This window comes from Patella vulgata, chromosome 9 (assembly GCF_932274485.2).
Source record: "Patella vulgata chromosome 9, xgPatVulg1.2, whole genome shotgun sequence".
Lineage (NCBI taxonomy): Eukaryota > Metazoa > Mollusca > Gastropoda > Patellidae > Patella > Patella vulgata.
In genome coordinates, this window is record NC_065887.2 from 22,666,721 (window position 1) to 22,723,884 (window position 57,164).

The 57,164-nt window shown below is 35.6% G+C and overlaps 2 protein-coding genes across 4 annotated transcripts; one reads left to right on the forward strand and one right to left on the reverse strand.

Annotated features, from left to right (window-relative positions):
• Nucleotides 1-303: 303 nt before the first annotated feature.
• On the forward strand, nt 304-36,363 carry LOC126831470 (nuclear hormone receptor E75). 2 transcript variants are annotated; one of them, XM_050561981.2, is made up of 8 exons: nt 304-481; nt 635-783; nt 7,399-7,507; nt 22,874-22,965; nt 24,185-24,329; nt 26,288-26,484; nt 32,335-32,710; nt 33,549-36,363. In XM_050561981.2, exons 3-8 carry the CDS (start codon nt 7,441-7,443, stop codon nt 33,767-33,769), a joined length of 1,098 nt encoding a protein of 365 aa, XP_050417938.1. In that variant the 5' UTR covers nt 304-481; nt 635-783; nt 7,399-7,440; the 3' UTR covers nt 33,770-36,363. The 2 variants fall into 2 exon arrangements, with proteins under 2 accessions (XP_050417938.1, XP_050417937.2); XM_050561980.2 differs by lacking the exons at nt 304-481; nt 635-783; nt 7,399-7,507 and adding an exon at nt 16,445-17,280.
• A 1,656-nt stretch (nt 36,364-38,019) lies between these two features.
• On the reverse strand, nt 38,020-52,451 carry LOC126831474 (ubiquitin carboxyl-terminal hydrolase isozyme L5). 2 transcript variants are annotated; one of them, XM_050561992.1, is made up of 12 exons: nt 52,333-52,451; nt 49,400-49,463; nt 48,452-48,557; nt 48,062-48,187; nt 47,024-47,085; nt 45,778-45,908; nt 43,974-44,040; nt 43,361-43,460; nt 41,832-41,924; nt 40,086-40,184; nt 38,953-39,004; nt 38,020-38,142 (listed from the first exon to the last, which is right to left on the reverse strand). In XM_050561992.1, coding segments are annotated over exons 1-12 (978 nt in total). In that variant the 5' UTR covers nt 52,409-52,451; the 3' UTR covers nt 38,020-38,140. The 2 variants fall into 2 exon arrangements, with proteins under 2 accessions (XP_050417949.1, XP_050417950.1); XM_050561993.2 differs by lacking the exon at nt 52,333-52,451 and adding an exon at nt 51,924-52,191.
• Between the last annotated feature and the right edge of the window lie 4,713 nt (nt 52,452-57,164).

Sequence of the window (57,164 nt, forward strand, 5' to 3'; positions counted from 1 at the left end):
GCAGCAAATTTTTATACATAGAGCAAAACAGCTCACTTCGAGCAGAACAACCCTAATACGACAACAATATAATGGGCGTCTTAGGCGTCAACGCTTATTAATAATGGAGGCTCACCGACACAGGAACAAACCGGTTAAAAACTTGTAACATACACAGCCTCAAAACACATTCAATAAATTTAAAATTTAGGGATTCAGTTAATTCCATTACGCTGAATAATAAATATATGGCGATTTCTATTGTTGATTTCTAAGAAATAGAGTGAGTTTAACCGATACACGTGTGACCTATAATAGTGGACCTATGCGTGTAAACCGGGTCACGACTGAACTGTGAACCCATCTTTTATAATACCGGCTGTACAGGTATAATATCGCAATAGTATAACATTGTATGACTCTTAACTAGTCGTTTTCACTCACTTGGATTAATCAGGGATATAAAAAATATACAGTATAGTTAGTATACAGGATGAACAAGGTAGGAAGTGTGGTTGTGTAATATTATTTATTGCTAATATATATAGAAATAGATTGCAGTAAACGCCCAAAACTGCTTTATTGAACACAGAATCGTTGAACATTTTCCATAATATATGTTTGACGAAATAAACTTAATTTTATCTATTTACAGATCGAAATTACCTAACGTATTTTTCACATGCATTAATATGGATAATGCACCCAGTATTATTGTCTATGATATCGAGTTATTACCTGTGAAATTGAAACCCCATCCACCAGGCTGAACTTCTATTATATACAGTAATTATATAAAATAATGTAAGTAATTTATATTTGTGTAATTACACATAGGTTTCAGTTGTGAACAATCGGATTTTAACTGGGATACCCCGAACATCAATTATAAACCGAAAAACATAACCATCTCCCCAAAAAATTAAAATAAACAAACATATATCGACCATTTGAGTAAGGCGGGGTGAAATTGTCTTTAACTCTTTTAACTCCTGTCGTAAAGTTCCAAATTTGTATTTTTATATTCAATTGCTATGTGCAAATGTCTAACACTACACACCTGTTGAAAGCTATTTTTTTTAAAAACAATATTTATTTTCGGAATATCAAAACAAGCCAATATTATATAGCTTATATAAATCGGCTTCCCAAAAGCAAAATACATAAATTATATAAACATATATTATGATCAATATACATGTATATAGAGTGTTAAATTACATAATAATATTATAGAAACAATATAATCAACGAAAGGTAATTGAACAAACATTATTCCTTGACGCATATATATGACGTGTAAACATGATTGCAAGCTTTAATAGCATATTTTAAAATATTCAAATATTGACTTTTCCGATTTAATTCAAATTCAAATGTCAGAATTTCTCCTGTGTGTATATGAAGCATGAAATTGGCTTAATTTTGGAATATCTGACAAGCTGTCTGTTTGATCAACAAAAGTGGGAGATTCAGTAGATTTTAACTTCTTAATAATATTGACAGATCATTTCTATCTGCGTTCCGTTCTTAAAGAGTCCAGTAAAAAAACAATGGATGATACTCGGTTATGTCTATTTTGTTATAAGAATCAAGCTATTGGTTAAGAACTGATAGTTTCTTAAAATTACCAAATATTGAGCATTGAAAGTTTCATATGTTAATATATGGTGTATTGAGCTTTTACTACACCGTTTAAATCATGCATGATTTAAGGAAATGAAATGAAATGAAATGCAGTTTAACGTGCATGATTTAAAGGGGGTAAACCTCTTACTCGATATTATCCATAATGTTCGAAATTAAAAACACGAATTAGAATTCAATATTGGCGTATTCAATTCAATATTGTTGCTGTTATCTTACCATGAATATATGGGAACCTAACATCCAGTATTTAAGACAATGCTATTTTAAAATCAGTAGACGGTTTCGGGCGCCATTAGTAATGAACAAAGAAAAGACATCCCACAAGACAACGCGGAATTAATTAAAAATGGGCGATTCATAGACAATAGAATAATCACTAAAAAAAACAACGTATAGAATGGACCGAACAAGCAATAACCATTGACGTTAGATTTGGACTGCTATAGCGTACTTCACCGAACATAACTGATTATTAGCAGTTAAAGTATTTGTTTAAAGGAGCTAAATCGCTAATATTTTGGACCTAGAAATTGGCACAAATGGGTCGCAACACATATAATATTAAATATGAATTTATGTAAACTGTTTTACATGCAATCGTTTCCGTTTTACTGTGAATGCTCTGCGAAATACGCAAGAAGTCTCAACCGCAAGTCAGTTTCTAGCGTCTGGTTATTCCAGTCAACACCGATATTTTTTATTGCGCATGCTCTCCAAATAAGAACATGATATCACCGTTTGACATGACTTGTGGAATATGTCTAGCCTCATTCTTTGAGCACCTTGTTACAAATGGCGCTGAAACTCATTATGGTACACGAATCGTGTACCAATGGTAAAATGTTTATTTTGTCTTAAATATTGGATATCAGAAGCCCATTTTTTCCAGGTAAGATCACAACACCAATGCTGATTTAAATTGCAAAAAATCGTGTTTTCAATGTCAAAGATTTTGGATGATATTGAGTTACGGACTTAGCTTCTTTAAATATTGAATGTAAATCAATTATACGCTCATATTGCTTTTAAACCCATTTTTGTCAATTTTAAGGTTGGTTGATATAGATTAATCGTGGTTTTAGACGTCCTGTTTAATAAATTGAATTAAATATGAGTTACAGTTAACAACCCGATGATGCAATTAGATAACAATACATAAAATTTCAATTGCTCTACAAAGATAAGAATAATTTATGCATACATTAAACAGTGTGTCCAGGTTATTTTTTCGCTAAACGGTCAAATTTATTATGTAGGTCATCTGTTTTAAAGATTATAACATAATTGTTTTCTTACTATCAATAATATTTTTAATAATTGGGATATGCGATTGGATGGACATAGTTAAGATTGTCTTTTGGCGAGAGCACCTAGCATCTTGGATTTCATGAGCAGTTTTGAATAAATCAAAATTAAACATGGATCAACATTAACAACTTGATGACTAGAGTATTGTTATAACATTCTACTAATGAAGAGAAAACAAAACAAAAAATCTTGTGAAACTCTTCTCAAGGTGCGGGTTATTTCGCCATTTTCCTCTTATTTAAGACATTAATCCCATGGCCAAAAATGCTCGTCAAAGCGATGTTTCGGTGCCTGATGAACTTTTATTTTTAACATTCAGTAATTAAACTATAACTGAGTACAATTATTATTTCTTATTCTTGTTTTCATTCCTACATTTAACCCGCAGCTTATAAATCGGATTATGGAAAAGTCTGGGCGACCACAGGCTTTCTTCATAGCATTTATCATGGATTTGCTTCATGGACTGAACTGGGACCTTTTTTGTCATATTGATACTGTTAAAATAGTTGGCTTACGCATTACTAGCGCAGTAGTTCCATTGTTTGGTAAATTGACTTTTATTGCAAGACTTTCTCAATAATTATGATACCTGAACCGAACAAATCCACTTTAAGTTAAAGCAAATACACGTTTTTTTTAAATATGTATTACATTTTTCTCATATTTACTATAAACACAAAGGAATGACAATCCTATATCCTGGTCTACTGTGACTAAGAAAAGGTTTATGTGAATTTTCCAAAAAAATTTCACCAAATATAATTTCTATTTGTTGTTGCTGCTTACGGCGTTACGCCCTTTTCCACCTTGGGTGATACCGCAGACAAGATTAGTTTCTTAGAATCTGCTCTATCTTATGATTTTCTTATGAATAAGTGGAGCGGATATTAAAGGCTCGATGCGACATTTGCATTTTCGATAAAATATATCAAATTTCCCACGGCTTAATCCACGCTAAATATGTGCTCGTATTGATTATTTAACATTTAATTAAGAAAACAAAATCAAAATACCGACGCTACATAATCTCCCGGCTTGGATTCAGTCGTATTTAAAAGATATCTTGCTACATTAGCGATCTTGTCTACGATATCACCTTAGGTGGAAGTGGACGTAAAACCCCAGAAACGAACGAACGAACATTAGCGATCGAAGTGATGTCAATTATCATAACTTTTTAAATACTGAATGGAATTGTTGTTTGTAAGGGATTCCTACAGGGCTAATGTGTTGTAATCAAACATTTTGCAATAATCTGGGGATTTTCATAATTTTTCTTAAAAAAAACCCAACCCAACATTATTTAGAATGTATATAATAACCTGTATAATTTTATCGGTTTACTGTGTGACGCAAGGCTCAAATTTATTATTCAGTCTGTTGTTTTGAATAGTACATTATTAGCGATCGTACTTTTTTTTAAAATCGAACTTATTTTGATGATAATGATTTTTTTTTTCTGACACTATTTATTCAATAAATATTTACATATTATAAAGTAGACTATATGATTGTGGGATCTAGAAACAAGCCAGGGCTTATATAAAGATAATGATATGTTTTAATATTTTTAATATTTGGTTTATAAAATTTGATAGACTCATTATTTTTAAAATACAGTTAAATTATAGTTTATGAGAGAGCATGGATGCCATATTGGATTTTATGGTGCCATTTTTAATAAATTGAAATTAAACATGGACCAAAATTAGGAATTAAATTGGTGATTACAATATTTTCACCGCATTTTATTGTTCTACGAGGAAGAGGGTACTTTATAATATTTTCGCCGTTAGCCCTATTTCAGACTATATCCAATGGCCAAAACACTCCAATGTTTGAGAGGTTCCAACAAAGCCCATTTTGACCAGCGCATTGTTTCGAAATAGAAAAATTTCTTCAAAACTAGTTCTGTAGCAATTGGTCACGGATTTTCCTCTGCTATATGGACTATTTTAACAAAAAACGTACCAATAACGGAAAAGATATAGGAATACACAATATGTGATGTAAAACTTTCACTCCCAACAAATAAAATTACACAATGTAGCATGTAAATTTCTACTTTTGGGCTATTAAAATTAAAATTAAAATCAGTATGTCAAATTATGTTGTCAAAATGTCCATGTTATGTTGTCAAAAAGTGCTCATTCCCAACTTTAAACATGAAAATCTTTTAAAAAGTCATTAAAAATATAATTTGCTTTTCAATAGAGCTGAATAAGTCGTTCTATTAGCCATTTAAAAAAGAAATAATAATCAACTATATTAAATTGTGTTCCTGTCGAAATTTTGAGAACAATGTGTCTTTTTAGTTAGTGCAGTTAATCATAGACCACAGTACCCACCGTGATACTTGATTGAGCTTTCCGGAATTAAATTCTCTCCATTCCAAAAGTATTGTCGATTGAGTGAAAAGGAGAATTTCGGAGTACAACGCATGTGCCGATTGCATAAAAAATTATCTCAACCAATCATGACAGCTGAAACACACCTGTTACTTAAAATGCGATTCTACTCTCATATACCTCAGCTGTCGGGACTGGCAGAACTGTGACAGGGCCGAATTCCGTATCACTTGATTTCCTGACTGACAATCGAACACCCCCCAGTTCTTCACCAAGTGTCAAAGACACAGTATGGAGGTCAAACAGGAATTCCCCTAATGTTACAAATAGACATTAAGTTTATATCAAGTCATAAAACACGGATGGAGAAGTTTTCACTCAGACAACCTGGAATAAGGTTGCCAAAGCATTCTGTGAATATCATGCCTGTCTATGCAATGTGAAGGAGTGTAGACATTCAATGTATGCCTCTGCCGTTATAAATTAATGATAACGGAAATGAAAGCTTGTATCGGGATAGACAAAACAACAGGTATTCTGTTGCGTATTTCACACCCACACATATTTTCGTTCGAATATATTTTGTGCATTTTCATAGAATAACATAATAATTCTACCCTTAATCTTTTAGCAAGTTATTTAATTGGTAGGCAGCAATATGTTGTTTTAAATTGTATATATTCTGCTCATTGTGTTATAAAATTTGGCGTTCTATCCTTGGTTCAATTTTATTTACGTTATACACCTCACCAGTTTGGGATATAGTTAGAAAATATGATTTAGAATTTCATTTATACGCAGATGACACCCAATTATATATTTCTTTTCACCTAAAAATCCAGATTCTTATGTCCATTCAAAAGCTGTTATTGAAGTATGTATATCTGAAATTAAATTGTGGATGTCAAAAAGCTTTCTAAAACTAAATGATGATAAAATAAATATATATATATATATAAATTTGTTCAAATAAACAATAATATTGTCAAAATTCGACTGTAAATCGTTATTATAGCTGGTCTTCCATCCAAACTTTTGGATAAACTTCAACGAGTCCAAAAATACAGATGCATTAAAAATATGATCATATTACCCCAATTTAAAAAAAAAAAATAAAAATAAAAAAAAAAACACTGCTTACCTATTTGTTATGGAATTGATTTTCAATTTTATTGATCACTTTCAAACGTTTGAAGAACTTAGTGTCTGTTTATTTATCTGAACTAAATGTGTATACATCGCCTGACGATGTTTACGCTCTTAGATACAGTTTCTTAAATTCAGTTGGGGGTTGGATGACCGAATGGTTAGCACGTGCGCGCTGTATCATAAGGTCTGTCATTGAGTCAACTGGCATAGTTTTGATTCCGCGGTTCTACGTGACAAGGAGTAGGATTATGGGCTTGTCATGTGAATAAATGTTTAAATGTTAAATTCATATAACATTTGACGCCATAAGATTTAGCTCTTCTTCAGATTTTCCAGCGTGGTTTCCCCTTGTCAGTGATGCAGGACGGGGGGCCTGACAAGGACAGCTGTCTAGTCGTTCGGATGGGACGAAAAACCCAGGTCCCGTGTACACATTGGCGTGCACGTAAAAGATCCCTTGGTAGTTGGAATTCGATATAAGAGTAGGCCGTAGTGCCCGTGCCCGGGCAAAATTTCCTTTATAGCACACTGTATGGGGCATGCCCGTCTTCATTAGCCCAGTTTAGGAGCAGAACAGTAGGACGTTAAACCCCATTTCATTTCATTTCATTTAGCTCTTCTTACATAATGCATCTTTAAGTAATTTTGTCACTCTTAGTTTAGCGTGACAAGTATGTTGATCTAAATCAAGCCAGAAAAGAAATCGTTCAAAATAACACCCTTGCACCTGCCATTGATGGGAGTATTATTGGAGAATGTTAAATGATTTATAACTTATGGCATTTCATTTCAATGACCTGATATCCCTTCGTATTTGAGAAGTTCAATTAGCTATCCTCACCCCCCCCCCCCCAAAGGTCATTAGCCATCTTCCTACTTTAATATTAACAATTGTATATATAATGCATATTGTTGCTGGAGCAGAAATGAAACATCCACATAATTTTGATTTCCTTTACAGATATCTACGTGGTGCATATTTTATTGCATTTAGACTATTAATATGGTCACAAAAAATCTAACAGTTGACGAAACAACATGTATTATGAAGCGATCTCAAGACAGAATAAGTAAGTTTTCATCTTTTTGCTTCAGAATAAGAACAAATACATTTTTTACAGGTTGGAATGCTCGTAATTAAACTAATATAAAAGAACCAGAAGCCTCACCAATCGTGTGCTATTTAAATAGAAAACAAAATGTACCAGACGACTTATATAAGCTATTCTGCATATAGAATCCGAATAGCAATGCAGGACCCACCTTCTGTTCTAAAATGGTTAAAATAAACATGCTCATTCTCTTTGAAGAGGGAGCGGCATTGGCTCAGTGAGTAAGACGTAAATACAAATAATATTTTCTTTTTAATAGAAATAAAAAGAGAGAATGTGCCACAAATCAATTAGATTTTAATAGGTCGGGTTCAGGATTGCACAGGACCCCTGGCTGGAAACGTTACTGGGGCTCTTGCATCAACAGTGCAAAGTGGGCATGTTCTTCTCATTGTCCGTCACTCTCACACAAATGCAATTGCATTAAATAATTAATTACATTCTTCATACAAATATATAAAATAAGATATAGAATTAATTTGGGGACCTCTTAACTATCTTGAATGCTATGGGGTAATTTTTACGACAATTGTTTTTATCAAAATATTGACATGATGGATGACTCCCTAGATCTGATCATGGTATTCTAGGTTAAAGTAAAGGTGATTATTATTAACATGATCAATAAAAACAACATTCTAGAGCTTAGGAATGACAATATCCTATTAAATCAAAAATGTCGTGCAGTTCTTTTTTTTTTTTTTTTTAAAAGCATCAATTTTATTTTTCAGTTAGTTATTTTGGAAGGATGGGTGGGGGAAGGGGACATCATTGTTATGCTTCTCTGGAAATGTACACTTTACTAAATATTATTTAATAAGAAAAGTAACCTATAGAAATCTGATTGACAAATACTTTGAAATGTAATACCTTTACTTCTGAGCAGATAACAACTAAATATGGAATGTACCTTCCTAATATCCGTGTCTACCCCCATCGATCACAATCTGTGCAAATACAGACTCGTTGGCAATCTGATTAAAATCAGATCTGATTTCGTTTCGTTTTTTATAGTTCAAAAGTTCGTTTTATTTGTCTTTACTACACTAGGATCTGGAAGAGTTGTTATATAACCCGCGTCCTGGATATGTGAGGGATTAGCCAATGAAACGGTCTGCTACCGCGAGTTTTTGGCGTGAAATGCACGAAACTGAGGGTAACCCACTAGAAAAATCACCGCTGATTGGTTAATCAAATGTCTGGCGTCATCAGACATAGGGTCAGAAGCCGCTCGTATGACTTCCACTACAACCGGTAAGATCTTCATGTCACTCGGCAAACCTCGGCAGATTCCGTTACTCTACATCTAGCCTCGGCTGTATGACGGTAAATGATATATACCTACGCCTATACAATTGCGAGATCATAATTTTATCGCATTTTGATGAGATTTATGGATTATGGTCCCTCGTTGTACGAAAAATCTCGTTTTAGCTTGTGTACCCCCTGCGGGTCATTTTTTTTCCGATTTGATAAAACTTAAAAATATGTTTTTATCCCAAAGATCTCGGATAGGTTCAAATTTGGCACGTATTGTATATAGCCACTGGTTGTACGAAAGATCGCTATTTTAGATTGTGGACCCTCTACAGGTCAAAATATAAATCCAGATTTGATATATATATATCCCAAAGGTCTCGGATGGGTTGATTTTAGCACGTATCGGAACGTGAATTATGGCCCCTGATTACTAAAATCGCATTTTTAGCTCGTGGACCATCTTGGGGTAACATTTGTTATCCAATTTATTAAAGCAGTTCAAATATGCCGGATTTATTTCAAAGTTGCTGCGTAGCAATGGGGTCATGAGAGGATGAACCCCATCGATGTTCAGTAAATTCCGTTTCGAAGTTACCACTTTTCCAAAACCTTGTCAACGCGACAGAGAAGACGGTTTTTAACAGATTATTTTCTAATATTCGATGTAGAGCAGTTCAATGCCACGAGCACTGTTGATTTAGAACTACCATTTACCCAATACCATCGAATGCTAACCCAATACTACCAAATTCTACCACATTTTTTCTCATACTGACATAATTCATCAATTACTTCAATATCAATGAGTTAATTCCCCGAAAAAGTACAAAATTTGTACGGTAATCTGTTACAATTGGAACTGCAAAACATTGAATAGATAATTTGAGTAAATGAGTAAAAGGCACTATTCTGCCAGTTTACGCTACGTCTTATTAAACAATGCGCGCGCCATCGAGCCAATGATCGACGCCGTATGATGTGACGTCACATAAAGAGAGAGAGAGAGAGAAATGGGGTTGAACGTCCACTCGGCACAAAACAGGTCATTTCAGAACTAACACACGGTTCAATTTTATTTCCATAATTCGCTTGCGCGTAGGGGTCTTTAGCAGTGGGAGGAAAACGGAGGACCCGGAGAAAACCCACGAAGTTGGACAGGCGTCCCTACTCCTTGTCACGCCAGTTGACTCAATGGCAGACTTTATGATACAGCACGCACGTGCTAACCATTCATCCATCCAACCTCCCGTGACGTCACATAAAGGAGGCATACTTGCACTTATAGAGGTTAGTCATCTTATACAGGGATATAAGAAGGCTTTCGCAATACTTCTGTGAAACAGATTGATTGGATAGTAGTTGGGTAAATCGTCCTGTTCACAAAGCGGTATCACAAGGAGAACCAAACTGATCAGCAGTAAATATTCGCCTAGCCGCTGTGAAAAAGTTTGAAGGCGAACAAGACATTCCAATTCTAATAAATATTTTCCACTCCCTTTATTTATACTTACAGATTCTCAGTAATTTCGTACCACCATAAAGTTAGTGATCAAGATACTGAATATTGAATATTTATATACATCCATACAAACTGTTGTTCGAAAAATCAATATATTGTTTCCGCATTCATATCTGTGATATACATTCTGAGCTTCGGATTGGCTACCCGGTTTGTACACAGTAGTACACGGAAGCAAAATATAATATACTTAGCCCCATTGAGAACACAAAACTTTTATAAATGGATTTGTAATTGTAACCATTGTTATCACGCGATAATGATGTTTTTCTTTATCCTGTAAACGCACCAGTTCCTACAAATTTAATTTGGCAGAATGAGAATGTTAAAAATCGCCATTTTATGATGCCAACATGGGTTTAAAATATGGCTTTTAAAAAGCGGGCCAGTACATATTCCTGAATCAATGGCCCGAGAAATCCCGGTCTAGCCAATGCTGTAATTAAAACAAAAAGTCGACCAATCAAATCTCTCCTACATACGTTTGTTGGTAGTCGTGGTTCAATCCAGTTTATTGAAACAAAACACGTAAAGAAAAGGCCCATTGCAGACTTCGTCATAGGTCACGAGGTGTAATAAGGGTTAGGATTAGGCTAGCCCTAACCCTAACCCACAATCTCGTCAACAACCACGTGCCCTAACCCTATTTACATCTCATGACCTATTACGAAATCTGCAATAGGCCTGAACTTTATCTTTTAACCAATGTTTACGTATGAAGCTATATCGGATAGCCTCGTTTATCATACAGTTAGTTTGTCTACAATATTCTTCTAATATTTGGATAATCGCTCATAATGAATTTTGCGGGTTGTGGCGTAATGTATCCGCGATTGTCATATTAACTTTTACTTTAACATATTTAGAGCTCTGGGTTAATCCCGATTGATTTGTTACGCTGTAATGGGTTGGTTGTTAACCCAACTGTTAACCAGTCATAATGTGGAACAGGAATCATCAGTCAGTCCAGCAGTGTTTGGGAGAGATTGGGTGTATCAGTACAATTCTCACACTTCTGTCGAAGACGGGACACTATACCAAGGTTGACATCTGAACACCAAGAACGCACCTCTGTGAATGTGTCGGATTGGAAGCCATCAGGCTACCATCCTGAGACTGATCAATACTTTACGACAGAGGGCCATTGCGTGTCAAATCACCCAATGAGGTAACCACACCCATTTGATTTGACTGAAATTTGGTTTATATCCTGTATTCCTAACTTTAGCTTGATTGGACTTATGGTTCCTGAGATATGACCCATTCAGATTTGCCTATGTTTTACAAAATCGGCGTGGCCACCAATATTCAAATAACAATATATTTCAAAATTGTTGAACTGTGTATTTCTGGAAAGGCAATTTAGACATAACAATATAAGTAAACATTACCCTATGTTAGAGTCTGAAAAGTGTCAACGAGATGTTAAATACGTTCCATTTCTTTATATTAGTAGAGAAACAGAATCGAGTGTCGAGTGACAAAATAAAATTTTATCAACAAAAATATTTGGAACGACCGTAACACTTTGGAAATGGTTGGTTAGATTAGAAAGCTGCTCGTGGATTTTCCACCCTGGTTACCTCCAATGTTATCGAGTGTCAGTCATGACATTTTTCAATTTGCTATTTGAAGAAGGCATTTTTAACGACGCAATTTCTGTACACTAAAAAATTTTTTTATCAGATACACGGTGTCAATGCTAGCATGTATTGATGCCTCCTGATAACAAAAGTTAAAGTAACAAAAACAGCCATAGATATGGTGTCAAATAAACACATCACAAATGCGTGGGTTGTCTAAATGAAATCTCGCAGAGCACGACGTACACAACTAAAGTAGATGGGGTGGATGATGGGGCAATCTGATAAAAACACAGATCCTATTTCGTTTCGTTTTTATTGTTCAAAATTTCGTTTTACTTGCCTTTACTACACTAGGATCTGGAAGTGTTGTTATCATTGACGTGTTCCGAATGATGTGAGGGAATAGCTAATGGAACGGTCTGTTACGGCGAGCTTTAGGCGTGTTTTGCACGGAACTGTGGGTATCCACTAGTAACATCAATGCTGATTGGATAATCAAATGTCTGACGTCATAGGTCAAAAGCTGATCGTATGACCTCTGACGCGACCTATCGCTACAACCGGTCAGATCTTCATGTAGTGTAGGCCATCGAAAGTATAAAAAAACGAAACGAAATAATATAGATCTGTATTTTAATCAGATTGATGATGGGGCACAGATTTCGGAATGGAGTGTTGCCCGGGTTGTGTCAAACCCTAGGTTTTCGAGAAAGGTTGGAGGTTAGGTCCAAGGCAGATTCCTAATGGAGGTTCAGGGGATGAAGACCCTGAAATTGTTTGGTTTTGTGGACGATTATAATGCTAGAGATGCGTAGTATTGGAGGACACGAGTGTCGTATGACAGTTCCAACTAGTACTATATTTATACAGATTAGAGATAATAAATTTTATTGCATAAAAGAGCCCACAGGGAGCAGCATACAATTACATATATACAACTGGCGGTAGTGCATAGATGTCAACCGGTAATGACGTCACGATAGGTTGATATATTCGGTTCATATCAACCTGTCATGACGTCATCTAAGGTTGATATATTCGGTTCATATTAACCGCTGATGACATTGATGATCGAAATAATACAAAGAACACAGAAATAATTTTTTTATGCTTTTGACAAATGTTTATGGTACAGTTTGTAGCATTCAGTACCGAAATAGACGGCGTACCTATCGGCATATTTAGATCGGTTATCCATCTATGTCTAAGATATCTTTCAGAATTTTCTTTTCGTCCACATTTCAATTATTTCTCCAAACACTCCAAGACTTGAAAATATTTATAGCCCAAGAGTTCCTTTGTAAAGTATTTTGGGTACAGTCCACTTAACACAGTCGGTCAAATCCGTCTCTGAACATACCGAAAACCTTCAAGGTTATCTGTCATAATTATCGGAAAAGATTGCCTTTTGATCCAAATTTTCTTCATCCTTTTGACGAGCAACTAGTAGATCCTTATCGGAAAATTTGCATTCACGTCTATTCCACCGTCAATCTGTTGGCTAAAAAGGATTGATTATTCGCCTGATAACGTATTACTACCCATTTTGTTTTTAATAGAGACTTTTGGCAAGCTGAATTTTTCCCATCCGTATCACGTATCCGTATCGCATACGTGATACGTTGCGTCAATGTAGTTTTAGAGTTTTGGCAGATTTTCGCGTCGCGTGCGTATCACCATCAGCAATTTTTGGTTTCACTAATGTATCATTTCAGAAGATTATACCCCTTTAACATAGAATAAAATCATTTGCGGATTTGCCAGGTCCCACCTCCCTACATTTATCACGTAGATCAACCAGCATGCAGACAGACCGAACAGTATGAAAATTCCGAGAAAATCCATCAAATATAATGATTAAATTACGATCTTTATCATGATAAAAATGACATTAAATATACACTTTCGTGTTCTAGGATACACATAGATTCATAAAAACGCAACGGCATAACATTTCATGAGCCAAAAGTAGCAAAAAAGACGGTAAAAAGACAACAATGTTATATGGACCTTTTCCGTATGAAAGCTGGTCGACACGTACTGCCGTATCCGCGTGTCGTATCACGTATGAGAAATACACAAACATTGATGACGTCACACGCAAAATCCATACGGATACGCGATACGGACCAGGAATTTACGCTTGCCAAAAGTTTCTATTTTCAATTCAATTGAACCTATATTTACTCCAAAATGGCGACAGTAGTTGCGTATAAACAATAACATTCACGTGCATTCACGTGATTAGTTCGGTAATTTTCGTTATTTGGCGGAAACTATCGAGCAATTATTCTATCATTATTGTTGACTTTTAATGGAAGAGTCTATTTAATTTAAGGGTGATTAAAACTATGACGTTGTATATGTCGGATATAAACCTTCTCTCCCTCGGATTGATATGATAGTTGCGCTTCGCCCGCGTGTTCTCGCTCATATCAACCTCGGGTAGGTTCATATCCTATACATAAATTACATTGGGTATATTCAAGGCGACGTCGATTTATAAACAGTGACTTCGCTTTTTTCCACACTGCTTAACTTAGTGAAATGAGATGAAATGGTGTTTAACGTCCCCATTTATGACACCAACCGGGATAATGGAGACTGCCATAAACCTTGCAGTGTGTTGTGAGGGAAATGTTACCCGGACAGTGGTGTTTTCGACTATTCTTAATGGAATTCCAACTACCAAGTGTTCTTTTTAGTAAACGCCAATATGTACACGGGACCTCGGTTTTTCGTCCCATCCGGACGACTAGACATTCTTCCTAATGCTAGGTTCCCCACTGTCGTGCGATACGTTACGATAGGATTGTTCCTATTGCTTCCACGATATGCTACGTGTGCAGATCCGTTCGAATACGTTTCGATACGATCAACACGATTGCCATGACTGTGGCCTCAATATATGATAAGACATGATAGGATCACCACGATTACTCCACAATTAAAACCACGATTTCAATCGTAGTACGAATCGTGATGGTGGGAACATAGCATTACATTGTGAAACGCGACTAGCGAAGTGGTTGAAACAGAACACTATAACTTCACGCTAGGCATGACTGTACACACCAGTTCACTCCCGTACACTTCGTGTACATTGTTTCGTCTGTCTTGTATGAGCAATCACTCGTGAAAGCTTAAAGTTATGGTCCATTGCAGATTTCGTCATAGGTCACGAGATGTAAATAGGGTTAGGATACCTGAATGTTGATGAGATTGTGCGTTAGGGATAGCCCTTACCTAACCCTAACCCGTGCCTTAACCCTATTTACAAATCGTGACCTATGACGAAATCTGCAATGGGCCGTAACTTTTAGTCCTAACCCGCCTATCAAGTTGCTTTTTGTAACTAGAAATTGATATGGTATGGGTGGCCAAATGGTTAGCGCTTGCGCGTTGAGTTTGTCATTGTGTCAAGTGGCGTGGTTTCTATTCCCCGCTTGTACGTGAGAAGGAGTGGGTTCACCAGTCCAACCTCGTGGGTTTTCTCCGGGTCCTCCGGTTTCCTCCCATGCAAATAAGATTGAACCATATATTAGTCCCAAAATAACCTAGTTTGTGTCGAGTGGATGTTAAACCCTCCCCCCTCTCTCTCTCTCTCTCGATCGATAAAAACCGGGTAAAAAGCCAATCCTTTACACGTGAACATTGTTTTGTCTGGCGCGTATGAGCTGTCGTCTGTGACCATCTCTTCTATATACACAGGCTTTTATGATTGCAATATACCTAAAAAGCAGTTATAACGGGTTTTAGCGGTAAACGTTAATCGATTTATTGCTTTGAAAGGGTTACTGGAAACTGGTTTGAATTGGTCGGTCGGGCCAATAAGTGACTGAGATGTCATTCACTGTGGAAAATTTGATTTCTGTACCTGGATTCAGTCAGTCTATAGCGAAGCCTATTCTATATGTAATCCACTAAAGTTGTACTCTATGCTTTACAGACGTCGTCTCAATGATTCCTGCTAATTAAAGGTTTTAGAAACAGTTTGATTATGCTGATGTGCGAAATAAGTTTCATGAAATCATCATTAAGGAACATTTTTCTGTTGTTAAAAAATCAATTTTGATAGTTTATATTAATCATCTATTGTCAATAATAGTGACGAGTTTTTTTCCTGCCCCATCGATTCAATCTATGACGATCTGTGTAATTCAGTATGTAGTGATTGCACAGAACTTAAATTTGAGATTTTATTATTTACAAAAGTTTCAAAATCTTCCAAATTCATACATTGGTGTGCCAAATTATTTTCATGAAATTTGAAGTAAACATTTCAGTATTGTTTATGAATTTGAGAGTTTATATCAATTGTATATAGTCAGCAAACATGTTATACTACATAAAATTTAATTAAAATAAGCATCTGACATCATCCATTAGTATTCTGTCTATCTGATTGTAGAGGTTTTTTCTCACTTTCTTCCTCGTTTAAATGGAATTTCATTGGTTTGTGGAACGATCGATATGCTAGCCGTCCATTCACACTGATCAACTGAAGTGTACTACGACACCAGTTTGTTTTGACTCTGTGTACGCAATGAATAACTGCTTTAAATGTTAGAAGTGTGGTCACATATTGTGCTATTATCTATTTATTATTGCATGGTATAAATGGATATAACAAAACGAATTATTTGACAGATAATTATCAAGTTAGCGGTTCGGTTATTTTGGAAAGCTATATTTTGGTGTTTGCTTGCTTATAGATTTTTAAGTTTCCACTTTTGGAATAAAACCGGAGAAAAACTTTTCTTTAGTGGAATATTATCTAATGCTATTTTTGTCCACACTACAGTTCCAGACATTTTTTTATTATTTGTTATATGTGAACATGTGAGCGTTCCAGAAAGTGAAGCATCCTTGGGTTTACAGTACATTCGCTGTAGGTTGGTCAGTTGTACTTTTAATAACAACATTGATTTGGCTTCTAGACGACACGCGCGAAACCAAACTCTTGTCTTGTCAAATATTTACCGGTGACGGATATCTTTTAAGTGTCTTCTCTGATTTTTTTACGGATTGCCTTAATGTGCATACCATTGTTCAATCGCGCCTAAAAGCAATGGTGTGCTGAACAATAAACAACTAGATCCCCTGTCAGTAGACATTATTTTTCGTTAGTCTCTTTTGGAGATAAAAAAAAATAACCGAAGTCTACTAAATGCTCCTGTCAAGCCATTGTGGGCCTACTTTTGAAAACCAACGCATGCAGAATTTTGAGACGTTGATAGAGTGTATATCTACAATAGGCAAAGATAAAGCTCTTGTCAAATCACCACAGAAGATGCCAATTCAATATTCTTCACGCCCATCGTCTTGGCAATTCTACAAAAAATGTTCGGACTCTAATAACAAAAGTAAGTAGCTTTATCGTATATAAAAAGTACAAACAATTCAAACAGAAAACAATGAAAAAAAAAGAAAAAAAAAAGAAAAAGATTTTCATACCTTATCTTCAGGACCAGTCACGACAACTGTGGGTACCAATTTATACCAATTTGTATTCATAGACCTATTTTTATTCTATATTATGTACCCGACATGTATTGTATTGTGATGTGTTAAAAATATGACATAAACCGTACTGAAGATGTACTGTTCGTTCGTGGGACTTAAAGTGATCTCCCGTTTTAAACAGTCTCAGAAATGAAAGAACGTGTACGTATAAAATTTAAGCGCCAAAATATAGAGGAATGGTGTATTTACTTTGTCTCATAATTTCAGCTTAAAATATTGAGTCGTTTGGTCGTGAACGTCAAAACCGCTTATCCACGTGCTGTACTTGATAACGAAAGGTCAATTTTACCTACACGTTATTTTTTATAAAATAAAAGCCTGGTTTTATCCAGATACCGTATACTACAGCTTGGTACACCGGTCTCCATTTCCAGATGAAGACTGACGGGCTTATGGTGTTTGAAAACGTATCCCATATTTTGAGTTAGTTGCTCGACCCTAAGGTAGAGGATTTTAAGGGTTTTTGACACAAAATTAAGCAGTTTTGTTCTCCAAAATATAATCGAGTCTGGCCCTTTAACGTCTGCATTCGCCGAGGGTGATATCACCGTACTGCGGTGCCCCTACTAGACATCTTGTCCGCTGGGAGAGATGGGTTTAATTGGCGCCCGACACACATCACTACCACATAGATTATAGATTCCAACATTTTTAACGTATTCAAATCTTTGAGACAGACAATCACCCCCTGGGCGCCGAACCGCGCCTTTTCCATTGGACGCAATACGAAGCCAACGACCAACGTGCCCACATAAAACCCCGTGACATTGGTTGGGCTGGCCCCTCGCCCCCCCCCCCCCCCACGCTAGCTACGGGCCTGAAAATGAGAATAATGTTACATGTTTGAAAACATTTTGGGGGTTCTTATAGTGAGTTTATACCTACATAGGGTAAAAATGAATTATGCAAGAGCTAAATTTGCCTATAGCAGGTCAATTTTTGGGATTTTAATGTTACATCAATTATCAAATAGGCATCTGTTCATATAGTCAAGCCCACAATCAACTATCTAGTCCATCGGATGACCATGCTATTGCCACTTAATAAATTAACGTTAAAATGAATAATAGAGACATTGTTTATTATTATCGTAACAATGGCACTTGACAATCGAGACTATTATGTTAAAACTTCAAAAACTCATAATTTGACTGAAGTTTTCAATATATATATTTTGCATTATTTATTTTAGCAAGAACGGTCAGCCCTTTATCTAAATCTTACATAATGCATCTTTAAGATTTAATCGTTCTTCGTTAGTAACAAGAAGAATATAGGAGACAAACTTGGTCATTTCGGGTCTAAGAAAAAGAAATGGTTGGAGATATAAGGTGGAATTATAACCGATTGTGTGTTGAACAATCGACCTATATAAAAGATGGTTAGCTTCACCAGTAGGTTTCGATACAGAAGGCAGGCCATGCATGAGCCAATAAAGCCGAGTCGTAATTGAAAGATAAATTGTGAGGGTAGTGCGAAATAATTATGCAAACTCGGTCTATTTATAAATTGGATGTAAAATTATCTCGTGGAGATTGTAGATAAGTGGGTGTTACTGCGTTTCTGGAAATAAAAAGACCGTTTAAAGGGGGAATAGCTCTTTGGAAACGCTATATACGATTTTAAATTAAAATTGACAATTTGGCATATAAAACGGTAAGTTATCAAATATCTATATATATTATAGTGATATGGGTTGAAATAATGGTAGATTCTACAGGTTTTGTTTATTTGATAGATGAAATGTTAAAATTGAACGGCAGTAGTTTGCGCCGGCTAATGCCAATCCAAATGTTTTCTTTATTATTTGGGGGTTTGGGTGACCGAATGATTTACGCGTCTGTCATTGAGTCAAGTGGCGTGGTTTCGATTCCCCTCTTGTATGTGACAAGGGGTAGGGTCACCTGTCCAACCTCGTGGGTCTTTTCTAGGTGCCCCGGTTTCCTTCCACTGCTAAAGACCCCTACGCGCAAACGACGAATTGTTGAAATAAAATTGAACCATATGTTGATCCTGAAATGTCCCAGTTTGTGCCGAGTGGACCTTAAACCCCGCCTTTTATTATTATTTTGTCGTTTATGAAAAAAAATGAAATGAAGTTTAATGTCCTACTGTTTGTCGTTTATGCATCAGCCATTTTTAATTACTTCCGCATTGTTTTGTGGGGCATGTGTTTCTTTGCTCATTATAAATGGCGCTTTAAACCATTTCGCACACGACGTCGTGTACTGCTTTTAAAATGTTTATTGTGTTTTAATATTAGGATCCCATATTTTCATGGTAAGATAACAACACCAACATTAGTTAAAATTGATCAATGCAGATTTCCAATTCGTGTTTTTAATTTCGAATATTATGGATAATATTGCTTTAGAGATTTAGCCCCTTAAAGTATTCCATTGTAAATGATAAATAGACAGATTTTTTTCTAGGCACCATGTCATTGTTAGTCACGAAGCTCCTCTCTAACTTTACCTTGAAAACGTATCACATGGACTAAATATAGTTACTTAGAAATGAAATGAAATGAAATGGGGTTTAACGTCTTACTGTTCTGCTCCGACTGGGGTAATGAAGGGGGCATACGTCATGCATTGTACTACGAGGGAATCTTTGCCCGGACAGCGGTGCTACGGCCTATTCTTATATCGAATTCCAACTGCCACGTACACGTATACAAGCCAATGTATACACGGGACCTTGGTTTTTCGTTCCTTCCGAACGATTATACGTTTTTCCTTGTCAGATCCTCTGTCCTGCGTCACTGAAACGGGGGAACGACTGGGTTGATTTTGAGCTTGTCATGTAAATAAAGGTCTAAATAATAATTTCTATAACATCTGAAGCCGAAATAAAGACTTGCAATAGGCAGATTTAGCTATTGCATAATGTATGTTTAAGGGTCATTTATACTGAGAGCGAACGTAACCACTGACCACTGCGACTTCGGCGCAAATCATCGTTCATACCGCTAAAGCCCCGATAAGTTCAAACAAATTCTCAAAAACGCCCCACCCCGTCCTAGAAAATCGTAAAACGGGTTGTGGTTGGTGGTAGAATGTTTAAATAATGCCTATAATACAGTCATAGTTCGTTCATAAACAGTCCTCAGTACATCTATCTCGTCTGTACCCTGTTCACACTCAGTTCATATTAAAGTAGCGAAGTCTTCGACATTGAAAACACGAATTATTTGTCATTTTAAATCAACATTGATGTTATCTTACCGGGAAAAGATGTGCTTCAGATATCCAATATTTAAAACAAAATAAACACTTTACCATTGGTGGACGAATCGTGTACCATAAAGCGTTTTAGTGTCATTTGTAACAAGGTACTCGAAGAACAAGATTCCATGCGCCATGTCAAACGGTGACGCCAAATTCTTATCTGGAGAGTATGCGCAATAAATACTATCGGTGTAGACTGGAATAACCAGCAGACGCTAGAGATTGCTATTTGATTGAGAATACATACATATTACATTATTAAATACGTTGCGACCCATTTGTGTCAATTTCTAGGTCCCGAGTATTAGCGATTTAACTCCTTTAAATTTAGATCGGGTAGATTTGCCATTTTCATGCAGTCCAAGCCCGTCAGCCAGGTCAGGCCTAAGTTACTAAGCCTCATGAGCTTGACCCTGGACCCTACAGATCTCCACACTCTGTTTCAGTAGATGACATCTTTATTAGATAAGCATACGAATTATAAACAGGCTTTATCTAAAATTAAACAGTGTTCTTCAATCATCCTCTGTTCTTAAACAGTTGCAACTACGTTCATTACGTTCGCCCGTTTGGCAACATTTTCCTGAACTTAATGACAACTAGTTTGATGTGATCGGGGCTTAAAATCCACAATGCGAACTTGCACATTTGACCTCTTAGTCGCTCTCCAACCAACTGGTCATAGTTTTGAAATGCATGTGTAGTGTATTTGCATGGTGAAGACCGCGATATTTAATACTAGCTGTGTAAAAATAGGAATGAAATTTTGGGATGGGTGTTTTTTCGGGGCAAAATTTGTCACTACAGACGATTTTGCGACCATTTTACTTCTATGACGTCATTTTCAGTTTGTGTCTATCCGATTTCCAAAATGTCCTGCAGACGGCTGCAAATATTTACATAAAGACAACGAAAACGAAGGTGAAGCAACATAATAAATCTGTTCTCGGCTGATTTGTAAAATACATTTCATATAACAATACTTTCAATTCTTCGATATTACGGAAAATCTATCAACAGTTGGGCATGGTAATATTATAACGTTTAAAATATATACAGGGTTCGTATGTACGTGAACAAAACTATAATATACTGAGCGCCATGGAAAACGCATCACTTAGTTTTTCGTATAACAAAATGATTCTGTAAACATATTTTATTTATTTTGCTTCTTATTGTGAACAATGTTCAAATGGGAACACATCAATAACAACACATTTGTACACTTATTTGTGATGAAATGTGAAGCCTCCCCACACCATTACACTTCCCCCACCCCATCGATTCGTTTCGAAGACGCAGCAGTCTGCAAGACGTTCCCCAAGACGTCTCCACACACGTTGACGGCCATCAGCGTGATAAAGATGAAAGCGACTCTCATCACTGAAGAGCACACTTTGCCAGTCTACTCTTCTCCATGTCTGGTGTCCTTGAGCCCATATCAAACGCCGCTGACGCTGATGATCCCTGAGGATAGCTCCAACATAAGGTCGTCGTGCACGGAGTCCTACTTCTCTTAGACGACGTCTTACGATGTTGGCACTTACTGGTCCTTGTCTTCCGACGACTGCTGCACCTCTTCGAGTCGCTGGGCGGAATCTGTCACGCAGATGAGTGACCCGGATGTAGCGGTCTTGAGCCTGGGTTGTAACGCGTTGTGGACCAGGACATTGACGGTCACGTGTTGATCCAGTAACTCGAACACGTTCCACCAACCTTACAATAGTGGACTGATGACAATTGAAGTGTCTGGCAATAGCACGTGTAGACATGCCAGCCCGGGACATTCCAGTGGCTTCATTCCGTTGATTTTCAGTAAGTCTCGGCATCTCTAGCTCGATTCCTTCACACGTCCAACAACAAATTACGACAGATTGACGTTTCACAGTTCATGTACTGCACATTAAGTTGAAAACATGCTTTTAAAGGGCTCACACACAATGCTGCACGTGAATATTGGGTTTTTCATGTGCATCTCGTGCAATTTTTTTTTGTGCACACGGGCCGATATTTTTTGCGTTTGGGAGCATTGTGTGAAACAATAGTTCATAGTATTGCATAATATTATACATACAAAACCACCTAGTAATAAAATATTTGGGGAAAAAAGTGATGCGTTTTCCATGGCGCTCAGTATATATTTCAATTTTGTTGCCATCATTAATTTGCCATTAAAATGTGTTTTATTTTCTCTCTCTTGTAGGTGCGCCTCCGGGTGGTCACATATTATGTCGTGTATGTGGTGATAAAGCTTCTGGGTTTCATTACGGGGTGTTTTCATGTGAGGGATGCAAGGTAATCCAGTCCTACGCTATTATATTATACTTAAGTCGAGAATGTGGCAGATAGACGATCTACCATTCTTGGAGACCCGACTGGATTAATGTTGACATGATTCCGGATTTCCTCATTATGTAACTTAAAGGACCTAACACTCTAATTGAATGTTTTCTATAATATTCGAAACTAAAAACTCGAACTAGAATTTAGTATTAGTCCATTTCAATCAATATTGATGATGTTATCTTGCCGTGAAAATTGGGGATCCTAATATCCAATATTTAAGACACAATGAGCATTTTATAATTAATACACGATTGTAGCATATATGCTTGTCTTTGTTCATTACAAAGTGTTAAGAGTGTTAGCAAGATTTTGCAAAGTGAACAAGGGCAATCACTATAGCAGTAATTAACTAAAATTATTTCAATTCATTTCACTAATCTTGACAGTTATTATCAGAAATCGTTGAAATTTAATAGGGGTGATAGCCTACGATCACTTTTCAGTGTGTGTGTATAATTAAAATGCAATTTAATGAAATTTTATGCGTAGATATACATTGAAAAATGAATTGATTCGCGATGACAATCTGTAGCTAACGTTACGGCAGTACGCTTCAACAGAACTCGTGGCTCGCTTAGATATGTATCTTGTAAAACCAAGTCTCTGTTTTCAGAAACGTTTTCATAATAGTTTTTGCATACACCAGCGGTTGTTGACCTATACATGTAATTAAAATTTTCTGTAGTTTATGGTAGCGGCTGTTTGTCAAGGAAAACATTGAAAACACTATTTGGTTTTAAAATACAGATGTGACGTCACCCTTTGATGTTGGCGTACCATTATTTCAAATAATCGTACGGGCAACTTGCCAATCGTACCTTGTCAAATATTAGACTCGAGTGACGTATTTCACTGTAAACGCACGTGCGGAGTGTTTGTATTTTAAGATGTTTAATGGTCTCGAGCTGAGACATTGCGTAATATATTGTAAAAACACTCGGACCTGACGGTCCTCTTGTTGTTACAATATATTACTTAATGTCTCGCTCTCGACCATTAAACAATACATAAATCAATAAATCAAGTATTAAAGTTTATAATAGCATAAACGACATACAGAAATATGGGAATAACATATATATATATACAGACGATTAACCACGAGAATGTATTATTTACCGTTTGCATTATAAATGAATCAATAAAATATTCTCTTGGTTTTTTTCAGGGTTTTTTCCGTCGGACAATCCGGCAAAATATTACCTACAAACCATGTGGCAATTTAAAGGGTTGTTTAATCATGAGAATTAGTCGAAATAGATGCCAGTATTGTCGACTTAAGAAATGTCATCATGTAGGGATGTCTCACGAATGTAAGTATTGAGAAATTCTAGAAAAACTATCCACAAAGAATTATATTTATTTTTCTCTTTATTTGTATTTCACCAGAAAATGGCCCCTAAGAACTATTAATCTTCTTGTTGTTTTTCTTGTTCTCCTTGTGGGTGACGCTCGTAGTAAAATAAGCCTAAGGCCCCGTCAATTCAGTACGGGCGACATAAAAGTTGGCATGCTTGTTTTTTGGACAATTATTGCGCATCGATTTACTGACTTCGATATTTGATAGCACAATTCCAATATGGCGGCGACAACGTCATGTTCGGTTCCTAGTCGATATAGTACTACCGTACTTGATTTTTTAAAGAATAACTCTCTTTCTGCCTCTGTTATTAACCCTTATAACACCCATCTTTACAAATATCTAATGATCGGATATAATATAACTTCTTTCCTGACAAATATATCATACTGGCCTTACATAACTCTCACCCTGACAAATATGCATTGGCCGGAAATAACTCCTACCCTGACAAATATATAAATATCAGTAATATATAAATATCAGACATAACTCCCATCATAAGAAATATTATCAGATATGACCATCACCATGACAAATATATCAGCTATAACTCCCATCATAGCAAATATTATCAGACATACTATAAGCGTAACAAATATATAAATATCAAATATAACTCCAATCATAACAAATATTATCAGACATAACTACCATCTTGACAAAAATATTAATACCAGAGTCCCCAATAAGGAACAGTCATGAGCAGTGTACCATCGTTCTTGATATTTCATTTGTTTCCGTCCAAAATGTGTTTTCGAAAGTCAATGACTAGTCTATATAGGACCAAGTGCAAACGCTTGATCGATATTTACAAGATTCCCAGTGCATGGAACTTTGTTACTCGTCATGTCGTATATAAATGTAGTAGATGTAACTAATGAACGTGTATTCGGTATAAAGCCGAATGAAACATACCGTGGGGTATACGGTTTTATCATTACGTTACCAAAGATCAAGTAGTCATGAGGATTTAGTGCCTTAACGCAATCAAATATAATTTAATTGGGTAGGAAACATACTGGGTCTGACTACAACCAACCCCATCACATATTCCCTTTGATACAAATTTCTTTCGTTTTTGTGGAAACGCAACTGTAAAAATTGGATATAATACACATTCTGACAATAGAATATGGTGTCTGTTTGGTATTGATTGAATCATTATTTATTATATCCATTAAACATGCATTATGTAAGAGCTAAATATGCCTATTGCAGGTTTTTTTTTAGGCATTTATAAACAAAACAATATCATAATCAACTCTCGGTGCCATGGGATACTCGAGATTTTAACTAGATTAGAACGGTTCGCCATTTAGAAATTGAATTTAAAAATGGGAAAGCGAGGCTAAGTCTCGAATATACCAATGCCATGGTTACCACAATGCATACATCTTGTCAAACTACAAAGAATGATAACTTGGCTCAGAATAGCGTAATTTGAATGAAATTTTCAATATTTTCATTTTGCATTAACAATTTTTGAGCTATTATAGCAAGAATGGTTAGCTCTTTATCTAAATCTTACATGATGTATCTTTAAATAAAGCCATGGCTCTTACAGACTTAACGTGCACCCGATTACCCGGATCAACTTCCACTCCACGTGAATGGATGAAAATGTAAAATAACCACAACTATTGTTGTAGAAGTATAATACTTTGGTTTGTAGTACACAAAATACTAAATATATGTAATATATAATAACCAGATCCTATCAAATATAGCGGCAAACGGGGAAAGTATTATGACACAACACAGTTCTATGGATAACAATCACTATAATATATACACACGATGTTTCGACAAAATTTCACGGGGCAAGTATTAAATTAATCGAACCGAAATACACAGCCTCACAGTGACACACGTCCATGTTATTTCTATAATGATGTTACATATTTTTAGCTGTGAGGCTTGGGAGGTGTCCGAAGAAAGATCGCCCAGGAAGCAACTGTTTCTTTGTTTTGCCACAGAATCAAAATGGTGCTGTCGATGTCGACAAACAAGTAAAAACAGAGCAAATGATTTTGTCAATACATGATGCGTTTAAATCTGCAGTGAAAGAGTTTGATCGGGTTGCACATGAGCTTTCTCCCAAGGAAGTAAGTATTTTATATTTTAAGTCAAACAAATATCGTCAATCAGCTACTCAGATGTATATCCAATTCCATCTGAAGCTGGATCTCCTTCATTTGGCCATTAAGTCCCAGTTAGGCTAGTAGGGACTGAGTCGTCGAGTCTCTAAATGATTATATTAGACCCTGTGAGTCCCCGTTTCTTAGAAATATACAATTTCTACCCGTACGCATGGACATGGTGATTATTTAGCAAATTGAATCTCCCTTTCAGAAATGAAATTGACTTTTACTTTTCGGCACCAAACGTGCTAATAAAGATGGACTCAAACACACCACGCAGTTATTAGGGAATTGTTGCCCGAGCAGGGACGCTACGGAGTACTCTTGTATCGAATTCTAACTGCGAAGGAATCTTTTATGTGCATGGAACATGTAAACAGGGTCTATGTATTTCGTCCAATCCTCAGTCATCACCTGGATGGAACCCAGGACCTACTGGTTAGAGAGGCAGCGCCTCACCTACTCCTCTTAAAGATCCATTATGTAAGATCTAAATTTGCCAATTGCAGGTCTTTCTTTTATCTAGGCATCTATTCGCAGTTCAAGCCCATAATCAACTCTACCCGCAAATACTAACTGCGCTCAGAATATAGTGATTTGACTGAAATTTTCAATATATTCATTTTTCATTATCTCTTTTTGACGGACCAGCTAGAGCTCAAAGCGCAACACTCTAGATCAGTAGGCCATTCAAACTCCGATATGACAATACCCCGAAATGGTACTTAGCTGCATTTATACAGGTGGACACATGGTACAGATATCGTACCCATATGGAATTTACTCATCGTTACACAACTATTTTCGTATTAGTTGGTTCCCTATTATATGGATACGTCATTTGTGTCTATCTGGGACCAATATGGTATGGGCTTACCAGCCGGTGGAATATAGCATTACAGCTTTTATAATGTTAAATAAATAATAATGTGTATGCAAGCGATTAGTCATATCATGTGAAATATCATAATAGATGTTGCTAGAGTGTTTTATTTATTAAATGAATAATACTTTATACATGCGATTATTCATATCACTTGAAATATCATGATTATAATAGGTGCGATAAAGTAAGTGTTTCGCTTGCAACAGTTTCAGTAAATCATTTAATTTATAATGTTAAATAAATAATAATGTGTATGCAAGAGATTATTCATATCATGTGAAATATAATTATAATACGTGTTGGTGAAGTGTTTACTTGTTAAATAAATAATAAGTTATACATACTATTATTCATATCACTTGAAATATCATGATTATAATAGGTACTATAAAGTAAGTGTTTCGCTTGCAACAGTTTCAGTAAATTATTTAATTTATAATGTTAAATAAATAATAATGTGTATGCAAGAGATTATTCATATCATGTGAAATATCATAATTATAATACGTGTTGGTGAAGTGTTTACTTGTTAAATAAATACATACTATTATTCATATCACTTGAAATATCATATAATTATAATAGGTGCTATAAAGTAGGTGTTTCGCTTGCAACAGTTTCGGTAAATTGTAAACTGTACACATAAACGCAAACGCCCTCTGGTGTAATAATGTTCGTAATTCATTTCTAGACATTTGCATTTCAAGATTTTAACTTCACGACATATACTTTTAGAAATCAATATATTGATCGCTTTTTCGTGTAAAATTGGGTATATGTTACCAATAAAACGTGGAAAATGAAACATAAAGCCAGTTTCCTCTTTAATATGTTAATTTTGTGCATGCAATGTTGACATACATGTATGAATGTAGAAGCATCAATCATTAGTTAAAATATTGCTTTCGTATATGAAATTCAGAATGTAGAGACAAAAATCATTAATATTGTCTCATATGGTCTTCCATAGCATTGCGTGTAGTAAATAACATTTGTTCTTCATTAATGGTGAGGCTGATAGTCCTAACAAGGAAGTATAGACATCCCTCATCAGCCACCATGTATTAATCAATTAATCTTCCACGGAAAACCCAATTAACATACATAAGGTATCCACGTCGGTACCCTCCCATTTTGCCTACGTCCCATTTCGACTACAGCTTATAACAATAGATTATATGTTCTGTTGGTTTTATTATCCCTACTTATTTAGGTACCTTCCCATTTCGCCTACGTCCCATTTCGATTACAGCTTATATTATGGTCTGTTGGTTTTATTATCCCTACCTATTTACCCTCTCTATAACTAAAATAGATTGTTCCATAAAACAACCCATTTAGGCTACAGCGTATAACAGATTATATCAAAACAAACAGAAAAAAGAATGAAACATTAATTTACATAGAAATTCTATAAAATATGCAACAATATTTCGAATTATGTCAATAAACCTATAGAGGTTAGGATGACTGTGTGGTATGGTTCTATTCATTCTTGAGTGGAAACCTACCAGGTTGTTATTTTTCCTGGGTCCAACAGTTTCAAAATAGTTCCATAAACAAACAGAAAATTTGGTAACGTGATCATTAATATTCATGGTGTTGGTGATGTTTGGGGTTTCCTCTATTATTGATATTTGATATAAAGGAATTCTAATACGATAACAAAAAATTTGACTGAATGATAGTGAACTTGAAAAATAAAAGTACAAAATTTGAAAATTCATCTTATATAGATAAGCAACTATTAAACTCAATGTAATCTCCAAATATTACAAATATTCAAAACAAAAATGTACTCTGAGTTGATATTTTTTCTTTGATGTTAAAGAAAACAAGCTATAATATATAATGAATGAGCTATTTTAACAATACCTTAATTACATCATTTAATCGGTGGAGCAGTTCGTTGCTGATTAGTTGGGGGCCAGGACTTTGAGGGTAATAAAATTTGTAGTCGAAATGGGGCGTATAGTCGACATGGGAGTGAACCTCCACGTCATATTTCTTGGTATGCACAGACCCGTATATTAGCCATAATATTTTCTTGTCGAGATAGCTATAGGTCCTATGAAAATTAGGTTCAGAAACGTCGGGGTTATAAATGGGCTACCCAACACACTTGGTTCCCATATAGGATACCCATCGGTGATTGATAAATTTATGTCAAGGAAATTAAGTCGAGTCTCATAGGTATATTATGAGTTGAACTAAATGCCTTCATAAAGAAAACATTCAAATTATGTCTTAAGTTTTGATTTATCACGATATAGTAATTTCACTCAAAGATTAATTTATATTATGTTCAAGGTAGATCAATATATATATATATTGGACTGCCTCCGGATGATATCTTATCTCCCAGTATATATATATATATATATACTGTACTGAACTTTGCGCGAATCCGGGACGTAACCCGGAGTTTACACAACACACCGTACAGGTCAATGCTGACACGTGTTAGACCTACATTATGATTTTGTAGACCCAAATAAACAATGTCACATGCAGGATAGAAAAAAAAACAACCACCCCATTATATGCTCGTTGCAGTATGTGTAAGACTGAGAAACGTTTAAAGATACAGTAATGTGTGGCAAAAGTATCGTCATGGACCTTATGTATTTATAAGGTCCATGGTATCGTATAGTACATAGATAATATATAAGAGAACAAACGATTGATATAAGCAACTTCAATGAATCAATAAAAACAATTTGAATATCGATTATAAAGATTGGACGATTCCGTTCATTTTTTACTTAATTTTATTGTTTCGCTCTTTAGATTTTGAAATAAATTCTGCATTTAGTATTTATAAATAAATAATCAAATAACAAAACCACGAAAGTTTTATTTTTTTATTACTGCAAATTGCCTAGGTCACTTCGTTCTTAACAATTTCTTGTGTCTGCTTTAAATCGACCGGGTATAGTTTATATCGCTTGTGTACTGTGTAATGATATATGCAGTCACCTTGAAGCATAAATAGGTAAAGTCTCCTCGGCTCGATAATAACTGTATCCTTTCTGAACTGGCGAGTTTGACCTACATCGTGCCGGCGGAGAATCTGATTGGCTAGAGCAGCAAAGGCACGCGTCGAACCGTTTTAGGACCTTCCGATTGGTCGGTTGTCTGGACCAGGAAGTGACAGGAAATAGGTCAATTACGCCGGTAAGCGGTCGAATGACAATAGTACATGTCGTGCAAAGTAAACCATGCGCCTCATTTATCTGAACCTGAGGTAACTCTAGATCGAGGGAATGAGAAAATTTAAGCCCCCAGAGTAACAAAGCATTTACATAGGTTTTTTTTAATAGCATTTAACGGGGGTCTTATATTTAAAGTTACGATACACGTGTCGCGATTCAATTCCCCCCATCATTCACGAAAGCTTTTGAAGCCTTTGTTTATCGCGCCTTTTGAGTAAATATGATATTTTTGGTACAAGCGGGTCCATTTTTCGTGACGATGCCCGGATGGGCTTAATTGCATAATGACAGCAGTCTTTATATTAAACAGTTATATATATTTTTGACTTTTGAAATATACAAGACCAGGCTTTAACCGTAAAAAACGAATGGCCAATTAATAAAAAAAAAAAACCGTTTTCATGTTAGTTTTATTCAAGGTACACGTGGGGTTGGTTGGAATTTGATTTATGCTACCGAATCAATGAAATTAAATTAGTAAAAAGAAACGAATGACCAATTAATAAAAAAACGTTTTCAGTTTAGTTTTATTCCTCAAGGTACACGTGGGGTTGGTTGGAATTCGATTTATTTGCTACCGAATCGATGATATTAAATTGGTATTTCGTTATGAAAATAAAACTGTGCCCATAGTTACGATATATCAGTTGAGGACCGGACCACTATTTTTTTTTTTTTAATATTTTTTTTTTTTTAATCAAATAGTTTTTTAAAATGAATGCAAAATAGGATAGGGTGTGTTCTGTATTTTTGCTGTACATGCTGTACAAATGTGTTATTTATGATGTAAACTGAAACCGTTGAACAGTGCTTGAGGATTTATCTCCCTTATGATTTATTATTCAAGGGATTAAAATCAATATACATAAATATTTGCTTGTTTTAAAGAGGAACCATCACTATCACCATGACACTAGAAGCAATAAATTTTAAGTAAAATCTTATTAAAAACATTTTAAACAGTTGTAGTTAACGAAAATCCAAACACTGACTAGGCTTAAAGAGACATTGTTAAAGGGCTAAATCCCCCTATATTCAGGTCTAGCTTTTCGCTTCAAATGTTTCGTAAATTATACATTATTCACACGGCAAGCCCATAATCGTCTCGCTAGAACGTCGGATGATCCTGATTTTTATTGGACCGAAACACGATGGTCATAAAATAATTTAATTTAAAAATAGGTGATCGAGACTTTGTTTATTTTCGTAACAATTGCAGCATTGAAAATCGAGACGATTTCGCTATTCTTATCAACACTGATAAATTCTCCCAGAATAAAGTAATTTAACAAGAATTTTCAATATTTCTCTTTTATTATCTATTTTGAAACTGTCAGCTCTTTTTCTAAATCTTATATAATGCATCTTTAAGGTGTTTATTCGTGTATCATAAATTCCTTGAAAAACTAAAAATATTTTGTACGACTCGTAAATTGAAAGTTAAAACGTGCTTATTATCGCTTGGCTGGCAGACTTAAATGGTATTATATTGTTACAAAATCTCACGTTGATATTTTTAGTGTTAAGCTAAGGTGGAACAAATCGACGTTGCGTATTTAACAGAACATCATTGAGAAAAAAAAAAAAAAAAAAAGACCTCGGTTTTCCTTCATAGCTTCTAACATTCCCCTGTCACATGTAATAATACGTGCATCTGTAAGAATTGTATTTTGATTGGCTACAACTCTATACCGACAATGTTTGTTTTTGCAGGTAGTCCATTTGAAATCAAAAGAAGATACTCAAAATATATATTTACGCTATCTGCCTTCAATATTAAGATGTATTACTACATTTGCCAAAGAAATTCCTCAATTTTTGGACCTCTCTTTGGATGAGCAGCGAATTTTGGTTAAAGGGTGCCTTCTGGAAGTAGCAGTTATACACGATTCAACTCATATACACCATCTTCCAGACAGATGGGTCGATAACAAGATGAAATTCAGTCTGGACACGGAAAGGTGGCAGGACTATGGTTTATTGGGAGAGGTGTTTTGTAATTTTTATGATGTTGTGGGAAAACTGAAAAAATATGAGTTAACTGACGTGGAAATTTCTTTATTGTGTGCTATGGTTTTATTTTGTCCTGGTAAGTTCTTGGGTAATCTAATAATAGTATTGATCTTTGTTTTATTCCGATTTTGATAATTCTTTGGTCAACACTGCATACATGTACATATCTGTCTACGTCGTTCCCAATGTTCTGCGCTCTTTTAAGTTCCTATTTATAGCCCCTTCTTCATTAACCCAGTCGGAGCAAACAGTAGGACGTTAAACCCCATTTCATTTCAATATGGCGATTGGTTAAGCTTTTTTCCAAGCGAAAGCGTCTGTTCAATGGCTAGATGAAAGTTCAGGTTATTGTGACTCACTGCATTGTGTAGATGTAAATAATTTTTCAGAAAAGGTCAAAAGACCATGCCATGTGTGTTATAAGCTACAGGGAAGGAATTAGGATTATTACTTATTGGAGTTTACTATTCCACGTCATATTCGTGTCTAATGTTCCCGCCGCAGTATCACATTGGTTGCCATTTCAGGCCGGAATGTAACATTGATGGTTCTCTGTGTAGAATAAAATTCTATGTATTATTACTGGGACCCTCTGCAGCTACACAGTTTGCACTGCCTTAAATGCGATCATGACCATTTTATTCACCAACAGAAATATTATTTCTTACAAATTAATAAACATCATGGCCTTGTACATGGAGTTCACTCACCCTGACATCAGACTTTAATCAATTGTATAAGCCTTTCTTCATATACACAATGACACGGTTTTTAACGGCGATATTTTGGAGACTGCGGAAAAGTATCTGTTTAAATTGTTGCTTTCGATTTGCGACTTCAACAGATTTAAACGCCTGCAGTGTACACGCTTTTCCTTCTTTCTAATTTTATCCTATTTTATCTTTCTGTTTCAGATCGAGAAGGTTTAAAAACAGTTAAAATGTTGGAAAATTTGGAAATGGACTTATCGATGGCACTTAAATGTCAGTTATTGCTCAACCATGGTCAGGGCTCTGTCCTGTTCGTACGGTGTATAGAAACTGTTGTTGCTTTGAGGACAATAACTACAAAGTATTTAGATAATTTATTAAATGCAAATGTTGAGATGGAATTCACTCGAGGAACGGATAGGTGAATGGTGTTTTGAAGGACTTCGAAGAAATATATACCAAGTGCTTTTTCATGTATATCAACTGTGATGAACTTATTGGTTGCGAGTGTCTGGCGTCTGTTATGATGATGTTCCATACATTTACCACAAAATCAATAAAAGAAGGCAAATTTTCTTCTTTTGAAAGGACTGGAACAACAGTCTACGCTGTCTATCTAATATTATCCTATAGCTCATCTATTTTAAATTCTAAATAAAGATAATGAATTCAGTTACCCGGATCTACTTTTGGGAAAACTCTATAGGTGCTTACGCCACCAACACCCCTAACCCTTCAAACGCGATGGGTTTTTTTTTATTTTATTAAATTGAACAAACTTTTGTTTATTGAAATTGGCAATTGCTGTTCTGGTTTCTGCAGTCACATGTTAATATTTGAAGTTGATTCTAGATTTTAACTATGGATTGTTAGAATATAGAAATACGTGGAAGGTCTCCTTTTAAAAGAAATAATACCAGCGCAAATTTAGTCTTCAACGGAAATAATGCGTATCGTTGAATTAAATCGCTTGAATTTCGTAGTCTTATGGTATTTTGGATAACAGAAAATATTGAGAATTATCACTTACAAACATGTAGGTGTGTTTCGGGAATTTATAAAACCTGATTAATATGTTTAAAAGATGGACAAAAGGAGGAGAGCGATATAGGCCTATGGTCCGACTCAAACGACGGCAATTGTGACTTTTTACGAACTAATCTAGGCTGTAAATTATTGTTGAATTTTAAAAGTATTTAACAACTTTGAAACTAATCCACGAAAATAGCGATTGTTTCGATGCCAATATTTGAAATGCAATTCCCATATACCACTTCAAGGATACTTCGAAAATGCCATAGCCTGGCACTCCTTATAGGGCCTACATCTATGCTACTCAATTAAAATGATTTTTTTCCCCCAAGAAAAAATACCGTTGGCTCTTAAAACTATCACTGTGTGCTCCTCAGATGTATGTTATGTTATTAACGTAAGCCTTCATTAAGAAATACATCTACTAATAGAATTAAGATATTAAAATTTAATTTCAAATAGTCTATAACATTGTTCTACACATTTCAGATTATTGATTTTATCTTTTTACAAATAATCTTAACCCCCAAACCACTTAAGAGTAAATTCATTGCATATGGCGTGTCTTGTAATTATTTAGGCCTTCCAATACCTAGAAATTGGCTATTTTAAACCATTATACACGAAGATATTTTTTTTATAAATGAGAGTGCTTTTCTTTCCATGACATTAGATATGATGTGGGTTCAGATTTTCTGTTAAGGGTTGCTTTGTCTGTTAATTAATTAAAATAGTATATGTACTTGAATCATGTGATAATATATAAAACATTAACAAGGGTTGTTTTTTTTTCTTGGCGTTCTAATTTGGGGCGTCGTCTAATTGCCTAATTTGTCTCTCGATAAAATTAACGGATAGACCGTAGGTGTATTTCCCATGCCACGAAAAGAAATTGAGTGAGAATTGTTTTTGTGAATGATAGTATGTTAAAATTATTCTTCGGTTTCCTCTCACTGTTAAAGATCCCAACGCGCAAGCGAATTATTGAAATAGAATGAACCATATGTTAGTCCCTAGTTTGTCGAGTGGACGTTAAGCCCCATTTCTCGCTCCCTCTCTTATCATTATTCTGAATAGATCTATCTGAAGCAATAGATCGAATAATGTCGTGATTTTAAGTTAGCAGGAGACGGCTGTCCTAAATTAAAATTGATTTTAGTTAAAATTTTCCCTAAAATAATTTTGTGAAACACCACTATTTTAAGTTAAGATAAAGTTTTAACTTAAAATAATATTTTAATGCATTTTATCTAAAGGCCATTTTCAGGAGATTTAAACTTTCGTATTTCGATTTCTGTACGTTCAAGTTAATGGATGGGTCTGCTTATGTTTAATTTTGAACAGCCCTATCTTGCTAAGATTTTACCATGGACCTTGTATTTATAAGGGCCATGATTTTACATAAAGAGGTGTGGTTTTTCTGATGTGTGTTATACTTTGTCACGCTAAAGGTTCCAGATTATTGAAAAATTCAACGCTATACACTTTCAAGAGAAAATAGTCAAGTACGCTTTAGTTGGATGTAACCCTTTACAATTGTCTGGGATTTGATGTTAAACAGCATCATTATACATGCATGTTCAGATTCCCAACGTGGCTTATCCGAGAAATTACTTTGCTTTCCCAATAATTGTATATTTATGTGTATTTATTTATGTCTAACCAAAATGCAACTGGCATGCTTTTATTTCTTCTGTGAGACTATTATATGGATATACTTGAATCACACCGGTGATGATCTCAATAATTGCTTATAATTTTATTTTTGCAAAGCCAGCAAAGGTGAAAAGTCCTATAACCAAGGATGCTAAAATTATTTCACAAAGCTCGGTGACATATATTTTATTTTTTGATGTTTTACCACGAGTCATTCATTTATTCCTGGTATTAACACATGGTGTAAGTGTATTATTGTATGAAATTTTTGTTTATTTGCTCAGATTTAACAGAAAATTTACTGTTTTATAAAAAGTATTCTATATATTTACTTAACTGATTTGTTATTATTAAAATCCATCGCCATTTGCTTATATGGCCCTCCTGGGGTTTGCTGTTGGGTAGTCTAACGGCAAAATGTGGAAATACGTATATGTATTTATTTGTGTATAGTACAACTGCAGAATACTGTCTATATTTAGTGTGAAACTGATACAATTTGATTCTACAATATTCACCCCCCGAGGTTTGGGAACATATTTCCAGATGTATGGGGCAAGATTACCAGTGGTATGTTGGGGTATTTCGAAAGTATACTTTTTGGTTTTGATTTGTTCAAATGAAGTTGTTATAGGTCTGATGTCCCACAAATTGTACTGACCGGCAATCACTTGTCAAGGGAACCACGGTTGCTCAATAAGTTTATCAACCACGAGGCCCCGTGGATATTGCCGGCCTTTCCCGAGAAAGTATCTTGGGATGTTTCTGCGTGATCTCCCCTCCGTAAGTGACCAGTTTGCGGTGGTGGCGGGGTGCAGCAAGAAACAGATGGACGAAAACAACTTAGTCTCTTGTACACGATGGCATGCACGTAAAAGAATCCCCTGGGTGTTGGAATTCAACAAAGAGTAGGCGGAAACGCCGGTGTCCCAACCAAATTTCCTTGGCAGCTTATACCCCATTTCATTTAATTAACTGTCAATTGGATGCACCTGTCATACCCCGGTCACCATAATCTGGAAGACAGTTAAATTCTCAATAAGAGGTACTTGATGTATATAGACAAATTCGAGTATATGTTATGGAATAAAATATTAAATGGGGAGGGATCAGAATAGAATCCCGATATTTAACAAGTAGAGGAAGAATGAATTACCTCAAATAAGATTTAAATCAGCAGCAAAAGATATGGAGTTTCCTTTTAGTTTATTACTGGACCAATGAATCAAAATGATGACTTATGAGTATGAGACACATTCTCCTTCTGAATTCACAGCCTGCTTTTCATCAAATTCCAATTCCACCTGCCAACCGGAGTTTTTCGTTTCTTGTCAACGAACTTTTTGGCCAACACCGGTATTGAACCCAAGTACTCCAGGTTAGTGAGCCAGTGCCTTGGTCACTGAGCCCCTCACTCACCCCCGGAAAGGAAACATCTAGGGTATGTTGACTATAAGGGGATATGGTTTCAAATAGCTAGGATTTTAAGGCAGGGTATCCCCATGTCAATGTGCAGGATGGTTGTTTAATCCTTCAGATAACACGAAAAAAAAGAGTTGCCATGTACACATTGACATGCACGTAAAAGAACCCTTTACAGATTGATTTCGATTAAGAGTAGGCGTAGCGCTGCTGTCAGGGCAAAATTATCCTCATAAAGTCATAGCACACTGCAAGGTGTATGCCTGTCCTCATTAGTCCAGTTGCTACAGGAAGTAGGACATTAAACCCCATTTTATTTAATTTACAGACTGTCACTTACAAACTGAGTAACAAGGCAAAACTGTTTTGGGATTTTTTGATGATACATTGCTGAGTCAACTCATAGTTGACCACAAAATGAAAGTATAATGTCCTACTGTTTTGCTTCAACTTGGCTAATAAAGATGGAGTTGACCACCAAATGGGATGACTCTGGGTCGGGTGTTAAATTTTCACAATCAATGTGACTTCCACAAATTCATAAAGGTCAAGATTAAAATAAATCTACTTTTAGACACCTTTAATGAAAAAAGTAATGTAGACCCTTTAACATACAATAAATACAGGTTAATGTTAAACAACACATAGAACCAATACAACAAATAATTCACACCATCTACCATTTTTCCTGAAATATAAATAATATAAGCTATATAAATAACACTCACTTTTTATGATGGAAATGTTTTTATCTTGACTGTTTCAACTCAAATTACATAGAAATAGTCACCAGTTTTTGAGGCTTGGGGTATGGTTGCTGAATGGTTTAAATTGTGCATTTTAGATCATAAGGTCCGGGGTTTTTTTTAAAGTCAAGTGGGTGGTTTAGATCTCAATGTTGTATGTGATTGCCCACCCAGCTTCATGGTTTTTCTGACTGCCCGTTTTCCTCACACCATGTTAGTCCCTAAATGACCTAGATTGAGTAGAATGGATGTCAAACCTCATTTCTCTCTCTCCTGATTTTCTTCAATAAAAAGACATAGAAATAATCACCATGGTTATACAACTTTCTAAGTGAAATCATAGTTTTGATCACACAGTAATTAATGGAAATTCAAAATGAAATTACATGTGGACAGGAGCATTGTTGACTTTCCATAATGCAACTACAAGGATGTAAGAATTAACTGGGTGCTTAAACTTCTTCTTTTCCTTAAACTTTGGTGCTACTTCAGTGAAGAGTAAAATGTCATTTAAAATTCTAGATTTGTTGAAGCACATCCATTTTTTACAAGAAATGTCCCTCTTATTTGGCAGAAATTCAGGCCCATGTAGACTTTTAAATTAAAGTATCTACAATTCCTGATGACTGCTGTTATGTGAAAAATAAATCTTCTTTGCTACTGCAGTATTTGATTGACTAGTTAAATGTTCTTAGTCAGGCCTACAAGCAGTTTTACCCCATTACCTGGACTAGAAAAGGTTTGTTTCTTACATAATTTTTTTTCAGTTTTCTCTTTCTTTTTTTGATTTGCTACTTCTTTTGCCTGAATAAAAACAAAACAAATTTACAGAATCAATTAATATTCAAAAACATTCGGTGTGATGAGAAAAGATACAAATTTTAAATGGAATTCATTGTCTATATTATATTTTCTTCAAATCCGTAACATTAGGTATTTTGATTTCAATGGCTACATAGTGAACATTAGCCAATAGAGCTTCACAGTCACCAACACAAACATACATGACCCTTTCAAGTTGTTAATACTATTTCAACAATGAAATATATTTTGTTACAAGGCTTAAAGATGAATTCCCTTCAGCATAATAAGATCAATGGAATAACCCATTAAGATATCTGTAATCAAATATGACTTATTGATACACATGTTGCAGGCCCCTTATTTCAGATATCAATTCTGAGTTTCAAGCATATTTGTTTTGAGTCAAAGATAAATATATCAGCCATTTTTAGAGCTAAATGCAAATGTCACATACCAATTTAAAATTCTTTAAATACAGAATTGTAATATATATATATTTTTTTCTCACTTATCTTATCACATTTCTAATGATCCAAAAAGTAAAATTTAAGATTCCAATTACCTAATAAACCAATAATATATACATATATAATCATCCAATCACTGATTGACAATATCTAATTTTTCACTACTTAGGGTCCACTCCACACAAACTAGGTCATTTCGGGACTAACATATGGTTCAATTTTATTTCAATAATTTATTGCGTGTAGGGGTCTTTAGCAGTGGGAGGAAACCGGTGGACCCGGAGAAAACCCACAAGGTTGGACAGTGACCATACTCCTTGTCACGTACAACCGGGGAATCGAAACCACGCCAGTTGACTCAATGACAGACCTTATGATACAACATGTATGCGCTAACCATTTGGCCATCCAACCCCCCCTTGTTTTGACCATATACTGCTTATATTGTCTTCATAGGATTCGGAATGTTGAAATATTTTCAATAAATCATACTTTTTAAATACTGAACAGAATTAAGTATTGTAGTTTGTAAAGGATTAAAAAATCAATAAATTGTTTTTAAATTGGTGATTAAAGCTTTAATAGATTGAGAACTGTATTAACTTTTTACAAACCTTTTGAACTAAAGGGAGTAATTCTTGCTCTTTCGCTAATATTTTTAACAACTCCATTATAAAAGGGAGGTAATTATGCCTTCGGCGAATATTTTCTGTCTGAAATAAAAGCAATATTTACCAATTTATAAACATCAGAAACCCTAATCTGACAGTTCCCTTTAAAAATCCATCTTAAATATATATGATTTAGATGTGGAAGTGAGATATCTGAATACATGATGCAGTGTGAAATTGGAGACTTGATGTGGAAGAGTGATAACAGATGACATGATGTGGAAGAGTGATATCAGATGACATGATGTGGAAAAGAGATATATGACATGATGTGGAAAAGAGGTATCAGATAAGATGATATGGAAGAGTAATAACAGATGACATGAAGTATCAAACCAGCAGTTGCCAGGCAAGATATACCCACATTTTGCAAGAGATGGACAGAGAACAAGCTAAACAAAAAAAGCGATTTTTTGTACAATCAGTGGCCATAATCAAGTTATGATCTGATACGCATGAATATCGAAAGGAACCAAGATCTTTTGGATCTTTTCAGTTTCATCAAGATCGGATTAAAACTGTGACTTCTAGAGGGTCTACAACCTTGGTATTACATACTTTTACACTATTTGCGCATGTAGTATCCATTTTGTCAGTTTTGGTCCAATTTTCACAAGATTTGAACTCAACCGTCAATTAGTGTGTAACAGTGTAACAGTGATATATTTAAACAGTTTTTTTTTAAAATCTGATAAAAATTGTGACATCTAGAGGTTCCACAAGCTAAAAAACATGATTTTTCGGACCATAATCTAGGAATTTACAGCCCAATATATGCGAATATCTAAAGGAACTGAGAACTGATTTCTAGAGGGTCCAATAGCTAAAAATGTGATTTTTCGGATAATTTGTGGGCCATAATCCGGGAAGTTACTGTCTGATATGCACGAATATCGAAAGGAACCAAGATCTTTGGGTTATAAACACACATTTCAAGTTTCGTCAAAATCAAATAAAACTGTGACGTCTAGAGAGTCTACAGCTTCATATTACATACTTTTAGACTATTTGCATACACAGGGCGGCCATTTTGTCTGGCAGTTTCGGTCAGAGTTTTACGAAATTTGAACTCAACCTTAACTGAGGTGTATTAGTCAATATATTTACTTTTTTAAAATTGAATACAAATTGTGACTTCTAGAGGGTCCACGATCTAAAAAAGAGATTTTTTGAACAATTAGGGGCCATGATACAGGAAGTTACGCTCCGATATACGTAATTATCGAGAGGAACCAAGATCATTATGATATAAACACACATATCAAGTCTCATCACAATCAAATAAAAATTGTGACTTCTAGAGGGTTCATAACTTGGTATTACAAACTTTTAGACTATTTGCATACAAGGAGCATCCATTTTGTCTTGAATTTTCGGTCATCAAACAAGATGACATGAAAATTATGTTCACTTTAATCATGTGAGATTGTCACAAAGTGGCATTGGCTGTGCTAACAGTTACACATAGTCAGTTCATGCAGCATGAAAAACAGTTAGATATTATGTTCTTCATACAACTTTTCCCGTTTTAATTTTTCAAAGTGATGCTTCAGTTTGTGTTCAAGGATAGAATCCTTAGTTTCCAATAAAACATTTTGAAACTGTTTATAAAATCTTATGTTATATCTCAAGCTGTTGATAGTTGTGTGGTTAAGAACAGAATATTAATACCGCAGTACAACAACTTACCTTATATCGTTTCATTTTACTGTCTTCTTCTGTCATTTGTAGTTTAAGTTGTGTTATTTCTGATTGGAGGTTATCTGTATCCATACCACCAGACTGCAATTACATGTTTACATTTACAATACAAATTTACACATACATGTAATCAGTACAGAACAAATATATCATCTATTTTTATTCCATGGATTTGAATGCATGCAAGATTACTTAGCAGTTGTAGGAAACCAGAGAAAACTTACAAGACAAGGTAAAATATCACCAATTCCATTCCCCTGCTCCCCTTCTATATAAACAGAAAGTCTATGCAAGACAGAATAATTTGTCATCAGTCAACTTTAAACAGTAATTGTTTTGTTAAATTTATGCATTAATTAATGAAATTGAGTCTTCAAATTCTGTTTTTGAGAATCAAAATGTCTTTCTCATTTGCACAAACCAGGCTTAAGCATTTATCACTTAAACCATCCTAAACAGAGCTCCTTAGAACACCAAATATTTGATTTCCCTAATAACTGTCAGGGGATCTTTAAAGGAGTAGTGAAGTGGAATTCAGATCACCAGGTTCGAATCCTGAAGGGGCTAAGCTGTGAAGAATATAAACTAGGAATATTTAAACATACATTATGTAAGAGCTAAATCTGCCTATTGCAGGTCTTTCTTTGGGCCTTAAATGTTATATAAATAATTAATTAGACATTTATTAACATGACAAGACCATAATCAACTCTCTAGGGCATCGGATGGCTCCAATTTTAAGTAGATGGGAATGCTTTTGCCATTTAAAGATAAATTTAAACCAGCAGTTGCCAGGCAAGATATGCCCACATTTTGCAAAACATGGATAGAGAACAAGCTAAAAAGAGAGATTTTTTGTACTCTAAGGGGCCATAATCCAAGAAGTTATGGTCTGAAATGCACGAATATCATAATTGATTGAGATATTTGGGATATAAAGATATATTTTAAGTTTAATCAAAATTGGATAAAAATTGTGACTTCTAGAGGGTCCACAACCTTCGTATTACATACTTTTAGACTATTTGCGTACAAGGAGTGGCCATTTTGTCCGCCAGTTTCAGTCGGATGTTTATGAACCTCAAAATCAACCTTCATTAGGGTGTAACGGTGATACATTTAAACGTTTTTAAAATCAGATGAAAATTGTGACCTCTAGAGGGCCCACAAGCTAAAAACGTGATATTTTGTACAATCAGGGGCCATAATCCAGGAAGTTAAAGTCCGATAAGTGCAAATATCGAAAGGAAAATTGTGACCTCTAGAGAGTTCAGGGAAGTGAATAAACCAGTGCAATACTCACACAGACACAACAGCTCCCCTGTGTTTGGGGTATGTGACAGGTTTGTAATATACTGATATAGTATGTTTTACATCATGCAAACATCATTTGTTATACGAATTAATAAAACACTCTTTCTACTTTAAATGGTTCTCTAGAAAGAATCTTAACTCATATTAAAAAGTAAATTTTTTAACAAAATGCAAATCTTGTTTTCTTCTATTATCTTACTTACTTCAACTTGTTTGAGTAAATCTTTTACTTTCTTTTCGTACAACATTTTTCTATCAGACACTACAGCCATCAAGTTAAAATGTATTTCATCATTGCTATACCTAGAAACAGAATACATTACAATCATTATACACAGACACTGCAACACAGATGCTGCAAACTAGTAAACTGTATTACTGAGATTTTTTTTTGCCAACCCCAATACATTCTTTAACCCTCTCATCCATTGACTGTGCCGCGACTTAAACAATGAAATCCTATGATGATCAGCCCCTTTGACTTATTGGAAAATATAAGAATGTAAACAACTGCATTGGGGAAAATTTCAAATGTAAAAATGTCTATATATATAGAACACAACAGAACTTTAGAAGATTGTAACGGTGAGTAAAATGATTTTGTATCGGTTAACGGATATCTGTATACTAGTTACAACACTACTGATGGAAAAAAGCATTGCTGGTGGCAAAACTATCTGTCATCATTTAATGTTGTGCGCAAATATTGTGCAGAATTACAAAACAAAAGCTACAAGCTAGCTAAAAGGCTCACAGGTCTATCAGTCATGGGTAATTTTCAGCTTTTTGATACTATTTTAAAATAAAAATAATTACTTTTGCATTCGTTTTTCTATAACAGGTCTGACAATATCTAACCAATCTGTAGAACTAGGTATAACGCCTGAAACATTGAAATACCTTCAAATTATATTTCTTTTTATTGTCATCATGCCTGTGCATCCATCCTCAATTCTATGATTTTGAGACCTGAAAAGCACTCTTCAAAAAACTGCTGGTGGACATATATTTGTTGCTTTGCGATGCTATGTTTATGTATTTTCCAACTTAATATCACTTGCTAAAGCAGTAAGAAATCAATTTCATTTTTTTTGTCATCATTGCATAACAACAATTCTTGTCTCCGAAAACCTGCATAGCACTGTCCATTAAATCACTATGTGTCAAGTTTGATCTGATGAAGCAGTTGCTCTTCACATAAGGATATTGTAGATAAGAACAGGCATGATTTTGTTTCTTCCCGGAGGGTTGGATGGCCAAATGGTTAGCATGTGCGCGCTGTATCATAAGGTCTGTCATTGAGTCAACTGGAGTGGGTCGCCTGTGTTTCCTCCCACTGCTAAAGACCCCTATGCGCAAGCGAATTATTGAAATAATTTGAACCATATGTTAGTCCCGAAATGACCAAAATTTTTTGTACCATTCAACTAGTGATGGCACTTTCTGGGGACATTTTGGGGTCAAAATTGGAGTAGCACTACACCTTACTGGGTTAACCATAACCCACAATCTCGTCAACAATCACATTCCCTAACCCTATTTACATCTTGTGACCTATGAGGCCTTCGCTTTCAGACTAAAACCAAGTGGTACATCAAATGCCAGTGATGCCCAGGCCTTCCACCTCTGACTTCCGTTGTTAATTTCCTTACTACATACATTGCAGTAGGTTTTTCCCGGTTGACGTAACTTCCTAATGGTAATGCCCACCTCCCTTCTCTAACCAACTCTATTTCCATTGATTCTTTATGTTGTCAACGCTCTTAATATCATGATGTCATTTTGATGAATTGTATTTTGTTTTGCCGCAATTTTATTTCACAGCCGAGAAATGTGACATTTTGTCTCATAGTATTCATTCGTAGACCGATTCGCATTACAGGTTTCATTTACAAAGGTTTCAAATTTAATTTTAATATCTCCAGAAGGCTTGGACGACAGGATTATAAGATTTGATATTAGTTTAATAATAAAATCATACAGAAGATGTCAGTATTCCATTCCTAACACACGTGACATAATTATTATTAATACTACGAATCAACCCACACAGACCCGGCTTGAAACAAAACCACTCTACAGGACAATTTCCAGAAGATTATGATTTCTTTGGACAATTATTATTGTAGTTTCGATACTGTAGGTCTGATTGTTTAACCATACAGGATAGTAATAACGGACACGAGACTTGATAATAAAGTAAACTGTGTTTACTTTTAACATTGGGTTCGAGGTGAAGGCCTGAGTTTTTAATCAACTTACGACTATTATCCCTCTCAAGACTTGTCCGAAATGCATTATCCCCCCAAATTTTTTTTTCAAAATTCAAACGAATCATGAGGAAGACTCGTGGATGACTGTAATAGCAAAAATCTGATAAAAACTTTAAAAAATCATGCCAGTAACAAGCGGTTGCCATGCAAGTTACGCCCAAGAGATGGTCAGAGAACAAGCTAAAAAAGCAATTTTTTTGCACAATAAGGGGCCATAATCCAAGATCTTTGGGTTATAAACATACATTTTAAGTTTCATCAAAATCGCATAAAAATTGTGACCTCTTGAATAAAAAGGTCAAAGTTTTTGATTTCTAATTATATCTATATATCTTGGACACTATTACCTAAATCAACTGGACCATCTTTTAAACCATCTAATTCATATAGTCTACCATCTATAGGTAAATAACCAACAAAATGAAATACATCATCATCCTTCTTCGCTAACTTTTCATCAAATTCAAACATCTGTTGTCTAAATAAATGAACATAAACAGGAATTTTATTTTGAAATTCATGCCATACCAACTGAAAAAATTAATAAAATTTGAAGATGTTTTGAAGAGGTACCTGCTTTCGCCACCAGTTAACATTTTTTGACATGATAACAGGACACAATATATGATGACCGTATTTGACAGGTTTTGGAAATGAAATGAAGTGGGGTTTAAACTCCTACTGTTCTGCTGCGACTGGGCTAATGAAGACGGGCATATCTTATAAAGTGTGCTATAAGGGAAATTTTGCCAGGACAGTGGCGCTACAACCTACTCTTAAATTGAATTCCAACATCCGACAAGGGGGAACCAAGCCGGAAAATCCCTAGGAACTTTCTCTTCCATCACAGGGATTGAACACCGGACCTCCAAGTTAGTGAGATGTCTTACTCACTGTGTCACCGTGGCTTCTCTGGTTTTTGGAACAGGGCATATAAATGGAGTTAACGAAATAGTGCAGTTTTCACAGGTAAGCCATCCACAGGGTGAAGTCAGAAAGGGAGTGTGAAGATCATAAGGCCTTTTTTTATATGAATGTCAGATGTCCGATCCCACACAAGGGAGTATGGTGGTGTGGATGTCGCCCAGTTACTCTAGTTTCCTACCACTTCTAAAGACTTTCGCAAATTTGTCAAATTTATAATAACCGTATGTTAGTTCTGAATGGACATAGATAGCCACCTATAAAAACAGATATTTCAAAAATCTGTTACGGGGGATTGGGATGGCCTAGTAGTCTTGAGTGTCGCACTTCAACCTCTAGCTGGCCTGGAGATAAGGGCACCTTCTCAACCTCATGGTTTCCTCCGGGTACTCCGGTTTCCTCCCACAAAAAAACACCCCTGTGCCTGCCCTAATATAGTGAAAAGAAAAAATAAGACAGCTTGTCAGCGATATCACCTTCGGTGGAAGCGGACGTTAAACACTAAGAACAACAACATCTGTTACACTAGCTTTTTTGTAGTAAGAGTACATACTGATCCCTTTTCACAAGAAATCTTGACTTGTACTTCTCTCCAACTTCAATTTTGGGTATTTTTCATTTCATAGCAATTTATCCGAATTCGGAACAGGAATACAGATTTTTTTTTACCTGGCAAAACTATTGTGAACTTGTCGAATAACATCTGAATTACTTAAACTTAACCCTCGTATCTGAAATAACAATACATGGTTTATTAGAATAGTGACATGTTTAACTAATAGAAGAGCTCAAGAAATCATCAAAAAATATCTGCTATTCATAATCTGAGCTGCACCATACGATCCTTTGAATGGTGAAAATATATTATTCACGTCATATATGTAATTTCACCAAAATAATTTACCAAAAGAAATCAACTAGAAAATATCTGCAATTCAAATTATGTGCTGTACCATACAATGCTTTGAATTGTGAAAATATATTCTTCCGCCATAATATGTAATCTCACCTTTTAGCACAATACTTTAACTTTGAACAGAAACGTAAAAAATTTATGTTCTGAACATGATCGTCATAGCGGAAGAGGATCTAAGGCAAAAAAGATATCAGTAATGGATTTTTCTTCGAGATTTTGTGACTTAAAAAGCTATCATTATCGAACCATGTGGTTCAAATGGTGTTCAAGATGCATTATGTAAGATTTAGATAAAGGGGTGGTCATCCTTGCTATAACAGTTCGAACAAAGACAATGAAAAATGAATAAATTGAAAATTTCATTCAAATTACTTTATTCTGAGCAAAGTTGTCAGTGTTTGAATATGTAGAATGGATCGTTTATTATTGCTTAATAAATTGTTAATGGTGATCATGTTTCAATCAATTAAAATCTCAACAACCTGATAGTCTAGAGAGTTGATTATAGGCTTGTCATGTGAATAAATGTCTAGTTTATAGTTTATAAACTAAATAATAGTTTATATAACATTTGAGGTCAAAATAAAGACTAGACAGATTTAGCTCTTACATAATCGATCTTTAAGTACCATGTCATTTCTTTTTATACTTAAATTGCCTTTCAAACACCATTTGCTAGATATGTGGTAGGAACATTACTCATATACAAATTTTCTTGTATGAACAATGTCACAATGGTTGTATTGAATGGTTTAGGCTCCTTTCAAGAGTTTTAAGATAATAATACTTACAGCAGGATCAAAACTTTGTGAAAATTCTTTAAACGATGATAATGTATCTCCCAGTTCTAAATCTGGATGTTTACAGTTGAGTAATATACTGATAATAGCTTGTGTAGCACACGCATTGTTTATAACCTAAAATAAACGTTAACTATCAAATTATACTTCACAAATCAATGTCCATAGCTTTAAAGAGGGGATATTTTGACAAACATCAAGATAAATTTGTCCGATAGATTAGTTTATTTGTAGGTCCGTAAGATGGAATTTTGGCCATTTGTTCTTTCAAAACTCTTTTAAAATTATACAATAAGTAGGCTAATAAAATACTACAGGTTACTGGATTTGACAATTCACTTAGAAAATATATAAGTAATGATTAACTAAATTTTAAGTTACCTGTTTTGCAAAGAAAATTTTTTCTAATCGATTATCTGCTACAATAGAACCATCAGGTTCTTTATCCGCCACCCATTTAAACAGAAAAATCAATCCATGAACGGGTCTGAAATTGAAAACATAGCATTTGTAGACAACCAAATATATGACCACCAGCAGCGTTTCAAAGAATGGGGCATTGAGGGTTCTTTTACATGCACACACCAGTTGTCAAAATGAAGGTGAGATTCCTGAAACGCAAACTGAACTATATATCATACTGTCTCTCCATCAAGAACTTTGTATAACAAATTACCAGTTAATGGTCTATATAGTTTTAGTTTTAACTAAAAGATCAGAGAAACCATATGGTAACCCTAAAACAAATGTCTTTATGTTTTGTATATGAACGCCTAAAATTGACTATGTTCATTAAAGAGGCATTATGCAAGATTAGACAAAGAACTGACAGTTCTCGCTATAACTATAATAGTTAAAAAATTGATAACGAAATGAGAATATGCTGAAAATTCCAATCAAATTACTTCACTCTGAGCCGAGAAAACCGAATTTCAAAAACATGATAACCTCCATTGTCACGATAAAAAACAAAGTCTTGATTACCTATTTTTACGGTTAATCATGAACAGCCGTTGAATCACAGATCAGATTCAAATCTGTTTAATCTTACCCAATAGATGGCATCGAGAGTTGATTATGGTCTTGTCATGTTAATAAATGACTAATTAATACTTTATACAACATTTAAGGGCTGAAGAATGACCTGCAATAGGCAGATTTAGCTCTTGCATGAGGTATTTTTAAATATTCCTAGTTCATATTCTTCAGGATTCGAACCTGGTGATTTTTTCTGGTTAAAAATCCAGTGATCTGACTTCCACTTCACTGCTCCTTCAAGACTACCTAATGATACATGTACATGTATAGTAGGCTGTATGTGTTCCTTACTTTAAATTAATGAAGTTTTCAGCATCTAAACTCCATAGTTCTTCAACTTGGACACCCTTACAACCTTTAAATAAATATACATGGTAGAACATAAATAAGCCAACAGTGAAGCTGATGTCCCCCGCTGAAATCCCAAAATAAATAGATGACACATATTAATTAATCGCATTTATTTTTTTCAAATGTATCAAGCAATCAAACTGATTATCAACTATACACTAAGTTTCATCACTCCAGTCTCTATCAGATAGAATCAAAGTTATCTTGTCCCATAAGCATTGACCAATGAAATTGCTTAGCTCTACTTAGCTTTAGCTTGAAACGTTAATCATTGAACTCAGCCAAGACATTCACCTAATGAACATCTACATCAAGTTTAAACAAACATTTTACCTCAATTAAAAGCAGACAGTGATTACGTCATGTATGAAACCAATCTGTTCTACACACTGAGCTTCTTCGCCAACACTCTAATTACTTTCATTCACTCAATCAATTTATGCCAAAAATTAAGGATGTCACAAAAGGAAAGTTTTTTATTTGGGGAATATTTTACTATGAAATTGATTTTAAGCAATCAGAGATGACACAAAGTTCAGTGGTTAAGGGTTTAAAATTGTTTTTGCTGAGTTTTGAAGTACGGTAAATAGAAATCTCTTTTTTGACCTTTGGCAGGTTCATTAATACATTCTGCCTCTAGCCTGTAACTATAAATTTAGAAGAAAAGTAGAAAGCAATAATCTATAGGGCTTCTGAAAATTTTATGGAACTAAAATAGAATTAGTAGCCGTCCCAGATTTCTCTCATGAAGCGACTAGTTTCATTCAGTTCAGGTTTAAGTAAGATTGTGTGGATGTTCCCTTTATACAGTCGGGGACCAGAGCACAAAATGGGTCTCGCATGGACCGGCCCAGTGTTGTATGACCGGAGCAAATGCTTACAATAATGCTGAACAGAGAGACGGCTAAAGAATTGTTGTTAAAAAATGCTTACTCGCACAGACTCTAAGGCTCCCAACCCATTTGACTGTGTCGTTTAAAATAATATTAACAAGTGGGAATTATTTGGATAACCGGACTGGGTTATTGATATGTGTAATATGCACTAAGTTTTTCGAGTATTAGAATGGTTAGCGTGTGTGCGCTGTATCATAAGGTCTGTCATTGAGTTAACTGGCATGGTTTTGATTCCCTGGCTGTACGTGACAAAGAGTAGGGTCGCCTGTCCAACCTTGTGGGTTTTCTTCGGGTCCTGCAGTTATAGCAATTATTTTAATGGTCTTGTGATTTTAACCAATTTGAAAATAGCTCCACTTTAAATAAGAAGACCTATAAAATACATTTCCACAAGACCAAATCTTGTAAGACTACATAATGGAATGCCCTATTTCATCTCCCGACCATCTGCGTGTGGAGATGAGTGAGGGTGTACTGTTGTTGTTAATTGGGGATTTAACAATCGCTTCCACTCAGAATGACATTGCAGACAAATCTTTATTTACCGATAAGTAAGATTAGTGCTTGCGCAGGAGTGATTCAGGACGGCGGGCCTAACAAGGACAGCTGTCTAGTCGTTCTGATGGGATGAAAAACCAAGGTACCGTGTACACATTGGCGTGCAAGTAAAGATCCCTTGACAGTTGGAATTCGATATAAGAGTAGGCAAAATTTCCCTCATAGCACACTGTATTATAATTAGCCCAGTTTGGAGCATAACAGTAGGACATTAATAAACCTCCTTTAATTTAGTTGGTTTCTTGGGATTAATGTCCAATTCCACAAGGTGATATCACAGCCATACTGCTATAAACCTAACCTACTGTGCATGTCTGAAACTAGCTACGAGAACGGAACTAAAAACGCTGAGATATACTGATGTGCTTGTTTTTAGCTACGATTGGATGCCATTAGTTCCAAGTGGCAAACTCAATTTCTTTATTAATGTATGTACCATCTTAAAAATAAGTTAATTTTATACTATTAGTACTTATTACACATACGCAGTCCAATCACTTGAAACAACATTCATTTATCAGCAAATATTGACAATAAAGTAAATGTAAATCAGGCGTTGTTTTTATCAAAATTGATTCGGACGTTCATAATTAAGCCGTAATACCTACTGCGCAACTCTGATCAGATGGGTACTTTGATTGGCTATTGCACAGGAGGCCCCCCTTTATGTGTTACAGACGTAAATTTAAAATGTCGGGAAAAGCAATCTACTGTCGCTTGATTTAAAAAGAGGAGATTTGTACCCGTTTCAGGTAGGACTATATGCTTAATTATAGTTGGGTGTGGCAGAAATATTATAAATAACAATAACCAATCGTTGTTTTGATTAAAAGTGTTGTCAATTTTCTTTACAAATGCCGGGTGCGAATCGCTTCTGCATGTGCTACATTGAAGGCAATGGCCTCATCTCTTATCTCGAAACACGGAGGGTTGAGAGATTAAGGTTTGTTATCTAGTCTGAAACAACTATATTTAACATGCACTTCCACCTTAGTGACCACAGATTATACCATTGGCCATTGGGTAGTTGAGTTCTATCTGGCTAGCTATTGACATTGTTGTAGACTACCTGATTGTGAATCAAAACGGCATTATCTCAACTCTTATCAACTGCAAGTTACCTCATAGTTGGGCAAGACAGGAACGGTAGATATTGTTTTATTTTCAAGTCAACGGACATCTGCCCTAATTATATCCCCCATTTCCAATGTCCAAGGGCTGAGGTGAAGTTTTAAATCCAATCTCAGTCACACTCAGCAAAATTGAATTTCATTTTTTGTTGCAGTTACTTCCCTTTATTTAATCTGACAGTACCGTCATCCTGACCTGATTATGTCTTTTAACAGTAAAATAATACGAACATAATTATTTCCGCTATAACCTTATATTCATGCATTGTAAATAAAATATTTGGTTTACCAAACCCACGAATTAATTCAGTGAAAACTCCTGGGTCACTCTCTATCAAACACCAGTCTCCCGCGCTGTTCGCCATGCTTGTACGATTTCCGGTGACGGTGTGGTGGCTTTAATTTGCTGACGCCAACCGCCGACAACTTCATCTCCATCATCGGTCTGTATCTTTTGGCTCAAACCATAGAATTAGAATTCTTGCTCAAACGTAGCCCATGTAGCGCAATTATACACCAAGGTTTCTAACACAATCTTTTGGTCGAATTTATTTTTATACTATTTTCAAATACTGGAAAGATTAAAATTAATATCAAATGCATATATAATGTCTAAGACATGGCCATGCAACCAATATATACTATTCAAAAAAAGTAGGGGATATTTGATTTTGGGGGCATAATACTAAAATATGCAAATGACTACGAAAAAAGTCACTATAGAACCTAACAGAAGACACATTTCCAGTTACATGTGACGCCCAAACGCACCAATAGCTACCGCATGGAATGCAGGTGATGCTTGGGATCATCATGGGGGTCCAACCCAAGATTTGCACGACTCTGACTTTGAATGTTACAGTCATTGTGGCATTGAATTCCAGGGTGGAAACATCAGTTTAATTGTTTTAGTGACCAGAAAACAAATTTTGATATGCGTCGGCTTACCCAAAATGAAAGGTTACGTGCCCTTGGCATGCTACAGACCGGCACAACACAGGCGGTTGTGGCGCGGACGATGAATGTTTCTCAGTCTGTCATAAGCAGGCTATGGTCCAGATACCGTGATACACAATCTGTACAGGACAGACCACGCTCAGGTCGACCAAGGGCGACAACTCAAGCCCAGGATCGATTTATCCGTACCTTGGCCTTGAGAAATCGTGTCATCACAGCAAATCAGATCAGCGCTCGTCTTCAAACAGACACTGGTGTGAGAGTGAGTGGCCAGACGATTCGGAATCGACTGCATAGGGGTCACCTTCGCGCCCGACGTCCTCGCGTGATCCCTTGTTTGAGAGATCATCACATTCAGGCAAGACGTCGTTGGTGTAGGGATCGTCAACACTGGGATAATCGACGCTGGAGCAATGTGATGTTTTCAGATGAGTCAAGGTTCACTGTTGATTTTTTGGACAGACGTAGGAGGGTGTGGCGTCGTCGAAACGAGCGCTTCCAAGACGTTAACGTCATCAGACATGATCGATTTGGGGGTGGTTCTGTTATGGTGTGGGGAGGCATCACTGTTGCTGGAAGAACGGCTTTACATGTTGTTGAAGGGCGTGTTACAGGTCAGTACTACCGGGACAACATCTTGGCAGTCCATGTTGTGCCGTTCGCACGACGTCATGGCCGCCGTTTCATCTTCCAGGATGACAACGCAAGATGTCACAGGGCCAGGATCGTTACAGGTTACCTCCAACAACAGAACATCACCACATTACCTTGGCCAGCACTGAGTCCCGACCTCTCCCCCATCGAGCATGTCTGGGACATGCTTGGACAGAGGTTACGTCAACGTCAACAACGTCCTGCCAATGTCCAAGAACTTGCTGCTGCGTTGCAACAGGAATGGGACAATCTGGACCAAAATGACCTTAGACGTCTCATTAGGAGTATGCCACGTCGGATCAATGCTTGTTTGGCAAACAGAAGAGGATTTACCCGTTACTGACTTGGTTGTGATGCTGTGGTAACTTTGCTGTTTGACCCCGGGTATCATTTTACCCTTATAATGGTCAGTCTGTGCCTTACTTAGTCTAACGATCATTTGGAATAAATCGATGAATGTGAACTTCATTTCATTTTGTCATTTTTTTCTTCTTCAGTTTCATTAGGTGACTTTAATAACACTTAAAAATCAAATATCCCCTACTTTTTTTGAATAGTATATTATTTATGTTTATTGAACTAATTTGATTGTGGTTAGTCTTTGTTCATTAAAAATCGATGTAAAACTGTAATACAACCCACCCTTCACGTTATGTAAATTGATGAATATTCTAAATCTACAAAATATAACAAAATGTGGTACCACACAGCAGGCCCGTATAGCCAGCTTTCTTGCTGCGGAGGGGCAGTGAAGTTTTTTGGGGTTTTTTTTGGGGGGGGGGGGGCGGCACAGTCTACAGTAGGTATTTTAGAGCTATGGTCAGCAATTTCTTTTTCGGGGGGCAAAACATTTTTTCAGGGGGGGGGGGGGCATTGCCCACCGCTGGCTAGATAGCTTGAATGGACAATTTTAACCATGTAACATTTGGATTATGCATATTCTGTGGATTTCTGAAATTCTATTGTGGATATTGGTGAATTCATCTCAGTATATTGTTTGGGGCCAGTTTTCAACCTTACAATAAATCAGTGTAGTTATGTGTTTTTCTTACTCAAGAGATGAGTTGTTAGAATTCAACTCACATTATTATCTTAATCAAACAGTTTTCAACAAACTAAAGGAATTACATATTAGTGCTCATGTCAAAACTAATAGGGGAAAAAGAGGGGGTAGCAGAAAACAAAAGCCAATATCAGTGATTAAAAGTATCATGAACAGAAACTCTGATTCATTTAACTGTGGTCACAACAAAGGTGTTGTTAAATCTAATCATATTCAAGTTCATCCTAAACCCAAATCTGAAGTGATTAAAATAAGACTCTTTAATGCTCAGTCAGCCAGAAACAAAACTGCTGAAATCTCTGATAATATTATTGAGGATGATATTGATTTATTCTTTATTACCGAATCATGGTTACATGAATCTGGTGATGAAGCTAAAATTGCTGATCTTACACCCCCCATCATATAATTTCAAACATGCACCTCGTCTACGCTCTTCTGGAGGTGGTATCGCTGTATTGCGTAAACATAATCTTGACGTCAAGTTCACAAAATCAGATCGATTTAGGTTTCCCTCGCTAGAAATACTTGAACGTTCACTTGTCCTTGGAAATCGTACTCTGCAATTGATATTTATATATAGACCACCACCATCAAAGGTCAACAAACTAACTGATACGATATGCTATGGTGATTTGTCTTCTCTTTTTGACGAATGTCAAACAAAGAGGGGTGACCTTGTCATAATAGGCGATTTCAATATTCATTATGAATGCCAAGACAAGCCTTTTACTAAAAAAAAGTCATGGATCTGTTGGATTCAAACAATCTTATTCAACACATTCCATCCGCTACACATAAATCTGGTCACACATTAGATTGGATTATTACAAGACATTCTGATAATATTATTAGGGATGTTGTCGTTGAAGATAAACAGATGTCCGACCATTTCTTCATCACATTTGAACTTCTTTTCCCTAAACCCTCCAATGCAGCAACAATCATCCAATGTCGAAATATCAAAAAGTTATCTAGAGACGATTTTAAATCTGATGTTGAAAATTCTGTGCTCCTTACTGATCCTCCGGAAAATGTGGACGACTTGGTAGATAAACATGCTCCTGTTTCAGTGAAACAAATGAAACCCAAGCCAGCAAACCCCTGGTATTCAAGTTAAATTCACCTGGCCAAAATCAAAAGGCGTAAAGTAGAGCGGAAGTGGCGACAGACCAAACTTGAAATTCACCGACAAATCTACAATAAAGTCCGAAATGACACAAACCTTCTTATTAGAAAAGCTAAAACTTCGTATCACAATAATCTCATCTGTTCTAACGTAAACAATCCTACAGCACTGTTCGCGGCAATGTTTGGTCTCTTGGGACGCAAAACAGAGGTTGTGTTTCCACAAAATTCAGACGATGAAGATTTGGCTAATAATTTCAGTGAATACTTCACCAATAAGATCGTTAGCCTTAGAAAAAGCCTTGATAATAACTCTTTTGATTATAAGGGCCGCAATTTCAATGGGGATTGTTTGCTTACTTTCCGCCCTTTCAATGAAGCTGAACTCTTGAAACTGATTCACAATTCCAAACCAACTTGGTGCCAACTAGATTCTGTTCCCACAAAGCTCATAATTGAGTTCCTAGATACGTTGCTACCAACCATTATGAAGATTGTGAATGTCAGTCTTGTGTCTGGTGTCGTGCCCACTGTTTTTAAAACAGCAATCGTAAAGCCCTTGCTGAAGAAGTCAAATCTGGATTTGTTTCAAATTTATCGTTTTTGTCCAAAATTCTAGAGAAAACAGTCAAACAACGGCTTATGGAACATTTAAACTATAACGATTTGTTATACAAGTTCCAGTCTGCCTACAAGCCTTTTCACGGAACAGAAACAGCATTAAATTGTGTTTTGAATGACATTAACACTAATGTAGATAATGGCAATGTTGCCTTATTGGTTTTGCTTGATCTTTCTGCTGCGTTCGACACGCTTGATCCAACTGTATTGATAAACCGTCTCCATGACGAATTCGGACTAGATGGTACTGTGCTGAAGTGGTTTTCATCATATCTCCTAGACAGAAGTCAATCAGTCATTGTGAAAAACAGTTATTCAACATCAGTGACCCTACAATGTGGTGTCCCTCAAGGATCCGTTTTGGGCCCCATCTTATTCACACTCTATACTAGTCAACTTGGACAGATCATAACAAATTTTAGTATTTAACATCATATGATAGTTTTTCCGCAACAAATCAATCCAATGATCTTCTTATGAAGATTGAAACATGTATCTCAAGTATAAAATCATGGATGTCTTTTAACAAGTTGAAATTAAATGACGATAAAACGGAAGTTATTCTAATTGGACCACCATCAAGAATATCAAAAATAAAAATAGATAACATTCAAGTAGGAAATTCTTTGATCAAACTCTCCAGTAAAGTAAAAAATCTTGGAGTTTATTTAGACAGTAACAACAGCATGATTAGTCAT

Excerpts from the sequence above, each read along its gene's own strand:
- LOC126831474 (XM_050561992.1), bottom strand. The coding sequence starts at position 52,408 with ATGGCGAACAGCGCGGGAGACTGGTGTTTGATAGAGAGTGACCCAGGA. Across the intron at positions 48,558-49,399 it reads GAAAACTTCATTAATTTAAA|ACCCGTTCATGGATTGATTT; the intron begins GTAAGGAACACA and ends TTTCAATTTCAG. Across the intron at positions 41,925-43,360 it reads ATTTACTCAAACAAGTTGAA|TCTGGTGGTATGGATACAGA; the intron begins GTAAGTAAGATA and ends ATGTAATTGCAG.
- LOC126831470 (XM_050561980.2), top strand. The coding sequence starts at position 17,085 with ATGCTCCTGTCAAGCCATTGTGGGCCTACTTTTGAAAACCAACGCATG. Across the intron at positions 17,281-22,873 it reads TTCGGACTCTAATAACAAAA|GTGCGCCTCCGGGTGGTCAC; the intron begins GTAAGTAGCTTT and ends TCTCTCTTGTAG. Across the intron at positions 24,330-26,287 it reads TGTAGGGATGTCTCACGAAT|CTGTGAGGCTTGGGAGGTGT; the intron begins GTAAGTATTGAG and ends ACATATTTTTAG.